Source organism: Labrus mixtus, chromosome 12 (genome assembly GCF_963584025.1).
Source record: "Labrus mixtus chromosome 12, fLabMix1.1, whole genome shotgun sequence".
Classification (NCBI taxonomy): domain Eukaryota; kingdom Metazoa; phylum Chordata; class Actinopteri; order Labriformes; family Labridae; genus Labrus; species Labrus mixtus.
In genome coordinates, this window is record NC_083623.1 from 3364359 (window position 1) to 3435668 (window position 71310).

Consider the following 71310-nt stretch of genomic DNA (forward strand, 5'->3'; position numbering starts at 1 on the left):
CCTTTCATGTAATGGCTTTTACATGTCATTTATATTAGTTCACACAAACACTCCATCGATCTGTTCCTGGCCCGGCCTTTCTGTCAAATTTTAGAAGCCATTGTGGCCCGCGAGTCTGCCCACCCCTGTACTAGATCTCACAGATTGTTCTAGGCTCTCTACGGATCTTGGGCAATCGGGCAAATGCCAGGTTGTTATTACAGAGGAGGAAAACCTCTGTTCAAAAAAAATCCTGCCTTCGTGTGGACTAGTCTCTGCTTCTTCCCTCCTGTGTCAGTTCATTATCAGACTTTCCCTGTTGTTCCTGTATTCCATGGTTGATTTTCCTCATGGCTCCTTGTGTTTTTCACCTGTTTCATGGACTTTCATGTTGGGACAATAGTTGTTTCTTTTGGACTTTGAAAGTAAGTTTTAGTTTCACCTTTAGACCTTTTGTTCAATAAATTTGAAATTTTTGGCTGCACTTGACTACATTTGTTTTTGAATGCCTACACGACTATCACTGTCTCAATTTATGTCATTAAAAAATTTAACTTTCAGCTCAGAAACACACACCTACTCAACCAGACATGCTACAGAAGGAAACTTAATTTTACCTAAAGCAATGTTGGGGTTTTATGTAGTCAATTTGGCTATTAAAGTAATATTACAAATTAATACATTAATTATTGAAACGTGAACACTTTTGGCAGATGTCTTCCGGATCAGAGTTTTTCTCTTGTGGATGCATCAGATGAGATGAGATGAGATTCAACTTTATTGTCATTACACATATACAAGTATAGAGTAACGAAATGAGGTTTGGCATCTCACCAGAAGTGCAAATAAGCAGAAAGTGCAAGAATCTGTGCTATGTACAAGTAATTACAAAATTTACAGATGTAGACTAAAAAAAGTGAATTATTGGGTATACTGTATATGGCTGGATTAATGGGATGCTATAAATATAAATAAATGCTATAAATATAAGTATATTCTTCAGATTATAATTCTACAGATTAAGGTGCAGTGAGCATGCTATACTAGTTTACAGATAATATACAGAATATGGACATATTTTACAGGTCGATAACTTATTGAGGTGATATGAACATACTATAATACAATAATACAGGTGGATGAGAGATGTGTGTGTATGACCAGGAGGAGTGGTGGGGGATGGGTGTGAGGTGATGTGCAGGGGAAGGGGGGTCAGTGGGGGGCGGAGTTCCGGAGGGAGAGAGAGAGAGAGAGAGAGAGAGAGAGAGAGAGAGACAGAGTTCAGAGTTCGGGGGGTAGAGTTCAGTAGAGAGACAGCTCTGGGGAAAAAGCTGTTCCTCAGTCTGCTGGTTCTGGTCCGGAGGCTTCTGAAGCGCCTACCGGAGGGCAGGAGGGTAAACAGTCTGTGGGCAGGGTGGGAGGAGTCTTTAAGGATGCTGTGAGCTCGCCGCAGACAGTGTTTTCTTTGGACATCCTCAATGGCAGGAAGTGGACACCTTGTGATGCACTGGGTGGTTTTTATCACCCGCTGTAGCGCCTTACGGTCTGTGACAGAGCAGTTTCCGTACCAGACTGTGACACTGCTGGTCAGGATGCTCTCGATCACACAGCGGTAGAAGTTCCTCAGTACAGCTGAAGACAGGTGGTGTCTCTTCAGTGTCCTCAGGAAAAAGAGGTGTTGATGAGCCTTCTTAACCAGACTGGAGGTGTTAGTGGCCCAGGAGAGGTCCTCTGCGATGTGGGTCCCCAGGAACTTGAAGCTGGAGACACGTTCAACAGCCATCCCGTTGATGTGAATGGGGTTGTGCGGGCTTCCTCTTTCTCTCCTGAAGTCCACGATGAGCTCCTTCATCTTGTTGGTGTTGAGGAGCAGGTTGTTGTCAGCACACCAGGCGGCCAGATGCTGTACCTCCTCCCTGTAGGCTGTGTCATCGTTGTTGCTGATGAGGCCAATCACCGCTGTATCGTCTGCCAACTTGATGATGGTGTTGGATCCATGTACAGGTCTGCAGTCGTGGGTGAAGAGGGAGTAGAGGAATGGGCTCAGCACACAGCCCTGTGGTACGCCTGTGTTGAGTGTGATGGTGGTGGAGCAGGTGTGTCCTGATCTAACATACTGGGGTCTGTTGGTCAGAAAGTCCATTATCCAGTGACGGAGGGAGGTGTTGAAGCCCAGGTCTCCGAGTTTAGTGTTTAACTTGGAGGGGATGACAGTGTTGAATGCTGAGCTAAAATCAACAAACAGCATTCGTGCGTATGTGTTGTTATTGTCCAGATGTGTGAGCACAGAGTGCAGCGCGGTGGAAACTGCATCCTCTGTACTCCTATTGCTGCGGTAGGCAAACTGGTATGGGTCCAGTGTGGGTGGGAGGCAGTTTTTCAGGTGTGCTAGGACCAGTTGCTCAAAGCACTTCATTATGATGGGTGTGAGTGCTACAGGGCGGTAGTCCTTCAGGCCTGTCGGGCTGGAGTGTTTCGGCACTGGGACAATGGAGGTGGCTTTGAAGCATGCTGGCACAGCTGCTTGGGCGAGGGACAGGTTGAAGATGTCCGTAAAAACCCCAGTGAGCTGCTCCGCACATGCTCTAAGCACGTGCCCGGGGGTGCAGTCTGGACCAGCAGCCTTTAGAGCGTTGATCCGGCTCAGTGCAGCGTGGACGTCTGTGGAGGTGAGTGAGAGGGGCTGGTTGTCTGCAGGAGGTCTGGTCGTGGTCTGCGTCTCCCTGTTGTCTCTATTGAAACGAGCATAAAAGTGATTTAGCTCGTTCAGGAAGGAGACATCTGTGGTTATTGGGGGGGAGTTGCTGGGTTTATAATCACTGATGGCCTGGATGCCCTGCCACATGCGTCTGGGGTCGGAGTTGGAGAAGTGTTCCTCTACCTTCAGCTTGTAGCAGTGCTTGGCCTTGATGATGCCCCTCCTCAGGTTTGCCCTGGATACGCTGTAGGCCATTGCGTCATCTGATCTGAAGGCGGTGTTGCGGGCCTTCAGCAGGAGACATCCATGGCTTCTGATTTGGGTATGTGGTGATCTGCTTCCATGTTGTAACACTGTCGATGGTGGTATTTATATAATCCAGCACAGAAGAAGTGTAGGTGTCAATGTCTGTGTGAGAGCAAACACCGTCTCAGTTTTAAAACCCGTCACTCTATCCTGGAAGCTAGGTGAGGAAATTCACACCAAGTTCATTAAGCAAACTAAAATACAACTTTATGTCTGCTTTATATGAAAGTTTTTTTTAGAAGAATTACTTAAGAATACAAACTCTGGATTACTGTGCATAAACAATGAGATAAAGCTGGTTTATTCAGGGCCTCACACAGGGCACCAATTATGTTGGGGTTTTGAAGAGCTCACACACAGGAAACAATTTTGTAGGGATTTTATGTAGTCGATTTGGCTATTAAATGTACAAAATAATTAATATAAATTAAAGACAAAGTCGCACCACCCTAAAATCAGGGAATAATAACCAAATAACACAAACATCTGTCTTGAATTTGATTAGTTAAATACCAATATTATTAATATTAGATGGTGTGTCTAGTAGACAGAGCTCCCCCAAACTTCAGCAAGGTTCCCCCAAAGTCCCTGGCGCCCAGCCTCCACCGGACTGTGCCGTCCCCTAAACAATCGCCTTCCTCATTCATGCACGGCCTGCTCCAACCCCACCTCAGCGGCAAGGAAGTGTGGACAACAGGAACGTGAGGATTACAAAGGAGAAATCCTTCCTGCATATTATCCCATATGCTCTTTTGTAAAGATTCTTGAGATAACAGTTGTTATGAATTGGCGCTATACAAATAATGATTGATTGATTGATTGATTTAATTTTTAATAAATATCTGTATTTAAATAAATGGAAGGCGTGAATCAGCACACTAGCCCTCGCACCCAGTTGTTATCACAATGCACATACACCAGTAATCACAGTCAACTGCTCTTAATTATAACATAATTTATTAAACAGAGCAACACAATCTGCAATTAAAGAAACTCAATCAAAAAAATACTAATTAGAAACTAAACTACAGCAAAGAAAATATCTACTTAAGAGAGAGAGTAACTATAACTGAAATGCCAGAAAGCCAGTGGCCGGACTTCGATTCATTGACAGATTGTGAAAACAGTTGACTGAAGGTAAGCTAGTACAGAGTGAATAAAACACACCGATATGTGAACACAGCGGTTAAACAACGATTAAACAAATGCAGCAGCTTAAAACAGATGAACAGGATGTAACCGTCCATCAACAATAATGCACAATTATCAGTTGTTATAAAATAAACACTTCCTAAAACTATATCTGCCCAGAAAAAATCATCTTACTTGGGATCAATCTCTTCGTGATCGGGGCAAAGTTAAGTCAGCTGTTCAATCTGTTGAAGGTTGATCAACAGAATTGGGCAGGTTTTCCGTGGCAGATGAAGAGGGGAAAGGCAGCAGGAGTCAAATCTTCGCCAAGAGCGATGCTCTCTTGTCTTTGCCGGTTGCAGGAGGAGTTGGTACACAGTAGAATTTCAGTTACAAGACATTACTGTTATTACTCCTTCTCTTCTGTTGCCCAACAAGATGACATTATAATTCTCCTATGTTGCATACTACTCTGTGGCGGCGATATGTGTTTCCTTCTAGTTTAGCTTCATTTCGCCTCCAGCTTATATCGTGTTATCATTGAGATGTGGACCCTGTGAAGGGTCTATACATGATTAAACTCAGGAGACTTCCTTCATATTTCAGAATGAGTTCTACCTGATTGTTGTTAAATCCTGCAATGGGTAATAAAAACTAAAACGTGATTAAATGTATACTATGTTTACTTTATGACTATATATTTATTTAATTTTAGTTTCATAGGGGAACACAGGGGTCTCCTGGTTAAAATAGAAACACCCTCACTATGATGGTCAAACTGAGCTTGTTAAATTGTGCATTGCTAAATCCTGCAAAAAAATTGCCAAATAACATATAACTGGGATGAGTCTATTGACTAAAACAAGCCGCATTTTCAGGCCCTCTCCCTCTCACATACAGGGCACAGCACACAGTTTATGGGTTGAAGTGCTTTGCATTTCGCATCGTATTTTCTCTTCTTTGTATTTTGTATTTTGTAATTGTATCTTCTCTCAAACTCCATCCTGACATCAACATACAGGGCACAGCACACAGTTTATGGGTTAAAGGGCCGAGCATGAATCCCACACAAGGAGTCAGATCCAGATCATCCTCTGAAACTCCAGGTGGAGGAGTGAAGTGAAAGTTCCGAAGGAGGGTGGTGAAGAAGATGAAGAGCTCCATCCGGGCCAGACTCTCTCCGACGCATATCCTTCGACCTACGGCAGAGAACAAAGACACATTTTTAGGTCAACTGTTAGTAAACAGAACATCGACAAGAAGGGAAAGCTGAGCTAACAAACCAACAGAAAAAGGCATGAAGGCATCTCGCTTGACAAATTTTCCATCATTGTCCAGGAAGTGGGCGGGATTAAAGGTGTGTGGGTGTTGTGCCCTGAAAAAGGGTAAAATTAATAAATGGACTCAAGACATGATGCTTCCTCTGTCAGCGTCATGCAGAATGATTTAATTTATCTTTTTCAAAATGATCCACATAGTCACAATGGTGATTTCTTTTCACAGGCAAATATGAAACATAACAGGTAAGTACAATATAATAAAATAATCAACAGTGTTGAAAATACAAACAAAAATATCCTGTCTATCACTTTACTTCATATTTCTTCTGTGAACAATTTCTTCCTAACAAAAAAATATATGTGCTCACTGACACGATTAAACATGAATATTCTCAACCATGACTATTCTTATAAACACTTTCAGATTCTTAATCTTAATATACACACACGTCCAGACCTACACACGCGCTCATGCCAACACTGACCTCGTGTGGTGACATGTGGACGACATACAACACGGAGCTAACCTAGCTTAGTGTCTTACTGAACTTTCATAAAATGTAAATACAACATTTTAAACATCAACCTTTCTGTAAGTTCCTAACAATAAACACGAAAACATCTCTAGAAACATCCTTTGTAGATAAACACAGATATATATTATCTTTTTACCTGAAAAAGGGTAAAATGAATAAATGGACTCAAGACACGATGCTTCCTCTGTCAGCGTCATGCAGAATGAGGCATCGCGGCTGAGAGCTCCCCCTTCCGGCCTCGGCAATCACATGCATTATCTCTTGATAGACATTACAGGTAGATGACAGATTCATAAATCTTGGCAGACATATCTGTATATTTCAAAGGTTTTTAACAAAAAAATAAGTTTTAAAGTGTTTGAAATCCTTCAGACTGAATCTGTTTTAACACTGATATCTTTTACAAATTATTAAACTTATGAACTTCTACAATTGTTTTATGACATTTTTTACAAGAATTCGCTGTTTTATGTCACTAAAATCATATTTATTTCTCCATGAATTTATTTATAACTGATCAGTTATTTCAAATAAATTACACCTATCACATGGGCTTTCCCACTCGTTCTCATCATACAGGACAGAAGTCAAGAGAGGATACACTGTGGTCCCCTGTGGATGGAAAAACATAATTTCTAAGGCTTTGTTCTAAAATAACCAAAAAGGACCTACAAATGTTGAGGATTTTTTAACCTTACCTCTTGCTATCAGACTAAGTAAAGCAAATGCTTTGAAGTTGGCCTAACCCTAACCCCAAACCCTATCCCCAAACCCTAACCTAGTACCATTGCTGATTTCAGGTTGTAATCACAACATTAAAACTGGGCCCCTCCTCCTTGGCTCATCACCATCAGAAGCTTGCTTGCACCTACACTGCAAGTTACCGCATGTAAGCACAAGTTTACCACAGGTGTTTGACCCCTGCCTGCCGAACTGAGAGCAGACCAACTCTGCATCTGTAGGTGAAACTTAGCCAAAGGTTCACCCTTGTTTTCGAATAAGTTTATCTGCTTTGCATTTCGCATCGTATTTTCTCTTCTTTGTATTTTGTATTTTGTAATTGTATCCTCTCAAACTCCATCCTGACATCAACATACAGGCAGAGGACAGAATCTCTGCAGACACAGCCACCACCACACGTGTATGGAGGCCCATAAGTGATGATTGAGTGGCATTACTTTTGTTTTGGTCTATATTATTATTTTTTGGCTGAAGAAGCTACTATCTTTTAAATTCTTGGTCATTTTCTTTCTATTTCTAGTTTATATAACGTTAACGTTAACTCATTATCATCCTACTTGAAACTTTAAAATGTTTCTTCCATTTCATGATTTTAATTAATTTCTACAGGATCTGATCCATATTGTGTATGTTAGTCTGTCTGACCTTCTTAATGAAGTGACCCTGGAAGGTCACATCTCTGCTGGTTTTGTGGGGAAGCGACAGGGGACTACGTTGCCCACTCTCTGCGTCTCATGGATGACGGCGTCAGTGAACGGAAGGTTCTTTTTGTCCTCGAGTTGCACTGGACGACTCCCCACCACCCTGCTCAGCTCCTCCTGGACCCGGTCTGGAAGAAATATAAATGATAGCAATCAAAATTACTGGAGAAAGTGAATATAATTTATGTCAATATCATCAAAGTTGTCTCACTTTATATTTTTGACATTGCAACATTTATTAGCACTGCTGCCAGCGTAGTGCCAAAACAATAAAGTCTAACAATATGGTAACGATTGGATTATTCATTCCTCATTCTTAGCCCAGGTCAAAATGTGTTCTTATCCAGTAAAATATTTAAACATATAATGATGGTATGGTTTGGTTTATTGACAGTTCAGGAGAAGGAGCGCTTTAATCCGAGCGAGTAGATTTTGTGTGTTGTCAAAAGTTGTGCACTGATATAGTCATCCGACCAAATCTCTATGAGCAACTGCTACCAGTCATCATGCTGATATGGTGGTAGTGAAAGGCTAACAACCCTACCCATAATGCACTGCTCCACTGGCTTCAGTTACTAGTTCAATCCAAAAAAGCGCAATGCTTCCAGCAGATATGGTCGGATGGAGTTTGGTTCATATTGTTACTACGAACCGACCGCAATAGAGTCAGAGAAACAATGGAGGAAGACCCACCTTTTTCAAGGGGTCTCTGTATAGTGGTTTGGTCTGCACTGTGGTTTGATTAACACCTTTCACACCAGCATGAACAAATCACATTGACTTGGCAAAGGGGCTCAAGATGCTTTTCACTTAACCAAACAGGTTTGGTGCTAAAATGCCATGAAAATCACCCTGGAGTGCCATCCTAAGCCAACTTTTGCGCTCCTCACATTAGAGTGTCTAGTTTTAGTCCCGCATGATAACAATGGGCTCCAGGGCACACAAATGTTGATATAGAGGCGTACATACACTGTCTTTTGACATGCATGTTGTGCCAGTGACTGAGTTGCTGTACCATACCTAATTAAAATTAAAATGGACTATGAGTTAAGGTAACTTTATTTGAGTGAGTTGGCATCTTTTTACACACAAACGACAGGACAGACTTCAGGTGAGAAGCCTGTTAGTGAAAACAAGATAAGTAAAAGCAAGATAGAAATAAGAATATTTACCTTCCACCTACCTAGCTACCACCGATCAGTAAAAATTAGATAAAGGAAAGACAAGATGAAAAAAGTGCAGAGATCAATAAATATACTAAAATTATAACTAAAGCATTGCTGCTGTATCATATCCTGTTAATTTCACTGACGGCTGCTGGGAGAAAGCTATTCTGGTATCGCTTTATTTTACAGGATGGTTCTTTAAACGGACATCCTGATGGGAGGAGCTAAAATTCAACATTTAAAGGGCGGCTGAGGCTCAGTTGGTAGAGTCGGTTGTCTCTCAACTGGAAGGTCTGGGATCAATCCCCAGCTCCTGCACTTAAACCCAAGTTGATCCTGTTGCCTCGTCAGTGGCATATAAACGTGTTTGAATGGGATTAGCCATACTCATGGTCACTTTTCATAGCAGCCTCTGTCATCAGTGTGTGAATGTGTAGGTGTGACCTGCGGTGTAAAAGTGCTTTGAGTAGTCAGAAAACTAGAAAAGAACTATACAAGCTCAAGTCTATTGACCATCTTTTAGAACAGCGCTGGATATCCTCTGTAACTGTCTGCTGTACAGGGATCTGGGTTTAGCTGTGACATTTCTCAATTTGATTTACACTAATTATGCATTTGTTTAAGGTCTTTATCTTCACTTCAGAAGTGTAATAACTTTGTGTATGTCTATATTTTCCAAAAGTTTCATCATAATGTAAAATATTAAGTTTGTTCAAAATGTTTGTTTTTGATCCACTGAAAAACCAAAGACAGCCAACCTCAGCTGGCTTTGTACCATAAACAGTATTTAACATTTGCTCTTCTTTTTTCTTTATTTGATGTCATATGAGTTTTAGACCTGAGCATATAGCTTACCTTGTATTTTTGGATACTTGGCCATAAGCAGTAGGCCCCATCTCAGTGTGGTAGCTGTTGTATCAGTGCCGGCAGCAAACAGATTGAGGTTGAAGATTGTCATCGTGGAAGTAACTGTTGGTAATCCCTGAATCCTGCATGTAAACATTAATTATAGCAGTGACTGATTATTACAATACACTAGTGTTGTGACCGATTTCGTGACCACTTTGTGAAGATTTCGGCCTCGTCTCGGAATCAAAAGCATTTTTACTCAGTCTTGTTTTGGCCTCAGGCTAGGCGGACTCCAGATTCTAAATCAAGACCGGTTAAGACCACCACTGATAGGGTATTTATCCACGTCGTTACTGTTAATAAAAGGAAACCACCTCTTTCTAAAAGAACAAATAACTTAACTTAATAACACACAAGATGATGATTTTTCAGTGATATTTATGGTCTCGCTCTCGCTCTAGCTTGGTCTTGGTCTTGTCTCGGTCTCGATCCCTAAATATCTTGGTCTTGTCTCGGTCTCGGGGATGTCCTGCTCTCGGTTAGTGTGGTCTTGACTACAACACTACAATACCCAAAGGTAGATTTATATTCCCTGACAAACACTCAAAAAAAATGTTCTTCTCACATTTTGACCCATGATTTAAATTGAATCTAAAAGACCCAATGTTTTAAATTGTACTAAATTTGAAAGAAATTACAAACTATACGAATAATTTGAGGATTATTCACAATGCTACAAACCTCCAGATTTTGTTTTCTGACCAGAAATGCATCCACAAATCCTCTGCACATGTGTGGATTGAGGGTTTCCTTTAGGTGCCTGAAGTCAAGTTTTGGTTTAAAACCCAGTCAGTGTGTTTCTGGAATTCTTTAAGGTTAACGAACCATTTGCCGATCCACGGGAACAAGTTATACAGCTTTTACTTTGTAATCTGGTGCTTTTGTATCATATCTAGTCTTGCTTCCTGCCATTGTTCTGTTTCCCGCTTTCTGTCCCAACACCTGTGTCTCATCTGCAAATATTCTGACCTGTATATAATCCTGTTTCCACTAGGCCTCTGCCAGATTGTCATTGTCTCCTTAAGCGGGATACTCACTACAGGATAATTGGGCCGATTTTGGGACCGATTCCCCCCTTCCCACCAAACCCAGCAAAGGCCTGATTATCTTGCCAGATACTCCTGTGGTGCAATCAGTTATTGTGTGGAGAGCTGAGTTGGTCATCTCGTTGCTCACCACTCATTATAATTGATTGATATTAATATGATTTTCAAAATCTTTTAGTTTGTGCCAGGGCTTAGTGTGTCTATGCTTTCCAGCTTCGTTTCCTTGTGTTTGCTTGCCCGGTTTTGAACTTTGTTTGGATTTTTTGGATTTTGTGGATTTGCCCTTATTGGATTTTTTAGCCTTCGCTGACTGCCTCTCAAAGTTTGACCTATGGACATTTAAGTAAAAGGGTTCTTCTTACAAACTGTTTTCTTCTGCATTGAAGGGGACCCTCCAAGTTGAATTCTTTTGTTCGATTGATCGACCAATGATGTGAACTCAGGGTCATCGTATTCAAATCTGCTGCCGTAAACAATGGAGCTGATAATATTAGACACTGCGTAGTTTATTGGTTGAGTTGTATCAAAGGCTTCTCCTGCAACAAGATAAAAAAAGAAGATAATTTAAAAAAAATTTAAGCCATGCAGCTTATTGTGCTTAAACAGTGACACTTCCATAAGGTGAAAACATTCGTCAATGACTTTGTCCTCACCGGCCCTTTTGCCAATCCCAGAGTCTCTCAGGTTCGTCAAGGAAAAACGCCTCATCTCTTTCCACGAATCTCCACTGGACAATAAAACCCCTAACAGGAAATAAGCCAGAAGTAAAGACTTTTAACATTTTCTTAAAGATCACATATTATGTAAAATCCTCTTCACCATGTTTTTCTAACACGTGTCCCTAGTCTGTCTACAAACCCCCAAATTATTAGAAAAGTCCATCCTCTCCGTCTTTCCCCTGCTTCACTTTTCAGAAAATGTGTGTTCAAACAGGCCGTTTGTAGATGTTCCCTTCATGACATCACAAAGGGCAGTAGCCCCTCCCCCAGGTGGGTGATACTCCCACAGCTAGGTGTTTGTTCTGCCCTCTGAGTCTGCCTTCTCACCGTAAACAATAGGACATGGAGCGAGAAAGCACCGAGTACACCCGAGCCCTTCCAGAGAGGGGGCGTGGTCAGACACCGCTCATTTACATATTTAAAGGTACAGACACAGAAACAGCCTGTTCTGAGCAGGGCTGAAATAGAGGGGTTTATAGACATGATCAAATACAGGATCAGAGTGGATTTAGAACAAGAAACTTCACACACATGTTTTGGGGAGCTAAAAACTGGATCTGATTTGCTAAATGTTTTTCTTTCCCTACCGTGGCCTTGACTGGTTTCATGTGTTATCCTCAGTGGCTCTCTTTCTCCAAACTCATCCGCATAGTTGACAAGTGCCTCCTTCACCGTCCTGTATCCCGACAGAACCACCACTCTTTTGGATCCAAGACGCACAGTGAACACGGAGCCATATTGTTTTGAAAGCTAGAGGTACATAACAATGAGAAGGAAGGCAGAGGCTTATAAGAATTTTGGTCTGAGTCAACTGAGCATTGCTTACTGAATGGTATCAAAAAATGACTTCACACTGTGTGAAAGACTAACATTACAGCAAAGCTACCATAGCAAAAATACTGTTTGGATATCTCTTTCCAAAAATGTTGTTTCCAAAATCTTTACCTTTGTTTTTTTTTTTAATCCAGCACCCCTAAGGTATGTGCATGTCTTTTTTGATTTTTCATCGAACCTCAAATTCTGAACTTGTGATTGGAACTTGTGATGTGAAATAACAAAACTCGGGACACAAAACAAAAGAAAGGCGGCGCATTTAAATTTCATGCTGGCGCCCACTTGATCAGAAATAAACCAAAAACTGTAGAGATAAAACATCCTGAACAGCAACAAAAATGTATTATAAATGAACACATAACATAACTAAAGCTTACACTCTGAATCTACAGCAGAGTGAATGTCAAAATAGCAACAGACATATCGACTTGAGAAAAGGTCAACTACAACAGGTAATTTAAAGTTGCTCTATTATTATCTCTTATATACTGTAATAAGAAGGAATTATCTCAAATCAAAGCCATGAACGCAGACAGCTCTTCCTCACATTAAGACGCAAAACAAGAGCAAACTGCACGATGCAGGACAACTTTATGGGCATGTTCGAGCTGGCATATCATTAGTGCATGTTTTTTTGTGGATCGGGTGCTTAAAGAGGGCAGATTGCGGGTGCTATTGCTGTGAAATTCATGGTGCTATTTGATGATGCAATCCATTCTTAGTGGATCTGGCCCCACGTGTTTACAGGCACCCAAAATGCCGTTGCCATGTATAGGAGCACCATATAGTATACCACCTTCTGCTGAAATCATTGTCATGTAAACAGGACCTTGATGACTAAGCTTTTCTATACAGAGCTCCATCAGTCACCTTTTAAGGGAAACATCTGGCAGCATGCTGCTGGACCGGACCCTTGTCTCTTGTTTGCATATTATTTATTATTGCCGACAGTTACACAACCGGTTCCAAACAGTCATGTAATCAATGTCCTCAATCGACCTCAGTAGCCACAGACTGACTGGCTCAGAAGTCGTGTGCTTTCATGTTGCTCATTAATACATGCTTTCATACTATTACCAAATATGTGTTTTCTTATTTGAACACTCTCACAGGGAAATTGGAAAATAAAGCACACTTGAATACACCTAATACTCCTGTGAATACACACCATATATGACAAGCAAACTGCAAGGATTCTTATATTTGTCTTTTATTCCTGTATTTGTTTTACCTTACTATGACGTTAATGAAAATTAAAACTCGACTGAACGTGCACTCACCTATTTTTGTAGATAAGAATTTGTAGTTCTCGTAGTTGACAACATAGAAAAGGAGGTAGTTACGAGGGGTGGTAATCACAACAGTCCCCACGATACGATATTATCACGCTACTCGAGACATACGATTCTATTGCGACTTTTCTTTTTTTTTTTAAGATTTATATTTGGGCATTTTCTGCCTTTAACGGAGAGAGAGGACAGTGGGTAAGAGTTGGAAATCATGGAAAGAGAGTAGGGAATGAAAAAGCATGGACAAGTTTTTCCAGGTCCTGCTGGGACATTTGTCCTCTAATTCTTGGTATATTCTTCAGGTGATGGTGTAGGCTGGCTATGTAATTGTCTTAATGTGGCTTTTAAAATGTAGGTCTGAGTCCATCACTACACCCAGATTTCTTTCCTGGTCTGTGGTTTTTAATTTAACTGACTGAAGCTGAGTCTTAATTGCTCCTCCTTTGCTCCTCAAAAGAAACACTGTCAAAGAAACATACTTATTCCAGTCTCTGGCTCACCTTCACTAATGTGTTAGGGTCGTTTTAGATCTAACTGCAGCAGGTTTCCGAGCAGGGGAAGGGGTTTTGGTCCTGGAGGCTCCTTCCTCCCTGCTGGGATGCTGAAGCTGGAGAAGAGGAGGCAGACCAGCAGGACCACCAGAACCCCCGAACAGGGAGACAGAACCGAAGGACTGCAGAAATACATCAAATATTCCCATGATTTTTTTGAAGAAAGTTGTGTTGTAATGTTGCTAAAACAATGACCAAACACTATTCCAGACCGTGAAAGCCTATCAATAGAGGAAGTCAGCTTGAGGGCAGTGACCAATTCAACGGTTACAACAATGGTAAACATTAACTTTTCTAGGTGTGACGGGTTATTTCTTAGGAAGAAGGTAGGCCCGCAAACTTGCTCGAATGTCGCAAAAAAAAAGGTTTTAATGATCACAACGTTTCAACCAGGTGTGGTCACATAGTCAAATATTCAAAAAGTCCCAAGGTGAAACACATCTATTGTGATCACCGGTTATCTATCGATTTCACAGGTTAAAGACTTCAGCCTCGTCCCAATATCCACACTACTATCAAAAGGTCTAAGTGCGCACTTGTTGAAAGTGCATTTGGGGGTTAAGTGAGCAAGGGGTCACCATTCAAAAAATAAAGCAACTGAAAGGGATTTACAGAATTAGAAAACAAAGCATGTATGGCATTAAGAGCATTTAAAGACATGAGTTCATAAACCCTGCGGCTGTGTCAAAAGAGGCAGAAGTTGAAGTTTGCACTTAGTTGGAGAGCAGGGTTGATTATTTAACAATTAAATTACATGACAATAAAATATCTACATTTCTTACGAAACCACAACTTGAGTAGATATACTGAAACCGAAGCACTGTTAGATAGATCCACATGAGATTCCACAAGTGCTCTGTTGGGTTTTTAGAGACACTCTGTTTACATTTCAACCAGCAGAACAACAAAAAAGTGCAATGTGCAGAGTGTGAATGTGTGGTGTGCATCATGTTACAGTCACAGTTTCATGGTGTGTAGATGAGGTTCTCTGTTTTCACCTGAGGAGGGCAGAGTCCTGACAGCGTGAGGGGAGAAGCTCTTCCTGAGTCTCTCTGTGCTTGCCTTGCCTTACTATGGAGCACTATAACAATGTTAGACGCATGTCATAAATGTTCTGTTTTGAACTCTGTAAAGCACTTTGAGTTGCTTTATGAATGAATGGTGCTACATAAACATTGGTTAAAAATTAAAGGATAAAAACGACACGGGACTATTCAATCTTTGAGAAACTTTAATGTTAGCAGTTCAAGTAGATATGCTTTCTGGAGTTAGTGATCTTGCTTTAAAGGTCCAATCTGTCAGATATCTACTGACTGAAATGATAAAGTGACCTTACTCTATGATCAGGCATTAAGGAAACATGCTATGTTGAAGTGCTGGCTTCTCTGACAACAATACAGCAGCCAGTATGTCCTCCTTCTAACTTTAGATTCTGCTCCTGAATGCTCTGAATCTGCGCTTTTAAGGCGTCCCCCCCACACAGCCGTTTTGGACGCCCCTCGGTTTGTCAGATATGAGAGCAGTTATCAGGTCAACAGGTGTTGCAGCGATGGAAGCGGGCAAGAGAAGTGGTTCAGATAGAAGTGATTGTACCCGACCTAAAAAGCCTCTGCATGTTTCTAATAAGCTCCACGAGCAGAAACGTGCTCAAACTAGGATCAATATTGGAGATGCTTTTGAAAAATGGAGAGAGGTTAGAACACAGAAAGGTTTACAGACCCATGCAGAGCTGGATAAACACTGAAGCTTCAGAGTCCACCACATGGTGACCTGTGTGAGCATGGACTCTAGAGAGGAGGGGGGGGGGGGGGGGGGGGGGGACAGCTCTCTACAATGTTTAGAATTTGGACTGCAGTACTCATTTTAAACACTAGGTGTCAGAATTGCATATTGCTCCTTTAAGTTTGGGTGTCTGAAACATTACAATTTGGGTTATTTGAAAGTTTCTGCTGCAAAGGTCACACATAATCATAATAAATCTAAATATTACAAATTAATTTTACACATCTGTTTACAAGAATGTCTTTCTTTGTAATATCTGGGTGATGATTTCAGTATGAATATAATGCAATTTTAAAAAATGTACAAAAGATATATCTTTGAAAAGTACAGAAATGAGGAAGGAGAATGTAAATCTCACAGCTGTTAATGGCGCCTGTTCATTTTGTTCTTTTTTTTGTTTGTTTTTGTTTTGTTCTGTTTTTCTTAATAGCTCGATTGGAGTATTTGTTTTGTATTGTCCGTTTAGTTTATTTTATTGGATTTTGCATTTGTTAATGGTGAAGAATGGGGGTAGGACTTGACAAGCCTCCTTCATATCCCTTTTCGAACGAGTCAAATGTGTATTATATTGAAATTGGCTTTTTATTTTAATTTTTTTTTCTACAGATTTAATTTTTTTTCCATTTGTTTATTAATTTTCATCTGTTTTTTAATTGTTCGAAATAAAGAAGAAAAGAAGAAAAGGACAAGTAGCCATAGAGGAATTCATCAGACGTATAACATTTTCAGCAGCGTTCAATAACGTTTCAGATTTTCCTTCTCTCATTTTCATCACATGCTTTTAAATTCTCGATCCATCATCCTTCTCGAGGCATTCGAGGTGCAGCACATAGTTTATGAGATGGGGGATCCTGGAAGAGGAGCATTTGTGGCGTCAGATCCATTTCTTCCACTGACACTCCAGGAGGAGGAGCGAAACGGAAGTGTTGCAGTAAGGTGGTGAAAAAGATGAAGAGCTCCATCCTGGCAAGACTCTCTCCCAGACAAACCCTGCGACCTGCAAAACAAAGAAGAAAGGCTCCAGGCGGTCTGTCAGTGGACTGAACACGGAAAAGAAGAAGAGATGGTTGAGCTCACAAACCTGCAGAAAAAGGCATGAAGGCGTCTCGCTTGACAAACTTTCCATCTTTGTTGAGGAAGTGGGCGGGATTAAAGGTGTGTGGGCTTTTCCACTCATTCTCATCATACAGGACAGACGTCAAGAGAGGATACACTGTGGTCCCCTGTAGACAACACAGATGAAATAAATATTCCATGTTCATCAAATTGACACAATTTGCACCAAGTTAATAGATATAATCTAATACTGAAATAATGTAATAGAATATTTGGTGTTTTCTCCAGTCAGACCTTCTTAATGAAGTGACCTTGGAAGGTTACATTCTGGCTCGTTCTGTGAGGGAGGGCTATGGGGGCAATGTTCGCCAGTCTCTGTGTCTCATGGATGACAGCGTTGGTGAATGGAAGGTTCCTCTTGTCGTCCAGCTGTACTTGACGACTTCCTATAACTCTACTCAGCTCGTCTTGGACCTGGTCTGGAGGATGAGAAGACATCGTTTTTATAAAGGCAAATTCTTAGACTGTATGTCTAACTAGTGAAGATGTGGATATCCTGAGCCCCTTACCCTGGACTTTTGGATACCTGGCCATAAAGAGAAGTCCCCATCTTAGCGTTGTTGCAGTCGTATCAGTGCCAGCAGAAAACAGATTGGAAACTGTCATCAAAAGGTTGTCTTCATGGAAGTGACCGCTGGTAATCCCAGACTCCTGAAGGGAAATACTCATCAGTGGTGTTCTTTAAACTAAAGCATTTTACCCCCAATAAGTTCAAAAAGAGTTTCACTGCTTAATGTTACTGACACATAATTCAGAGTTAGTTTACGCGCTACTTTTGTTCTGAAGTCACCTAATGAATTTTCCTTTTCAAGATTTAATCCGTAATGACAGCTACGGCAGAGAAGGTTGAAGATTCTCCACCTGAGCACTCGTGGTGATATCTTAAGTCATGTTGGAAATGTGAATGTTTTCTCTCTGTGTGAAGGCCTGACTGATATTTTCCCATCAGCTCATCGGGTAATTTTTTGTTGTTCATGAAATTGCTCCTTTTATTTTGGAACTGCAAATCTGGAAATCTGTAGCATTTGAGTTTACAAAATGTAAATAATGTTTTCTAACTAAACATAACGAAGCAGTATGGACACCCTTGTATTTTTGAATGCACCTGTTTTGAAAATACAACAATATTTTTTTTGGTAGTAGTTTGAATACTTAAGTATTTTTAAAAGCAACTCCAGAACTTTATCTCGTGTCATAATTTGACTAAGCAACGTTCACTTGTAGTGTATATGCTTTAACTCAAGTAGACAAGTTGTGTACTTTGTCAGGTGCAAACTCCATCGATAGATGATTGATTTCCAGATTGACCTGGAGAGGAGTTCAAGTGTGTTTAAGTTATACTGCAGATTATGTTTACAGAGACATCAGACCCGTTTATAGCACAAATGTCAAATGTCCTCTACTACACTCTACCAATCATTACCAAACAGCGAGCCTTCATCCCTCGTTTGCTATCCGTCATTTACTCCCTCAAGTCTTTTCAATAAAATAAACCCAGAAAGTTTAAGTAATTCCAAACTCAATCTTTGGCTCAGCATACTTGCCTACTGGATCGGGATACCTCCTTCCATAACAAACAACTGACTTACCCCCATGACAAACAATCATAAAGCAACGCCCTTGCCGAGGGAGGGGAGGGGAGGAGGGGGAGGTTGCAGATTGTCTCATAATATAAATCGCATGCCATTTTGTCCCTTTCAGCACACTGTAGTTAAGCATAGCGTCTCCTTGTAGTAACAGCGATGGGAAGTAACAACAGGTTCCTCGGGATTGTTTGTGGGGACCCCCCCTCGCCCTCTGTTCGTCCCTATCCATCTCCCCCATCCCATTTTTTCTTTTGTTACATAACAATGAGTAAGGTCTTTTACCTACATTTTGTCAAGTGTTTCGAGATAACATTTTGTTTTGAACTTGCACTTTACAAATAAAGATTGATTGATTGATAAAAAAATTTAAATTCTCTAACCTCCAGATTTTGTTTTCGGACCAGAAAAGCGTCCACAAAACCTCTGCACGTCTCTGGAGTGAGATTCTCTTTCAAATCACTGAACAGCTTTATGTTCTGTTTCCTGGTGGCATCCCCCAACCTGTGGAACTCCTTCCTGTTTGCAATCCATTTGCAAAACCACGGGAACAGGTTGTACACCTGTGACAGATTTATATATATTCTTGGGGAAAAAACTACTATAATGGCGAGGGAAAAATAGAAAAAACATTCATGTTTTAAAGGCATGGATAAAAACCAACACATGATACTGTACCTTCATTGAAGGAGAGCCCAGAAGTGGTCCGAGTCTGTTTATGCGATCTAACAGGGATTTAAAGACTGGACTGTCATACTCAAATCTGCTGCCGTAGACCATGGAGCAGATGATGTTAGAGACCGGATAGTACACTGGCTGGGTCGTATCAAAAGCTTCTCCTACAGCAGGGAGTTAAGAAAACAATGAACACTTTTCTAGTTCTTTTTCCCAGTAAATGAAAGATGGGAATTATATTTACCTTTGAATTTTAAAAACAGCTCAATGAGATGGTCACATTCCTCTATGATTTTGTCCTCACTGGCCCTCTTGCCCATCCCAAAGTCTTTTAGGTTTGTCAGGGCAAAACGCCTCATCTCTTTCCAAGAATCTCCATTCGACCACAGAATACCTTAATAGAAATAGTTTTTGATCTATTAAAAAAAAAAATCAGCTTAAGGTTGGCAGCGTTTACTCAAGTTACTGCCAATTTCCATGTAGTCAGTGCATGCCTTGGTCCATCAGCACTGCGCACTACGGCGGCGTTAGCTGCCACTCTAGTCAACGCTCCTATTTCCAGGAAGCTCAGCGGTCGTTCTTTAGAGGGTGCCAGCAGCGCCACTACATTCTGCTCCGTCTCAAATAAGCTGCGAGTCTATTTTTCACGACCCGTTGGAAAGAATAGATCAACCCGGACAGGAAGTCAAACAATGAAACGCACAGAGCATCTGGTCAATTACAAAAATAAAACCCAATATACAGATCCCTGATTGTACATTTCATCACTTTATCAACAGGGATCTTGTAGTTATCCTGTGATGAGTTTACAGCTGCTCATGGCTGCGCTCACACTCCAGAAACGGACTAAGTGGGGACAGGGGGCTCACGCTGTCCAACGCCGAAAAACCGTGGCACTGACTGACCCCAGCGTGCATGGCCTATGTGGACATTGGCAGTTAAAAAACAGAATTCAGACTAAGACAGTGATCATTTTCTCTCTTTCCTCACCATGTCCCTGGTTCCTTTCATGCATGATAGGTATTGGATCTCTTTCTCCAAATTCATCAGCATGATTTACAAGCGCCTCCTTCACAGTTTTGTATCCTGCCAGGACCACCACTTTCTTAGGCCCCAAATAGACAGTGAATACCGATCCATATTCCTTGGAAAGCTGGAACCAGGGTTATTGTGTCAAAAATAATTCTTTTATTTCACTTAAATGAGGAAGCAGACAAGCAAAAGATCTACATCAAAGGCAGAAACAACAAACTACTGTTAAGCTGGCTCACCTCCACCAATGTATTGTAGGGTATCTTGCGGTCGAGTTGCAGCAGGTTCCCCAGTAGAGGAAGTGGCTTTGGTCCTGGAGGCTCCTTGCTGTCTCCTTTGGAGTGGAAGCTGGAGGATGAGATTAAGTAGAGGAGCAGGAGGCCCAACAGAGCCCCGAGTAGAAAGGCAGAACTGGAGGATTGGAGATAAAGTCCTGGTATCTCCATGGCTTCAGAGGAAAATGTGTCCTTATGGTCACTCACAGAAAAAAAGTTTGCTGCAAACTCTGGCACTGGGTCTGAAGGGTAATGCCATTTGTCCTTTATTGTTATTTAATCATTAACTAGGCTATGTTTGAGAGATCTGGTAATGCGGCTGTGGATGCTTACATTTAGCATGCAGATTAATGCTGAATTATTTTATATTACTTGAAAAATATATAAATAAGGAAAAAGTACCTTGACCTCTCAGAGTTAGGAGGCAGATGGCAGAGGTTACATCCATGAGTGGAAGTGGGAATAGTGAAAGAGAAAAACGCGACAACAGTTGCAGAGAATGTAAACAGTCAGGATAGCTCTTGTTTGTTGAGCATAAAGTCAACAGCCCTAGGGTTGTGATGAGTTGTTGTGTTCATAAACCCTGCAGCTGCGTGTTGAAACAAAGAGGTGAAAAACTTCAGTTTGCACTTGAACTTCTCAGCCGGATTCATTCTTTACAAAACGTAAGAGATGCTGTACCAGTGACTTGGCACATGAGACACATCATCAGTGGCGCTGCTAAGATTACATTTCCTAGCACGAACACAAACCAGCCCAGGGCATGTAGGACACATTCTGTCTTTGTGGAATCAAATGATTCCACTAGCATGGCATTCTTGTGCATCTGTGTAGCAGCATGCTGTGTTTGGACATGCTCACCTTTGTGGCCTATTGAAAACTCCCGACAGCATAAGGTACTGAAGGCTTTCGTTTTTGTTGCAGCGGCCTTAACCCAGTATTTTCTTTTTGCCGGTTTATGCATATTTTTATCCATACTTGTGCGCCACATGCCAACCAATCCATGAGCGAAACTAATTTCAGCAGGATTTGGTGATTTTGATGCTGTAGGTATATCTGATGCATATGAGGGGGTTGTGATTGGATGATACTTGTCACTTGACGGGCATGATCAGTGCATAATGGATTACTGGCTGTGTCTGATGATCTGATCTTGAATCAGTAAAGTGTTGTCTAGTGTTAACAGACAAGTAAAGTAAATATGCAGAACAAGGTGCACAAGGCGGGTCTGACAAGCGATGGTGGTGGCTGGGCATCAGGGACGTCGGGTGGTAGTAGTGCCAGATCAACTTAGGAGAAGGCAGTTCTGTTAAAAGTTGCTTCGTTGAAATCTGACCTGGTGATCCTGAGATGACCGGCATTTAAGACCCTAGAGTGGCCGGCAGGCAGGCAGACACACACACACACACACACACACACACACACACACACACACACACACACACACGTTCTGATTTATCTACAAATTGAAGTAAATGATTAACTTTTCTGGATCAATGTACAACTTTCCTTAAATGTCCAGGAACACATTTGGAATGTTAAGAATTTAGTTAAACCAACTAATCATTCAATCAATTATTATTATTTTTTTATTGCCCCAATTCATAACAAATGTTATCTAAAAAAAAACAATCTTGGCCTTACTATTTATTACATTATCTACAAAGACCCAACATTAATGAACTATGAGCCCAGCTCTGAGCAACTTTTAGCCAAGTGACTTCAGTGTTTTATGCAGTCTGATGTATTTGGTCCTACCTCTAGAGGAATCCTCCAGTAACACGCGTTGTACATAGGCAAGTATGTGAACATTTACGTTTAATACGCAGCCGGTTGCCTTTTGGCCGACCCTACGCGTAAGAAAAGCTCTCTTGTGGTTTTTGTGAGCCACTGGCAGTTCAATCCCCAGCTCCTGCAGCCACATGTCCGGTGTGTCCTTGGGCAAGACACTTAACCCCGAATAGCTCCCGCTGCTTCTTTGGTGTCGTATGAATGTGTGAATGGGACTAGTTAATACTGATGGAGCCTCTACCATCAGGGTGTGAATGTGTACGTGTGACCTGCAGTGTAAAAAGCGCTTTGAGGAGTCAGTAGACTAGAAAATAAATAAACAAACCCAAGTCCATTTACAGAGTCCATTTCTAAGTTTGTAGATATATATGTATCCTCTGCAAAGCGTGACTTGTTTCCCAGTGGCCTTCTTACGCGTATGAGAGAGTAGCATGTAGCAATATAAAAATAAACCAAAAGAAGTGACAGCTGAATAGAAAGGAAGTGTGGTTGATTTGGTAATTGAGAGTCTCAGCTTCAAAGAAAAAACCACATTTCATTGTAAGAGAGATGACTAAATGACTAAACGGTAAAAGCAAAAAGTCCACGGCATTTCCATTGCAAAATAGTATGATGCATGTTCATGACTAAAGCAACTTAAGAGGAGAGAAAGAGAACACAGTCATAATGAGGAAGTAACACACAACTGTCTACAGGAAGGAACTTTTTAAATATATGCACCAGAAAGACAGAAACAAGAGAGGGACAGACACAATGGATGACATCAGATGGAATAAGATGACTTTCTCTCTGATACTGCTGCTTCAGTTAACAGGTAAGAACAACCTACAGAAATATCCTGCCTTCCCACTGTCATGCCTGATTTTAAGCCTGAACAGATTACACACTAACACTTAGAAAAGACAACTCCTCAGTGTGGGCTTTGCTGCGTATCTTCCAGGGCAAACATTAACAATGACAAAAACGACATACTCAACAACAAACATTTAGCACCAGGGGAGAAAACAGCAGATTTAGTTCAAGCATTTCCTCATCCAGCTGATTTGAAATTCATAGAAAAGTTTATATTCCCCATTTTCAGTCATTTTAATTTATTTTAATTGAACGGATTTAAATTATTTAAGATTAAAAGTCTCCCAAATGTTTCTTATGGTCTAGTCTTTAAACAAAGACAGGCAGTAGACATGTTCATCAGGAGGATATCAGAAATTCTTACTCCTAAGACTGAACTTCCTCATTTTTACTTTAAGCAAAAATATGTCACTTTGGCACCTTCACATAGTCGTTTTCAAAGTCATTATATAAGGGGCTTCATTCAAACCTTTGTCTTCAGTCAGCAAGGGCTCTCGGAAGGGCCGTGCATTTTTAGAAACAACAATTATACATAAATATCAACGAATAAAAAAAGGGTTTACTTTCCCTTTTTTTTGGCAAAGCAACAGGGAGCCACGGGAGAGAAGCAAAAGAGCCGCATGTTGTAGTAATTGTATTTCACAGTGGCGATTCCACAGACATTAGATTTCATTTCATTGCCATGTTTGATGATCCGTAAAAGTATGCAACATCTGGTTTGTGATGCTTTGGCGGCAGCCTGATCTAGAATCTTAGATATCCAAGATGTGGGATATTTACGATCCGAGGTCGGTAGCAGTAAAATATTCATATTGACACCACACACTTGACGATTATTGGGAGAAATAATCGGTTGCAACGCGCCTCGAATGGGGCCACGGACACCTGATCATTTGCAGGGGGTGGCGTTAATCATCTAGTGTGCCTAACAATCTGCTTTTAGACCTCATCATTCAACACAATGATTTTAAACACTTTAGTGCATGACAATAAGTCTTGTTTGGAAGTCCTCTATCACCAACTGTTGGTTTGTTAGAAGCCCCGTGTAGTTGGGTACAGCCAATGGTGTGATGAAGCCACTGGGAGTAAATAATTAGCGGTACTCTGAGTGGCTGTATTAAAGTCAGATGTTAGGCAATGGGTTCTGAGATTGCTACGTGTGACAAAACGTGTGAACTTTTGCCAAATCTGCAGTTATTGAACCAAATCATTCTTCTCAAATTTTCTAACTTAAAGGCAGGGTTGGTCATTTCCTCCAGATCCACTTTTTATGTTCTCTGAAAAAGGAACAAAGAAAATCCATCATCTGTATCAGTTTGTAAGTCTGTAAAAACTTCGACCAATGTCTGCCACGAGGTACCAATCTGATGAACCAATCACACGCCTCCCTGCCTCCCTGCTCGCTCTCTACCACATGCATGCACGAGCCCACACTCAAAAGAGCGTCACATATGACCAAGTCTATACTGTTAGTTTGTCGTTGCCGGTTGTGAGTAGTAAAATTGGAGGTGCGATGAGCTGAGGTCCGCCTCTGGAGCAACGGCGCTCCGGCATGTAAGTGAGGGGGCGTGGCTTTTGAGGGAGCTCAGAGGGGAGGGGGGCGGGTGTAGACGGAGCACTGAGGGAATGCTACTTTCAAAATCATGCTAGTTTTCGAAAATTACCAACCCTGCTTTTAAGATGTGTACTAAATGATCGTTGACATGACATCAGTATGAGAGTTCTTGATCACATTTCTCTATGTTGTCTTTTAAACAGCAGTGACTGGACAGTATGAATCCCTCATCGTCAGAGATGGGGGTAACGTCATGTTGCCTTCAGGACATGTGATGGGTGAGGAGAACAAATGTGATGGTATTAGCTGGATCCTTGGAGGAAATACCCCAGTAGATCTGGTCACTGGGGGGAAGATGGTCCCTAACTCTCAAATTGACCCAGAGAGGCTGAATCTAACAGCCAATTGTTCTCTGGTTATACGGAGAGTCACAGCTAAGGATGTTGGTGTGTATCTATGTCAACTGATCGGTTCACTGCAAGACACTCAGGTTCCTCTGTCTGTTATTCAAAGTAAGTGTTTGGATCATGATATCTTCAGATCGAAATGTCTATTTATAGAACGATCATCTGAAATATTTAATTGTACTTTTGTCTTTTTGTTCTTCATCAGTTACTGAACATGAAGAAAATGATCGGGTGACACTGACCTGCTCTGTGTCAGCACATGAATGGTGTCGACACAAAGTGAGGTGGCTGTATGATGGTGGAGATGAAACAGCACCGATTGAACCATGTGAGGATACCGTGACGATTCCTTCTCAATCCAAGCACAATTCAAAGTGCGAAGTGATGGATGGTTACATGAATAAAAAACTTCTGTTTGGATTCAGGCCTCGTTCCTCAGATGGAAAACCAGGTGAGCTCATGATGTACTGATTAGATTATTGCCTTCAATTATTTTGTATACATACAGAGTATATTTGTGTTTTAGATGTAAAGAATTATAATAACGCAGATTATTTCCAGAAGGTGAAGGTTGGAGTATGAGGGCTACGTAAAAGGAAACAACAAGATTTTCAGATTAAAGTTGGAAATAATTGAGATTAATGTCGTAAAACTACAACTTTAATGTAGTAATATGATGACCTAAACCTCAAGATCTTCTATTTTGTTTTCTATTATGTGGCCCTAATATTCCAATGTCGAAGGTCATTTTGCACTAATATTTCCATTTGATTTTTGCAGATGAGGATACAAAAAGAGCATCAACAACAACAACAACAACAACAACAACAACAGAGAAAACCAAAATAGAAAGCACAAAGTGGCCTCCTATGAATGGTACCTTTAACACCCTAAAGCAGAAAACAGAGACTTCTCGTTTGGTCTTTTTCTCAGCTTCTAGAGCCAAAACTTTACTTTGAAATCTGCTGCCAACATGTTTTTAACGGTTTCCTCTTGTTTCCAGGTTGGTGGGTTTACATCATCGCTGCTATAGGTTCAGTGGCACTTGTGATAATAATCGTCATGTTCATCCTGTGTAGGAGGAGTAAAGGTGAGAACATTAAACCTGACTGGAAAAGTCATCGACAGAAGTTTTGAAAATCTGGATTCCAGCTGCTGAAGCTGAATTTGACTTTGTCCTTTCAGGAAAGAAAACAAAGATGGGCGACTACGCTGTGAGTAATATAGAAATGATTTATGTTTCTGTCGTTCTAATTGAATAATAAATTCCGATAAGATCTAGTAAAGGTTTATTCTAGTATGTGGAATTGCTTCTCACTCATTGTAGACAGACTCAGAGACACATTTACAGAGGATATGTAAATCACATTTTCTTTAACCACAAACTGTGTTTTCTGTTCTGTGGCTTCTGTGTTTGTTCAGGGGCTGAGCTTAAACCCTGCAGTGACCCCTCAGTCTGCTCCTGAAATCGGTCATGACGAGGTGAGATCACTCAGTACAAACGTATCTATATTTGTGGGTGTTCTTCGTCTAAAAAGAAGGAAGCGAGTTCAGATGGGTTACATCAGAACAGAAAACTGTGGCAGGAAGTAAAGGCATGTGAGTTCCATTAAAAACCCCACTTTGTTGTCTTCACTGTGTAGGAGGATCCTGAAGATGGTGTTTCATACGCTTCTGTGAGCTACACCAAGAGGGCAAGCAGTAAAGCTCAGGTAAGATATCTGGCTGGTTACAACCAGTAAGTAGTGGGTCAATGAGCTAGTTAACGCTTGCTATTCCCTCAGAGTAATGGTCTAGTCCAGTGGTTCCCAAAGCGGGGGTTGTGACCCCCTGGGGATCAAGAGACAGTGAGATGGGGTCGCTCGATTCCTTCCAAAAAACATACACAAATGGAAAATGATTTAAAATTGGATATTTTTCCCATTATTGTAAAATATATACAAAAAAGTAGTTCAATAGATACATATACGTACAATAAATTACAAAAACAATATTACAGTGTTTGAGCTGTTGTTTTCTTTTGCCAGTGTTTGGAAAGGCCTAGTGCGGGGCTGTGTGCAACGTGACATGTTTTAACCACCTCCAGGGACGGGAGAGGTCCCCAGGGGTCTATAGTTAGAAACCTATAGTTTTTTGTACAAGGCAGTACACATGTTAATTTATGCTGTAAAAATGGCTTTAACGTCTGTTTGTGTGAAATCCGGTGTTCCTGGAGCCAACCTCAAACTGACACTCGACGAACTGCAGGATTTTGCACGTCTTGCATTGGCTTCATTTTTCAAGACTGGAGGTTGCCACTTGGTTCCCCCAGATGTTTTCTTAAATCATCAGACAAACACAAGACAGTTCATGAGCTAACCAGCGGAGAAAGGCTGCAGCAAAACAATTATTTCAACTGATAATCTGCACAAAAAAAGACATCCACAACTCCTTTTGGATTAAATTTTATCCCATTGAAGTTTATTGATGTGGTGAAGCTGTGTAAGTGAATATGAATATTCTGTGTAAGCGTTGCCGCCTCCCTCTTTTGTTTCAGGTGCAGGTTAAAAATGATGAAGAAGAAGGTGATGCAGTGACGTACAGCACTGTGAAAGCTTCCTCTTCTTCTGCAGGAGACTCCGCTGATCAAGCCTCCATCTATGCCACTGTCTACAAACGAAACAAATAAAAAATAGATTTTACCTTCGCTGGATAGATGCTGCCATGTTTGAGTGAATACTGGAAGACCGACTATAGACCTACCCAACAATGACCAGTCGATGGCAGTAGAAACCATGAACTGTAAAATTAAATGTAAAAAATAAATGTTTTTGATCTTTTACAGGCTGTTTCTGTGTCTGTAGCTTTAAATATGTAAATGAGCTGTGTCTGACCACGCCCCTTCTCTGGAAGGGCTCGGGTGGTCTCTGTGCTTTCTCGCTCCATGTTCTATTGTTTACGGTGAGAAGGCAGACTCAGAGGGCAGAACAAACACCTAGCTGTGGGAGTGTCACCCACCTGGGGGAGGGGCTACTGCCCTTTGTGATGTCATGAAGGGAAAATCTCCAAACGGCCTGTTTGAGCACACATTTTCTGAAAAGTGGAGCAGGCAAAAGGACTTTTCTCATCATTGGGGGGTTTGTAGACGGACTAGAGACACATGTTAGAGTTAGAGAAACATGGGGAAGTGTATTTTGTATAATATGTGACTTTTAACTTACATTTTAAATAACTGATTTCACATTAAAGGCAGCACAGCTTTATGTATATTACGAGCCTGCTGTGAGACTTCATTAAAAGTCAGTGATCATCATATCTATGTTTCCTTTATGTTTTTATGAAAACATTACGGGTACAATCTTTAGACCTCTGCTGATGCTGTATCGATGTTCACACTTAAACACTTCCCCTTCAGTTCTCAGGAATAAATAATGAACCAGAATGAGGAACAAGCATTTCTTCAAACCAGTCTCCTGAACTGTCAAAGGAATCACATTCTGAAGAGTTTATTTATTTTATTTAGTGTTTTAAAGTCATTAAGTAAAGATTTGTTTTTGAGATCTTTACTTAAAGAGTGTGGGTAGAAAACTTCTCAGGGTCATAAAAAAGGAAGTCTCCGCTACCACAGGAAGTTGATTCTCTAAGCCTCTTGAAGAAATGCTTATTAAGGAAGTTATACATTGAAAAGCACGACAACAAGAGGACGAGATAAAGGCGCAAGATGCATCAACTCAGAAGGACTAAACTGTCTTTAATTGTGATACTCATGCTGCTGGTTACAGATAGGAATTTGCTGTTTGCTCTGAATTTCATTACGTTTTATTACATTTTCAAACATTACAGTTTATAATACATAAAAACATTGATTGTTTAGTATTGATCACATATCTTCATTTCTGTTGTTTGTTGCACTTTTATTCTCTTACAAAACTTTAAACAAATAAAAAAGTACAAATTCATGTTCTTATTTTTTATATATTTCTCTTTGATCTTCTTCAGCTGTAACTGGAGATGATACCGCCTCCCTCACAGTCAGACATGGACATGATGTCACTTTGCCATGTGGAAATGTGATTAAAGATCAGCAGAAATGTGACAGTACTTCTTGGCTTTTCAGTCGTGATAGTGGGAGCACAGCAGTAGAGCTGGTTACACTCGGGAATATAAATAAAAATGAGAAAGCTAAAGCTGAGAGGCTAAATGTTACAGAGGATTGTTCTCTGGTTATTAAAAGTGTCACACGTGAAGATGTTGGTCGTTACACCTGCAGACAGTTCAGATCAGGAGAACAAGTTTCAGAAGCTCGTGTGTTGCTGAATGTTATTGACAGTAAGTGTTGCCTCATAATCATTACAATTTAAACAGAATAATATCCTGAAACATTTTAATATTTATGAACAAGGTGTGGAAGTTAAACTTACTCTTGTGTTCTCTCTCTCACAGTATATTCAACAGTTGAATTGGACGATGCCTTCATGTTTTACTGCTCTGTGTTCAGATATGGAGACTGTGCCCACACAGTGCAGTGGTATTATAAGGGTGATGAGACAGATATATCACAACACCAACAGTTAACCTGTACAGCCGTTGTGATATTTACAACTCCTCATGTTGTTCAGAAGTCAAAAGTTCATGAGTTGCTGTATTGTAACGTGACAGACAATAAGAGTGGACAAACACAGCTGTGTAATGTCGACCCCGGGTCATCATGTGAGAAAACAGGTACAGTTTTCAAGTAAACACACTTCTTCTGTTCTCAGTGTGACTCCAGTTGGTTAAAGGGATGTATGTCATCTTTAGTTTTTGTTTCTTGATATCATCTTCAACAAATGAGAAGGAAGCACATCAGCAGGAGGAAACGAGATAACGGACGAAGCTCTGAAGAAACCAGGTAGAGTACAGACCACATTCACACAGCGGCCATTTTCCTGTGATGTCACACTCAGGCTGGTGTAAATTATATCACGTCGTACTGCTTTGTTCAGTGAAGCTCTCAATTCAACTCAATTCAGTCAGCTTTATTGGCATGAATGTGAGAATATCTCCAAGGCTTATAAGAAGAAATACTACAAAAATAATAACTACTACAAGAGTAATCATCATATATATGAATAAACAACTCAAATATAACATTTAAATATCTCAATTACAATGGGGAAGCAGAGAGAAGTCTCATGGTTCTCTGCCAGCCTCAACTTCATCTTTTGTCATTGTTTTGATTGAGAGCCCCCTGGTGGCGGAATTTACGTACTGTGCCTTTAAAAGATACACCATGACAACCAGAGGACTTTAAACCTACGAGGAGCTTGGTGTAAGGTTTAAGTTGTGATGTCTGCCCACGTTGGAACTATCTTCAGCTCGTGTAAAAACATTAAAAGTGTTGATCCTGACTTTGAATTGAACAATCACTGCAGTTTAAATGATTTTAATGTTTTATTCTCATTTTCAGGTTGGATCAGGTTCATCATTGTGTCTGTGGGACTGGCAGTACTCATAATCATTTTTGTGACGATCAGCATATGGGTGAGAACTAAAGGTGAGAAACCTTTTAAAATGTTATTAGTTTGACTTGGTTTACAATGTGAAAACTAAATTTTACTCTTTTGTCTTTACAGAGAACAAAACGCAGATGGATCACAATGCTGTGAGTTAAAAAACTAAATAATCAGAAGCTTGTTTTTCTGATATTTCAGAGATAACTGTTCTTTATATAGAGTAAAACTACAGTGTTTAAATCTAAGAGGCTGAAGGATAGAGGGATGTTTAATCGTGTCTTTATCTGAGTAGATCAAGTTTGTAGCCTTTTCTTTTCACAGGTTGAAAATGATGAAGGTGAAGCTTCAGTAATCTATGAAAACTCTGGAGGTCATGATGCTTCTGTCAGATTCCAGTGAACAACAACGTCAGGATCAATATCACCTGAAAAGAGAAGAAAACATGAAGATGAAGGAAAGACGGGCATCATTTTCAGTGTTTTTTAGCTCCTTTAGTTCCTTCTAGTTTAACAACTTCAGATTTAATTTTTTTAATGGGGGGCGAGCTTTTTATGACTTGATTTGTGAGTCAGGACAGTGGATAGAGTCAGAAATCAGGCAGAGAGATAGAGTGGGGAATGACATGCGGGAAAGCCGCCACAGGTCCCCGGGCCGCCCGCTTTGAGGACTGTGGCCTCATTAGGGCGAGCGCAGTAACCACGAGGCTAAGATTTCAAACCTCTTGTTAAAGCTTTGCCATAGATTGTAAGGTGCAACAGTAGCTCAGTCTGTAGGGACATGAGGCGTGCACTCTAACCACGAGGCTATTGGCGCCCCAACAACTCCAGATTTGTATCAAAGATTTGAAACATGTTTCTGTGGGGCGTCAGTAGATCAGGCTGTATGAACTTGGGTTGGAAACCGGAGGGTTGTCTGCTCTAGTCCAGATGCGGATCAAAATATGGAAGTTGGTCTGGTTGCTGGAGAGGTGTCAGGTCACTTCCTGAGTACTGCAGAGGTGAGCAAATCACTGAACCCCCAAAAGCTCTGGTGCACTCCCTGTGTAGCAGCCTCACTCTGATATCTCTCTATTAATGCATGTCCACAGGCCTACAGAAGCATGTCTCTCAATAACAAAGTGCAAACCAGAACTTCCCCTGGGGGATTAATAAAGTATGTAAAAGTAAAAATATTAAAAGTCAAATGAACTCTTTGTGTTTACAAGACGGTTAATAATTGTCATTTATTGTAAGGATGTCATGATGCATAAGCGTGTCTTCTGTGTGTTTTTTTGTAAATCTTTGCAGTGCTAATCCTTCAACTTATCTTTTAATTACAACAGATTTACATGATTTACTCCCACAGCCACTGTTGCTGGGTGGCCCAGATCCCTGCTTCTTGGAGTAAACAGCACATTTGGGTTGAGTATGCTTTCAACTCTCCTTGTCTCATCCTCTGGTCTGTCTGCATTCCAGTGTACTTATAGATACCAGCCTCCTCTGATCCTAGCTTTGGAGACTGGGTCTAGTGTACGTGGCTGCCACAAGATCCTGAATGTGGGTCAGACAGATGCTCCTTTGCTCCTCTGCCCGCTACATAAGAACAGCTGACCGAAGAAGAGCCACTGGGTCCAGGTACTCACACTGTCAGTGTGTGTGGTTGTCAACATGTGAGCTATCTCTCAGAGTGGAATCAAAGAAACAGGCTCCTCGATCCGTTGGCCCCTTCCCAGTCTCCAAGGTAATCAACACAGTGGCTGGTCACCTCCAGCTCCCTCGTGCCATGAGGATCCACCCCAAATCCAAAAAGTGCAATTTTTGCTACTTTGACATAAGTCATTTACAGCAATCTTTTTTTACTGGCCCATTCTGCCAGTAGAGGAGGTGGCAGGCTACAGGTTTGAAAGATTTTTGTTTATTAGTTTAGTTGATTCTACGTTGATGTTTGAATTGATAATGTAGATTAATAATATGTATATTTATAAAAAGATTATCGTTGAATCAAAAAGGTGTTCCTCTGTTACTTGGAGTTGAGAAACTTCACAAGCTTGACTAGTTACACTTCCTGCCCTGCAGTGACTCTGACCACAGGAGCCAGATCATTTAGAGCTGCCACTGATGTGAGATAGATAAACACTCTGCTCGAACATGCTTAATTCATACATACATAATAAACTAATCTGTATATCATGTATGCATGAGTATGTATCTGTATGCATGTATTTATGTATATACATGAGATTATGTTTGCATGTGAAGGTGTTTAGTGTGAATTTATATGTGCAGGCAAAGTATTCATCTTTAGTGTTTCATACCGTCTATGTCTGTTTCCTGTGTTTTTTCTTGTGATATTTACCTGTTTTGTGGGTGTCGGATTGACCTTGTTTTCTTTGGAAATTTGCTTTTTTTGACTTTTTAAACTGGACCTATGGTGTTGGATTCTTGGTTCTGAACGCTGAACAATACAATTATTTAATATATGATTTAAAGATGTAACATTTGATTTTAGAATAGCGTCTCTAGCTTGATTTTAAGATCTTTATGGTGCTGATCAGGTATCTGTGAAAGAGATCAAACCTGCACAGCTCTGTTGATGTACCCACGTTCACACGCAGACACTTCCCCCTCAGTTCTCAGAGGAGAATAACCCACAGCAATGAAGAACAACCAATTCTCAGGCTTCTTAAAATATCACCACCTAACCCAAGTGTCACCATCCTGTACTCTGTGGCCGAAGCGCCACAGTCTAGTGGGTGAGGAGTTTGACATGCAACCCATTTTTGAAGTTCACAGTTTGACTTGAGGTTTCTCTGACTGCAGCTCATGTCATTTTTTCCACATCGGATCTCATCTGGCTTTTTAGCTGTTTAGTTATCTACCAAAACATTGTCAAGTAAGAAGTAAGAATAGGGGGAAAAATACTCAAGTCACTACAGATCTAAGAGGAAGTAAAAGCTGCAACTCTTCAGAGTCTTTGAAGGTTTGAGAACAAGACGACACGAAGCAAGACCAGTCGAATCAGAGGAATTAAAATGTCTCTATTTGGGATTCTGATGCTTCTTCTCACAGGTGAGAATAATATACAAAACAATACACCGATATAAGGCTCTAAATGATCCGGGCCTGCCAGTTTACTTTTAACTAAAAGTCTTCAGGCTGTGTGCACCTCAGTGACAGTAACCAACTAAAACTAAATACCTGAAGTGCAGATAGGACAGGGGATTTTGTTTGCACATTGCACAAAACTATTTTTTTTATGTATCTCTCTTCTTTATCAGCAGTTACTGGAGAAGACGTCCCCTCCTTCACAGTCGGAGCTGGAGATGACGTGACTTTGCCTTGTGGTAGTGTGACAGAAGATCAGCCAAACTGTGAACAGATTTCTTGGCTTTTCAGTCGTTATATTGAGAAAACAGCAGTAGAGCTGGTTACAAACGGGCATTTAAGTAAAAATGAGAAAGCTAAAGCGAAGAGACTGAATGTTACAGAGGACTGTTCTCTGGTTATTAAAAATGTCACACGTGAGGATGTTGGTCGTTACACCTGCAGACAGTTCAGATCAGGAAGAGAACATGGTCCAGAAGCTAAAGTTTCTCTGTCTGTTATTGACGGTAAGTACTGACAAACAAATGTTTTCTGCTCAAACTGGTGAAAACAATATACATAAAGTCTTCAAAGAATATTTGTGATTACAGAAAAAATGTAAATTAACTCCAGTTTTCTTTCTCTCTCATTTTCACCAGTTGAGTCTCATGGTCCCGCCTTCTTTATCTGCTCTGTGGTTACATATTCTGAGTGTTGGCACTCAGTAGAGTGGCTGTATGAAGGTCATATGAAAGACGCAGAGACAGCACAGGGCTTCTGTTCAGCCGACGTGTCATTACCATCTCCTCTTCATGATCAGAAGTCAAACCTTGACGAGTCACTGTATTGTAATGTGACAGATGTTAGGAGTGGACAAACACTGAGACTTAATGTCAGTCATCAGTCCTCACATGAGGAAACAGGTAATGGTCTTATTGGATTAATCTTCTGTTCAAAGATTACATCATACTTTCCAATTTACTGATTTACTCTATTTCTACATGTTTAACAGTATTTATCCTCATTTCTTCTGTTTTGTTTATTTACATGATATTCAACAAAAGGAAAAGGAGGCACATCATCAGAGGGAAAGGAAAAAACAAACGAGGAAACGCTGACAAAACCAGGTGAAAATGTAACTTCCTAAATCTCTTCTTCTTCATGATTTTAAAACACAATATAAAGCTGTGGTTGAAGACATTCTTTAATTCAAGAGCTGAGCACAATCATAAGTTAATCATAAGTCCAACCGTCATGATGATTATTTATCGTACTTGTCACATTATGAGACACAGTTACATTTTTTAGCAGTGTCTAACTTCCCCAACAGAGAAAAGAAAAGTGGAATAACACAACAAAGCTAAAATTCTCCCTTCTTTCTGATTCATCATTCATCATGTGTGTTGTGTTCACTGCGTAGGAGGATCCTGAAGAAGGTGTGGCTTACGCCTCCGTCAGCTACACCAAGAAATGTAACAGCAAAGCCAAGGTAAGCGCTCTGATTGGACACACAACTGTTCATTTATATCGAGCTAAATGCTTCATGTAGCATGCTAACCAAAATAACAAAGCTAACATGCTGAGGCCAAGCAGGAGCGCTAGCTGAAGGCTCCTTTCAGATATGAACTCCTGACATTTTAAGCTTGGGGGTGAAAGGTCACAGAGGAGGGATAATAACTTGTTCCCAAAATATATTCATCCTGTTCCCACAACATAATGATATTGTGCACACAAGGTATTCCATTTTCACAAGATTAATAACTAGTTCCCAAAGTATGAATATCTTGTCAGACAAAAAAACAACTTATGGGGAGATGGTGGCCTAGCGGTTAGGTCGTGCCCCATGTACGGAGGCTTTAGTCCAGGTTCAAGTGTGACCTGCGGCTCCTTTCCTGCATGTCTTCTCCACTCTCTCTCCACAAGTTCCTACTCTATCCACTGTCCTATCAAATGAAGGCTAAAAGCTCAAAAAATGAATCTTAATAAAAAAGAAACCTGTGACTGAAAGATGAATATCATGTGTGCCAAAGATAAAACCTTGTATCTACAAAATGATTGATTTATGCCCACAAGATAGTTGTTCCCAAAAGACTAGTATCTTAACTTGTTCCCTCAGGATGTGTTAATGTGTAAGATAAATAACTGTTGGGTCATTTGGATCCATTATTGATCATTTATAAAGAAACTCTATATTTAGGGTGTATGCATGTTTTAAACCACGTTATGAGTTTGTTATTGTAAAGTGATTTTTGTGTTCAACAAACCAAACAATGGAGAGACAAACGGATAGTTATCATGTCATTAATCTGATATCATATGTATATCTTAAGAGAAGAGTTTCATACTCTCACTTGGTACTTATTGCTTATTCTATTATTTCCATGTTATTTTATATTTGATGAATATATTTGTTAGAATGTATTTTCATGTTTTCATTCACCTTGGAGACTTTTGTGGATATGTTAGCAGTGTTGTAGTGATCGAAATCGGTCTTGGTTTTAAGACCCGTCTCGTATCAGACCACTTTTTGAAGGTCTCGCTATCGTCTCTGAATCTAAAGCATTTTTACCCGGTCTTGTATCGGCCTCAGACCGGGTGGACTCCAGATTTTAAATCAAGACTACCAATGATCGGCAAGAGAAACTGTAACAAGATAATCTCCTCCTGGGATTAATAAAGTACTTCTGATTCTGTGCTTCTGATATGTTTGAATTATTTTGCCAAACAAAATACCTGTACCTGCTGGAGAGGTGCTATAGTGGTGGGTACACCTTAACACTTTCACGATTGTAATCAAAATACTTCAGGCATAAAGTAATTTATGATTCATCCTAATTTGCTTATTTACTTATGTTTTAATTGTTTAGATCTTAATTGTTCTTCTGTGTATTACTTTTATACAGACACAATCAATCTTTATGTTTAAGGTCTTGTTAGATTTTTTTCTTTAGTTTATTAAAAGGTTTCTGTTTTCATTTCTATTCATCAACTACAATCTCCTCACAGGAGCTTTAACCAGCTCAAAGCATCAATGCATGATGAAGGAGGGGAGTGGTCAGGTTTAAGACTCAAGACTCTCTGCTACCACCTGCTGGATGGAGACCTGAAATGCCGTTATGAGCACATTTTTCCTGCAGCCCAAGAAGCTCTGATCTCCTGTGTTGAAGAGAAGTCAAAGGTGCAGTACAAATTGTAACAACAGTCAGAGATAATAATAATAATGCTGATAATACTACATTATATTTATGTAGCGCTTTTCAAAACACTCAAAGACACTTTACAGATTTACATTCAGACAAAAACAAGCTGAGGAAACACAAAAATTTAAACAATGGAGAGCCAGTGGAGGTTGTGGTGGCCAGGGGTAATGTGGTCACAGGAGCCGACCTCCACCTCAGCGGAGAGGAGGTGAGAACAACAGGAACGTGAGGAACACAAAGAAATCATTCCTGCATCTCATCCCCTCTCCCCCTATCCCATTTTTCTTAACTATGAAGAATATTTTACCTGCTTCTTGTAAAGCGCCTCAAGATAAAACTTGATATGATTTGGAACTATACAAATAATGATTGATAGATTTGAAGGAGCCTTCCAAATGGAACAGCCCTCGACGCCCCCGCTGTGATGTCATCAGTCAGCGTCTTCGGAAGGATGCAACCCTTTAAACGGGGCATAGCTCGTGTACCAACACTGAAACCTTTTCTCATGAGTTCTCACAAAGAAAAAAACGAGTCACAATGAGGAACAAACGTTTCTCAAACCGCTAAAGATATCGCCCCTCCCATTGGTCAGCATACAGCGCCATGAGCCGGAGGCGCAACATCCGTGTTGGGCAATAATTTTTATGAAAAAAAAAAGACTGAAGTTGCTCAGAGGAAGTAAAAAAAGAGAAGTTGAAGCTGTAACTCTCTATTTAGAGTGTTTGAGAGTAAAGGATGTGAGAACGAGAGAGAGCACGAAGCGAGATCCGTCACTTCAGAAGGATTAAAATGTCTTTATCTGTGATACTGATGCTTCTGTTTACAGGTAAGAATTTACTAAAAAAACACATCCACCAATAAGATACACTGCAGATGTTTTTAACCTATTTTAATGGATGACATTGATTTCAGTCAGATACTTAAGTTTGCTCTCTCTTTTTGCTTCTTCTTACAAAACTATTAACAATTAACAAAGAAATGACTATTTATTGATTTTTAAAAAATATTTCTCTTTGATCTTCTTCAGCTGTAACTGGAGATGATACCGCCTCCCTCACAGTCAGACTTGGACATGATGTCACTTTGCCATGTGGAAATGTGATTAAAGATCAGCAGAAATGTGACAGTACTTCTTGGCTTTTCAGTCGTGATAGTGGGAGCACAGCAGTAGAGCTGGTTACACTCGGGAATATAAATAAAAATGAGAAAGCTAAAGCTGAGAGGCTAAATGTTGCAGAGGATTGTTCTCTGGTTATTAAAAGTGTCACACGTGAAGATGTTGGTCGTTACACCTGCAGACAGTACAGATCAGGAGAACAAGTTCCAGAAGCTCGAGTGTTGCTGAATGTTATTGACAGTAAGTGTTGATATGAATATTTTCATCTCAGATTCTCTTGTTGAAACATTATCCTGAAACATTTTAATATGTATGAACAAGGTGTGGAAGTTAAACTTACTCTTGTGTTCTCTCTCTCACAATATCTTCAACAGTTGAATTGGATGAAGCCTTCAGGTTTTACTGCTCTGTGTTCAGATATGGAGACTGTGCCCACACAGTGCAGTGGTATTATAAGGGTGATGAGACAGATATATCAGAACACCAACAGTTAACCTGTACAGCCGTTGTGATATTTACAACTCCTCATGTTGTTCAGAAGTCAAACATTGAGGAGTTGCTGTATTGTAACGTGACAGACAATAAGAGTGGACACACACAGCTGTGTAATTCCATCTCTGAGTCCCCATGTGAGAAAACAGGTACAGGTACGTCTGGTTTTATTTGATTAATTATGTAGTTAAAGTGCTGAACTCTGTTTTATCATCATGTCTTCTGTTTTGTTTATCAATAATACATTCAACAAAAGAAAAAGAAAAGTCTTCAACAAAAAAAGATGAACAGAAAGACGATGACCCTGACACAAAACCAGGTAAAAAAAAAAAAGTTCCCTCTGAATCTCTTTCTCATTGTGAAGTCTAACATGAACATCTGGATAATACACATGGCAGTGGTTGGAGGTGGTCTTATCTTATGACTGAGACACACATCTTGTAGTAGCACCAGTATTATGGTTTAAAAAATATTGATTAAAGATGCTCTCAAAAAGGTTGCATGAGGTTAACATGTTTAATTAATGACTAAAGATGTTACGATTCTTCTCTCGGTACTGGATTCACGATGCATCTTTATCACGATTTTTGCGATCCTCTTATTTTTAAAAATAAGTGAGCGGTAGTTTAAAGTCAGTTTATGAAAATAAATTGTTTTGTTTTTTTTAAGCTTTTAGTTCAACAGCAAGTATATTTGAGCCTATAGACACCAAGCTACCTACGGAAGTGCAAAATCCTGCAGTTCCTCGAGTGTCCACTAGAGGCTGGCTGCAGGAACACAGGAAGTCACATACACACCACATTAAAAAAAGCCATTTTTACAGCATAAATTAACATGTTTACAGCCTGGTACAACAAATTAAATAGGTCTGATTAGTTATTGTCCTCACTGGCACACACTGTACGGGGGGGGGGTGAATTTTTTTTAAGACAGCTCTGTTTTGATTTTGAGAGCGATACATCCTAACCATACTTAGGCATGTAGCTGACATGATTGACAGGTGGGTGCAATGTAACGGTTTAAACCCCGCCTCAGCTCCAGCTCTCAGCCTGTCGTTAGGTTGACTGAAAGTTAGGTTGAGACAGGATTTCCAACATGGAGGCTGCTGCCGATGAGCCTCTAGAGCCCCCTGCAGGAACAGATGGCTGACGTCACTCAGGCTTCAAACATTAATATTTACTTTTATTTATGATAGAAACCAGCAAGGCTTTCTCAACCACTGCTTGTTACAGAGACTTCTATAAAAATTTAACTTTTCACTTGCAAGCTACACTTTAAAAATACTTCAATGTTTTTATCCTTTCAGATTGGTTGTCATATGTGATTGTGGCCGCTGGTTTAGCAGCCTTCTTAATCATCTTAATAGTTGTCGTGGCATTCATCGGACGGAAGAGAACTAAAGGTGAGAGCGTTTACAGATACCACTGTTATGCATGCAGTCACTTTCATAAACCTGCAATTCACTGTCTTCTCTCTTTTGACTTTTCAGGGAACAAAACACAGAGGGACAAAAACATTGTGAGTTATAACCTTAATGATCAAATGTTTAACAGTTCAAATTCAGCTTTAAAGCAACGATATGTAGGAGTTTTGGTTTAGTGCATCTTTGGCGCCCATGGAAGGTCTTTTACTGCAACAGCACGGTCATAAGACAAACAGTGCTGTTACGCCTCCCCCTCTTGGACAACATGCATTTTTTTTAGAAGCAGCTGGTTTGTAGCTAGCATAAATGTTGCAAGAAGCCAAACAACCATGTTGACTGAAAAGGTTCTGTAATATTACCAGATTCTTTCGCAAATATGACCCTGCTAACATCTACAGCTTGTTGTATTTTAAAAGCCAGTCTGTTCTGAATAATATCTGCAGAGAAGTACACTCTGTTTCTCTTCTTATTTTCATCCATCACCGTCCTCTTCCTCTTAGCCAGGGGCGTGTCCAGACCTTTTATGACTTTGGTGGCTAAACAGGAGCACTGACTTGTGCAGGGGTGCCCTTAAGTGTGATGTGTGCACAAACACACACAAATAAATACCAATAATTTACACTTTCAAACATCAACAATCAAAATTAATAATTCATTCATTTTTTAAAGACACAAACAGAAAATGTATGTGTATAATTTAAAGTACGCATGAAAAACTCCTGCACAAGGAAAGGCAATGTTTTGGCCCCTGGCACCTAATATTTGTTTTTAACATAAGTCCCGCCTCCGACAGGGCAAATAGCCAATCACAGATTAGGATTTTTGGGGTGACATGCGGGTCGGCCAATCAGATTTTTATGGGGGTCCATGCCACCCCTGGCCACCCCTTAGGACATGCCCCTGCTCTTAGCCTCAGCCATCGTATCAATCAGTACAGAAACAAGCTAACTGGCTTCTTTATATCTGAAGGTTTGTGTGTGAACTAGTGTCGTAAAGCTGTACACACTTCTCGCGAGATGACCTCATCTGCTGAAGTTACATAGTGCAGTAAACAGGCATGGGGCCTCATAGTGGAGATAGGCGAGCCAGGTAGCTCCCTGTTCAAAGTTATTGTAATAGATCGACTGTGAAATGACTATTTAAAAGTGAAAAAGTTACATGTTGTTGCTTTAAGGAGACATTTTAAGGAAAGCGTAATGAGGTCTCAATTAACTGAAGCTCTACACTTTTATTTTCAGGGACAGAGTTTGAACCCTGCAGTGACTCAGCAGGGTCCAGAGACCAGTCAAGAAGAGGTGAGATGACACCCTCCCCCTCAGTTTAAAGTTACACCACAATGTGTTGTTATTTTTCTCAAGAAGAGTCTAACTTCCCCCACACCAGAGAAAAGCAGAAGTCAGATTACACCACCTAGCTAAAAATGTTCCCTTTGCTTCTGATTAATCATTACTGTGTGTTGTCTTCGCTGTGTAGGCGGAGCATGAAGATGTTGTTGCCTACGCCTCCATCAGCTACACCAAGAAGGGCAACAGTAGAGCTCAGGTAAGCTCAGTGATTGGTTACACCATAACTAGACTTTACACAACATCCTGTAGCATGCTATTAAAGCACACTCAAAATAAAAATGTTGACATACTGATAAGTGCGTCATAAGTGTTATTCAAATTTAGCATCGGCAGCATGCTCACATACAGTCAGGGCTGTGTCCAGAGGGGTGGTCAGGGGTTGATTAAACTTTGATTGGCTCTGTCCTAAGTCACATATAGTAAGCTAATTAGCTCTGAACACAAAGTGCAGCTGAGACTGCTGGGAAAGTTTGATGCCAGATGTTATCTTGTGTTCATTTGCAACACGAGATAACAGGATGCAAGATAACTAGTTTCCACAGAAATAATTCTCCTGTCAGACAAGATGATCAACAAGATAAAAAATGATCCCTTTGGTGGACTTTCTGTGTTTTGAAGGCTGATGGAGATGCTGAAGGTGAAGGTGTGACGTACAGCACTGTGAGAGTCCCCTCCTCTGACACTGAAGCCTCTGTTGACCCCAGCAGCCTGTACGCCACCGTCAACAAACCAAACAAGAGAGAGACAACAGGATAGTTACAGCTCATGTCACTAATCTTGATAGACCAATGAATGTGACTCCTCCCCCTGCAGCTCTTACATGTATCTTTAATTTAATCATCATTACTCTCTCGTTGTGTTTTGTGCATTTTGTGTATACTTTCTCAGAGTTATTGCAGAGTTTCTACACACATATGAACATCAAATAGATGTGTGAATAGTTAAAATGTTGATAAGATGTATTCTTTATTGGTGTAAATTATCATTGTATTACCTGTATTTGTTTCATATGCAATAATTTGAGCATGTAGTTAACTTGGAAATAAAAAAGGTGGCTGGAGAGGATGAGAGGAAGTGGTTTGTGACATCCGTTATCAACACTGAAGCTAAAAAAAGAGTCAAACTAAACTGAAAACTGAGAAAACCACAATGATCCAACACTGGACTCATTTCAAGCAAGGTGTAACATTAAAACACCCTCTTTAAGTGCCAACTGACTTCTTCATACAGCTACAACAGAAAGAAATGATGACCTGCTTTACGAACACATTTACCCCAATGGGTGATCAATAATATCTTATCTTTAGGTTCGATACACACTAGACAATTATAGGACCGATTTTGCACCCACAGACCCACGCACAACAGAAAATGTGTGCTCAAACAGCCCATTTGGAGATTTTCCCTTCATGACATCACAAAGGGCAGTAGCCCCTCCCCCAGGTGGGTGACACTCCCACAGCTAGGTGTTTGTTCTGCCCTCTGAGTCTGCCTTCTCACCGTAAACAATAGGACATGGAGCGAGAAAGCCAGAGACACCTGAGCCCTTCCAGAGAGGGGGCGTGGTCAGACAGAGCTCATTTACATATTTAAAGGTACAGACACAGAAACAGCCTGTTCTGAGCAGGGCTGAAATAGAGGGATTTATAGTAGGGCTGGGCACGTTAACGCATTATTTTCGCGTTAACTCATTAATGAATTATCGCCGACAATTATTTTATCTCGCATTAACGCAGTTTTTATTATTTATTTCTTATTGTAAAAGTCTGTTGCTCACTGGCTTTTATTTTATAAAATTCCATCGTGAGCGAGCCTCGTATGTTGCTTACTGCTGCGGCGCTCACAGGAAAGAGGAAACAGTGTTGCCAACTTGACGACTTTCTCGCTAAATCTGGCGACTTTCCAAACCCCCTTGGCGACTTTTTTTGTCAACAGCTACTAGCGACAAATCTAGCTACTTTTTCTGGTGTTATTGGAGACTTTTTTGGTGTAAGAAACTGACATGAAAGCACGTATTGCTCTGCAGTTACTGTCCTCAACCAGCAGCGGGTGCTGCCGTGAGCCCCTCCCCCTTCCAAAAGCTCTCACAGGCTGTCAGTCAGAGAGGAGACCCACACCACTCTGCGTCCAGACTGCAACCAATGCAATAAGCTTTAGTTTTGTATTTATTTGCTTTGATTACATTGTTTAAGTTGAGAAGTACATTTACAATAAAGTGCGCTATACACTACTTTTAAATTCATTATTGGATTTTGCGTAGAACAATGCGATTAATCGCGATTAATCACAGGAACTCATGCGATTAACGCGATTAAAACTTTTAATCGTTGCCCAGCCCTAGTTTATAGACATGATCAAATACAGGATCAGAGTGGATTTAAAACAAGAAACTTCACACACATGTTTTGAGGAGCTCAGAGACTTATTTAAACTGAAGAAGAGGAGGAGGATATGTCACCTTTAAGGCACAAAAAATAATGATCTTGAAGTGTTTCTCGTATTTTTTGGTGATTCTTTTTGACGCCTGTTAAAACATCATTTTGATGTTTTGTAGATTTAAAGGTTTTAATTAAAAGGAAGAGAAAACCACTGGCCTGTCAGGGCTTGCATAGAAATCTATTCCCAGCTCATGTCACAGCGTTGACTTGTTGGTGACTCCTCTGACATGTGGTTTTAAGTCAGAGATGATGCACTCTGCCTTCATTTAAAAAAAATAGAAAACACCCAAAGTCACCATGAGGAAGTGAAACTTTCAGGAGGCACGTACATGCAGTGTTACATTATCAATGAGTGCGGCTAGAGAGAGGAGTGTGAAACCTAGAGAGACACGGGAAAACAAAGATTAAACAGAATGATGGTTGAATCGAGAGGGTTTCAGATGTTTTTATTAGTTTTTCTGGTGCTTCAGGTTACAGGTAAGGACACATATCCCTTTACAAGATGTATTAGTTTGAATATTAAGCTGTTTTATGAGCATTGCTGCTTTGAAAAAAAAGTTCTAGGGATCTAATTGGTGTTGTGTAAAATACTCCCTACTCATGTTTCTTTTACAGCAAAAACAACACATTTCCTCACCATCTTAGTCCGAGATGGAGATGAAGTCACTCTGCCTTGTGAAAATGTCCTCAGCGATCATGATAACTGTGACAGTACGACGTGGAGCTTCAGTCAGTTGGCTACGACGGCCGCAGTAGACTTAGTTAAAGGTGGGCGGATTATTAAACGTACAGACAGACTAAGAATCACAGCAAACTGTTCTCTGGTGATGACGAACGCCACAAAGGAGGATTTTGGTCGATACTTCTGTATTCAGGAAAAACTGGGACAACGACAAGACGGAGAAGCTGTGGTTGAGGTGACTGTTGTTACCAGTAAGTACATCATGTTTGTTACAATGACTGTTTAGAAGAGTTTTACACAAGTTGTCTTCTACCGTTGAGGGCCTCTAAAGATGGACAAGGTGTCTCCGCCTCCTTATTTTAAACAAAATTGAAGCCAAAAATTCCCCCTAGGACAGGCGCCGACGTGTTGCAGATTTGGAGCTATATAGTACGTGCAGCAGGGATCAGCTGGTAAAGCGGTTGTATTGACGTCCCGTCACTTCCTCTGACCAAAACAACATGCCAATTTTCCACATACTCCGCGTGCGACTCCAGTCAATGCTCCTGTTTCCACAGCGAGCGCTGCCTGAGATCCGTCTCCAGAGCGGCGCGCTACTCTCTGCAAGTCTTATTGTCAATGGAGCACGCTGCAAGCACACGTCAAGCTGGACAGAATAGATCGAGCAGGACGGGAAGTCAGATAAGGAAATGCACAGAGTGTCTGGTCATTTTTTAAAGTAATACACAATATACGGACTCACGATCGTGTTTTTCATCACTTTAATCAACGCAGGCACCAAACGACAGATCAACCTCAGAAAGACAAAGCAATATGTTGTTTGAGCTCCGAATGTTTTGGCTTCACTTTTGGGTAGCTGTCACGTTGTCCATCTTTTTATACATCCTGTGTTTTTCTCTAACAATGTCTCCATCGTCACCAGTGACTGAAGAAAAGGACAGCAGTACGGTGATTTTAAAATGCAGACTGTTGACACGAGGAACATGTGAACACACAGTGGAGTGGCTGTTTCAGGGTCAACATGTGGATCAAGATCACAAAGACTTAATCACACATAAACTACGCTGTTTGGCCACCGTGACCTTCAAGACCACTCATTTCGTTTACACATCACAGAAGTATGAGTTATTAAAATGCAACGTAAAGGAGAAAAACAGTGAAAGAAGTCTGCAGTTCACCTTCAACCCTTCGTCCTCAGGTGAGCAAACTGAGCGAAACAAGATGAGCTTTTGGAAATATTAATCTCCATCCTGATGTGAAACTTACACCCTGTATCCCTCACCTATAGGGAGAAACATATTCGGAAATATTCAAACAACAACAAATCCAAAAGGTAACATTTGTTGTCAGTCTTTGTGAACGTCTGTTTTTCTCTTTCTCTGTAAATCAAAGGATTGATCACGACGGAAGACTACAAGGGCCAAGTGAAAAGAATTAGGGGAGGATTTTTTTTCTCCCCGTTTGACATTTCAAGAAAAAAATTAAATGGTCACAAGTTCAACCAGTGTTTGGAATAATGTGTTACTATTAGAAGTAACTTTCCAGATTCATTAATGCGTCACAAAGCACTCGTTACTCGTTCATTTACGTGAAACAGACACACACAAACACACACGCACTCTGTCCTGAAACTTTTTTTTTCTTTTTACAGAGTTGTGGTGGCTGTTCATCATCGTGCCTGTGGGTCTGACTGCTCTTCTTATAACTGCTGTGGTCATCATTAGACGGAAGAAAAGTAAAGGTGGGAATGATCGCATATGAAACAGGAAATGGAAACACCTGGATTTTCAATGTGAAGGCTCAATTTACCTGTCTCTGTCTCTCTCTTTTGTCAGGTAAAATAACCCGAATGGATGAAAACATGGTGAGTGTCTGAAGTGAACATAATAATAATACTGATGGAATAAACCATCCTGACATTTCTTCCAGGCTTTAGAGACAACCGTGGCCAGCTTAGAAAAAATGAAATGAAACAGCTGATCCATCCTGTCATCATCAGTGCTCCAAAACATATACATATATATTTATGAAAACGTAAAAATAACGTGTTTGTGCAGCAGATAAATAATAAATCCGCTTCAGAAATCCATCAGAACAAAGTGAGATCACAGCCAAAAGTTACAATCTTGTATGTTTTTATGCAAGATACAAAACTTTATGACGCACACTGAGCTTATTTCCACGGTCAATGCAGAAGTGATGAAGACAATTTGAATGCAGCTGCCTTGCAACAAAACAGGAAACGCAGTCGGTTAGAATTATTAATATGTAGGCTCAGTCAGCTTCAGCTTTGAATACTTCCTTTAAAAATCTGAACTTTTTACGACATCCTCCGATAAACGAATAGAGACATTATATAACCATGCAGACAGATGAATAGAAGATACATCGGAAAAGAGAAGCGGAAGAACATAATGTTAAAAAGTGAGTTTCTATAAATCCAAACCGGATGTTGTGTTCTCTTTGCAGCCTGATCCTGAAGACGTTTCCTACGTCTCCATCAGCCACACCAAGAGGAAGAGGAAAGCTCAGGTTAGACATCAGTGTGATTGTCCCGCATACAGACTGAGTTGTCTTGAAAGAAAAAAACCTGTAATCCACAATAATGTCATGATTAAAGATCAGTATGTCGGCCACTCTGTGTCGAATTAAAAGTGTGGTTTGATTTGTTCTGTTGCATATGAGGATGTCTGTGTTGCTGTAATTTGCATTATTTGTTATTTTATGTATCATTTTGAAACAATTCATGTGTTTGACTTTGTCCCTTTTCGTCCTTTAGGTCAAACACGATGACACATATACAGCGGTGATATACAGCACAGTGAAAACCTCCTCTGCAGATGATCACAGCGCCCTCTATGCTTCAGTCAAATAACCAATAACTCACAGTATAGATACACTTCTTTTAACTCCTTACTTATGAACTACTGGTGTGAAAAAGGCACATATTTATTTTCAGTTTTTTAAAGGAGGAATGTGTGACTTTTTGATCCAGTAGGTGTCGCCCTTGAGCACCAGCATAAAACCAAAACAGACTGCTGTTTGGCCACACCTCCTCCATACCGCAGCCTCCGTTCTCCTCCAGAGACACACTTCCAACCCCTCTCCACTCGCATTCACATGAAGGAGTTATGAATAAAAACGCACCATAAGCGGTTGTCCTTTGCTTGAGCTGCAATCACCTGTGTCTGGCATTGTTGTTATGTTAGCGCTCTTTAGTTAGCTTGTAGCTTCACATTGCATATAAACTGACACAGAATGACTGTAATCTAAAGACACTGATGTGACATCCAAATAATCAGTGAGTATGTTCTTCTTCTCTCTAGTTCTTGACTAAAACAGCTTTTATACACAAGGGGAGGAGCCGGCCGTCCCGTCCATGTAAACACGGCTCTGACAACAACACAGCCAGCGGGACTCGAGCTTCTCCCTCATTGTAGACAGTCAGAGACACATTTACACAGGACAGACGTTATGATTTATTTATGTGTAAAATGTTTCACATTCTTCCTTTAAGAATAAAATATTGTCATTGCACATAAAAAATATGTTGTGCTTCTCTAAAACAAAGAGTATCATTCATCACATTCTTCCACACACACATCAATTACATTTTTAAAAAGTATTCAACAGGTAGATAAAAGCAAGTTTTAAGAACATCGAGTGCATTCAGTGCAGTCTACACTGTAGACTTTTTGTTGTTGTTATAACTTTAAAACGTTAGTGTCCGGGCTGCCTTGAAATTTTAAGTTAACTGAACTTAAAAAGATATGTTGAGATAAATGTGATTTTTCCAAAGAAAAAACAATGTTCTAGTAAAATAAATTTGACATCAAGTCAGTTGTACTTAAATCTTTAAGTTAACAAAATTTTAAATCACAATTCAGTTCCTAGTTCGAGTTATGGTAAAATGGTCTTTCCATTTCTTTGGACATGAAATCAAAAAATTAAAAATAAATAAAGTTGTATCCACCTAAAATATTGAGTTAAATGAATTCATCAATTTAAATTTAATATTTCTATTTTAGTCAACTTAAATCAGTTTAGTTTATACATTTTTAGTGATTCTCTTTACTTTCGTGGAAACAGCTAATCGTGTTAGTCTCGTAACACTCGGCTGAATTTGATGCATTATGAGCCCTAAGGTAACACTGAGGGGCGTTTACAGTCAGCTGAATCACCACATAGAAAAGTTCACTTTGTGACCAAGTGTGTGAGAAGCTCTTCTCTTATTCATCACTTCACACTTAAATCTTCATTTTATATTAAATCACATTATTAATTACAGTTGTGTATTTGCTTGTGTAACATTGCAGCAACTTACTATCTCAGGTTTGTTTGTGTTAGCAATAAGTTACAGTTCACATTAAAGTATAAATTAACTTAAAGCAAACACACAGTCTTGACTTAGTTCAGTCATTTTTATTTAGTTCCTGGAACTGCAAAATATCATTGATTGTCTTATCCATACTTACCTCTGTTTGTTCAGTTCACCATGAGGTCCATGCAGCTAAAAGGAGTTAGCCCAGCACTTCCTGGGTATTTATCAGATTGATGATGTCATCGCTGACATCACTGGGGCAGACCATTTTGAAGGGGTTTTATTTCTGAGAAATGTTTTCTTTCTAATCATTTCTTTCATGTTTGAGTGACTGGTAGAATGTAATTTAATAATTAAATAATTTAAAGTTCATTTAGTTGAGTTAATGATCTGAGGTTAATTTAAGGGTTTATTTAGATTTCTTTGCTGTAAGAGAAAAGTATAAACCCACTATTTGAGTTGGCAGCGGCCATTTTGTTAATGGGGCCGTCTATAAAGCCAGGAGATAGTGATGGCGAAATGAGGCTTTGTGAAGCAATGAGGCTTTCCAGCCAATTGTATCGCAAATAGATTCATTACTCGAGGCCTCATTTAACACAGTGTACACTAGTGACACCTACTGGTGAAAACAATTTAGAGCAGCCAAATGATTATTGATCACATCACATGCCATTGCATTACTGACATGTTATAGCAAATTGTTCTACTGCGGCAACCAATAAGGATTCACGTGATATTACTTTATAACATACCTTAGTTAATATAATCATATTATCATTCGGTGATCTTATTTTTTTATGATTTCCTATCAAGATATAGCCTATGAAACAATAATATATATAAATCTATTGTTCAACAAGTTTGAGGATCTATGTTAACTACAAGTCCAGGAAAAAAGGAAGATTGAAAGAAAGAGGGACAACATTATGGGGTTTGATTGGGCAGTAAAAGTGCTTCTGTAGGCTTACTGGGAACAGAGTGCTTGTGTAACTGGGCAGTGAAATTGAATGTGCTTCAGTGAGAGCAGTGAAATTGAAGGTGCTTTTGCAACTGGGAAGAAAAGGAAAGATTTTTTATTGATTTTTATTTAAAAATAAAAGTTGTTTCACAGTTTTTGGGCTCAGTCGATTCCGTTTTTTGGAAACAATTTCCCCAGCCTTGGAGAACACCCTTTCACATGGTACAGAGGACGCTGGTGTGCACAAGAATTGTAGTGCCAGCTGGTGGAGGTGGGGGTAGACAGACTTTTGTCTTTTCCAATAAAGCAGTACGTCATCTGATCTTGGCAGGTTTGTTTCATTGAGGTAGCGCTGGACCTCAATTGTAGCATCAGCGGTGGCATTGCAGCTTGTTCTGCTCTGGTCCACACTGTTGTCCAGCAGGCACCACAGGTTTCCACCTAATAAATGTAGAAAAATACATTATTGCCAGTAATTATACTTCACATGATACGAATATACCAGGACTTATATGTCAACAACAATTCACAAACTGAGCAGTAAACATAATAAAATTACCAGAGTTTGTTGCAGACCCAGCAGCCTGGGTTGAGGTTGACAGTTGTGCTGGTGTGTCTGATGGCAATAGAGGAACATCTGGGGTTTTAATAATGCTGGCACACTCCGCTTTCAGTCGCCTAACTGCCTCACTGGCCTTTGACTGGCTGAGGAACCCAAGACTTTTGAACCTTGGGTCCAGCATGGTTGCCATTGTCATTATGCTCATGGACTCCCTAACACATCTGACCAGGTTTTCAGCCAGTCGGACAGCCATGTCATTTTTCATGTTCAGTGCTTCACAGTTTACAGCATGTTGCAGCATTTTCAGAATTGGTATAACCTTAGAGGCAGACACTCTTTTCTCCTCAGAGAGTTCCCCTGTGGCCTGTTGAAATGGGGACAGCACAAGCAGGCACTCTCTAATGGCCTCATATTCCTGTGCATGAGGCGGGGTGAGGTCTGTATTTAGAGAGGCCAGAGCTGCCCCCACTGGCTCTCTCTGACCATACAGACGCTCAAACATGCTGAAGGTGCTGTTCCAGCGAGTGTCCACCTCCTGTATCATTTTAAGTAATGGTCTTCCCATCTGCTCCTGCACCTGGGTCAGCCTCTCTTTTGCAGTGGTGCTTGTCCTGAAGTATGTCACCATCTTCCTGGATTTGGTGCGCAATTCATTAAGGCCAGGGGTCTGATCAAAAGCCTTTCTTACAATCAAGTTTAGGGAGTGCGCAATACATATAGCATGCCTCACTTGTAGGATTTTGCCTGTAGCAATCATGTTTGCTGCAGCATCAGTTACAAGGCATCTGACTTTATGCTTAATGCCCCACTCCTCCATGAGGTTGGTTTTCACCTGAGCTATGTTCTCTGCAGTGTGGCTATTGGGAAATTTCTCCACTCCCAACAGCACAGTGGCAAGCTTGTCATTCTCATCGATGAAATGACACGTCACGGCAAGGTAGGCGTCCATATTGATGGAAGTCCACATGTCAGACGTGAGACTGACAGCCACCACCTTCTGCACCTGGGCCTTGGCCTTCTCCTTGGTCTCCTCCTACTTAGCAGCCACCATGGCCTTTAAAGCCTGAGGAAGAGAAGAAGTGTATAATTGTCCAATTTAAATAGTTATGTTGTCATCTGCCCCCCCCCCCCCCCCCCCCCACACACACACACACATATATATATATATACACACCTGCCTTGTAGGGAGAATGTAGGTAGGGTCGAGCTTTTGGACCAGCTCCCTAAACCCCTCATCCTCCACCACCGTGAAAGGCTGAGTGTCCTTAATGACCATGTTGACCAAAGCATCATCCAACACCTGCTTTCTGGAACCTAGGACAAAACGAAAATGTTAATGTATTTTAGTCAACATGATAATCGGTATGATTGTGATGAAGCAAAGCAAAGCAAATTACAGGGGAAAAAATACAAACCTTGCCTGGTTCCTGGCCTATTATCAGCATCAGCATTGATGAGGTGTTGTTGCTATAGGCAAGCTCCTTAAAGCACACCGAGCACTTCACCTTCAAATCAAAATAATAAGCCATTGATAATAAATACAGAAAATGATGACAGTGACAGAAATAATAACAACTAATTCAAGCGATTCAGCACAGTAATACATGAAAGCTTTGTAGCACAATGGTTATGGCGGCGCCTCCTCGACATAGAGGCCTGAGTTTGGTTCCTGGTACCGCTGAAGAAATGTTTTGTTTTTTAACGTTTACCTTATTGGGAGATGACAACTCAAAATGCTCCCAAACAGGAGACGTTTTCCTTTTTCTCACAGGCTCCATTTCTCCAAAAAACAGAACCAAAACTCCAACTCTCAACCACAAATTCTCACGAAACAACCAACCAACTAACGCAAATTCACAAGGAAACATGACAAGTGGGTTTCGCTTCCTTTTATCCGAAACACAAACAAATCAATGACGTAGTTCTACTCGAAGTGAGGCCTCGTTTGTCATCGATGACGCGCTTCTCTGAAAATGACACGAGCCTCGGCTAGAAAAGCCCCTCCTACTCGACACGCGCTTCAAAGCCTCGGTGTCAAACGTAACATCACTACTATTCAACACAAAGAATTGATGAACTGCTTGAAAGCCTTCAGGACACCATGGGGCCCTTTCCAGTTCACAGGAATATCTGGATGGCATTATCATTTACAGTAACACGTGGCAGGAACACCTTGAACACCTGCAAGCTGTCTTGGAGCGCCTTCATTCTGCCGGGCTGACTGTCAACCCGTCGAAGTGCGTCTTTGTTGCTGCAGAGACAGAGTACCTGGGTCACGTCATCGGCAATGCCCTCAGGTCAACAAAACCCAAGTTTTGGTAAAGGAAGACTGTGCAACATTTTACACATAAATAAAGCAGAAATCAAGTATATCCTCTGTAAATGTGTCTCTGAGTCATGACTGTCTACAATGAGTGAGAAGCTCGAGTCCAGCTGTGTTGTTGTCTGAGTCGTGTTTACATGGACGGGACGGCCTCGCGTATGAAGTTGTTTTAGTCAAGAACTAGAGAAAAGAATAATAATAATATACTCACTGCTTATTTGGATGTCATGTAACTGTGAACTTTAGATCACGGTCATTCTGTGTCAATTTATTTCATTTATTAATTTATGTTCAATGTGAAGCTATGAGTTAACCGAGTGTGCTAACATTAGCATGCTAACAACAATGCAGGCCACAGGTGACTGCAGCACAGAACATTTTTGTCCTCCACTTGCTCTTAATGGTGCTTAATTATGTTGCGTTCCTTATTGATTACTCCTTTGTGTGAACACGAGTGGAGAGGGGTTGGAGGTGTGCTGCTGGAGGAGAGCGGACGGGTCAGAATAGTGGAGGTGCCCCCAAACAGCAGTTTGTTTTGGTTTAATGTTGGTGCTCAAGGGGGGCGGCATCTACTGGATCAAAAAGTCACACATTCTTCCTTAAATAATGATGAATGAATTTAAATGTACACTTTCAAGTAAAATCTTTCCTGGAAATGTTCGGCGAGATTGAAAACCATCCCGTGTGTCTTTGTGTAGATTTTTATAACTCTAATCTCTTCACAGGGTGATAAAGAAAATGTTCTGACTCTCTGGATGATGGACCCTCATCAGGCCAACATCTGCTCGCTCACTGTCAGCGATGGCTTAATTCCAGGTACGCTCTTGTGTACAAGTACAGTATATACATAGCTAAACACTTTAAATACCATTTCAACTCCTGAACATTTATTATCATCTTATTAACATTTAGTGAAAAGTGTGAAAGCCTTACTGTATGTCTTGTTTATTGCTACATTGCTGTTTTTCTTTTGGGGTTTTATTGAGACTTTATTTTTGTGTATTGTTGGGATAAGAATAACGAATAGAAACACGTGAAACAGCTGCATAAAGGCCTGTTGGAAAAGATTGTGTGATGATTGTTGTTGTCTTTTCTTCTGCGTGAGGATACCCTGAGTCTTTGGGACCTTCACTTCCTGGTCATGATTCACTGTTGGCCCGTTCTGGTCGTTCATGACTTTGAACTCACCAGAGTGTTGCTCTGCCTCCATGGTGGCGTATGTATTAGTGTTTTAAAACCTACTACAGCTGTGATTTATACAGAGAAATGGGACTCAAATAATGATGAAATATCTGTTTCACAGCCAAAAGCTGCATGAAGATGATTACACTGACCGAACAAGACGACTGTCAGGTATTTGTACAAACGCTTTTAAAGAACTGTGATATGTGATTTTCACGAGGCTGTCCTGAACTCAACATAAAGCTTCATGATTTTTCAGATCAACTCACTGCAAATATGATTTCTGCCTCGATGACTGTTTGTTACTCTGTGGATGTGTCTTCAGTCTCCTGTCTCGTCCAGACAGAAATAAACATGGTAAACATCAACATTTATTACAGTGGTAAGTGAATCTTGCATGCATTAAATGTAAAGATTTCTTCACATTAAGTAACATATTTTACTCCTTCAGATTCGCACACCAAGACGCCATCGTGCCAACATGCTCATCCTCAGTTGACTCGAAACGTCACTTAAAAAATCCTTCAAACGGGAGCTTCTTGTTGTGCAGATCTTGTTTTTACTTTCCATGCCTGCTCAATACTCAAGAATGTGATAGAACTTTTAACATACTGAGCCGTATTTTTTTTGTTTCTCAACGACAGTCGAAGAGAGCCCATTTCTTCTGTCGTCGTCGGATGCTTCTCAGAGGGTTTGCCCGAGAACTCTATTTGGATGCATTTCCATGTTTCTTCTATTTTCTAAAATATTTGTATTGTTATTTTGACTTAGGTGACTTCTCTTTGATTCCCAGACTCAGCAGGCTTCTTCACAAACACATGTTTGATGAGGCTGAGAAGTTTGCCATCACATTTGAGCTGGATTTAGAGGTAGGTGTCTGACTCAGTCTCCGTCTGTCTATCTCGGCTTTATTGTAAACTGCCATGAAAAATGTATTGATGTGTTACTCTGGGAAGAAGGATATTTTCTGATTCACATTTATTTCAACTTTATTTCATATCGCACTCTATTAAAAATGGTTTTACAATCATCATTAATGAGACAGCTTCCAGAGTGATCTTTTTCCTTTTTTGTAGGATTATATTAAATTCAGCAATGCTTTTGGATTCAAAAAGAACGCAAAATGGGATGACCACGTATGTAAATACAGGTGTCTATAACTTAACAGTTACGTGTGCAGCCCTATAGCCTACCCTGACCTATGTTTTAATTTTGATCTTTTTAAGGAGGATAATTATGATTCCAACGGGGTGGAGAATCTGAAGTCCCTGGTTTCCCACCTCCGTCAGCTCCTGGACCTGCACAAGAAACAGGACTGCAGACTTTCAGGTTCAGTCTTTGAGAAGGTGTGTCTTCTATGAAAAACCCATTTTATGATATACAAGTGTATAAGAGATGTTACAGGTGAACTCATGATAAGATATGAGATATTCATATCTATTTCTAACAGTAAAGTACTCATGGTGTAATGTTTAACCTTATAAAGCAAATGGACTGTTAAAAACAAACAAAAATAAACTGTAAAAAGTTAAAGTCTTTATATGTGATTTTTCACACTTGAATATAATATAAATCAAGTATCTCCTCTGAAAATAACTCTGTGAGTCATGACTGTCTACAATGGGTGTAACACCCGAGTCCCACTGTCTGTGATGTTTTCAGAGTTTTCAGAGTCCTATCTTCACTTTGTTTACATCGCCAGCACGGCCGGCTGACTCCTCCCCTCACGTATAAAAGTTGTTTAATTGAGGGACTAGAGAAAAGAAGAATAACATACTGTACTCACTGCTTAACTGTGTTTCTAGATCACGCTCATTTCAGGTAAATTTACATGCAGTGTGAAGATACGAGCAGAATAAAGATCGCTAGGTGTGAGTTACATCCTTCACAATGCAGCTGGCTCTGAGGAGACTGAAGTTGACCTCCAGTGAGGCCAGTGGGAGTCCAATAACTTTCTGTGCCTTGTTGATGATTCTCTGGAGGGCTTTCCTGACCGCTGCTGAGCAGGTGGCATACCAAGCTGTATTACAGTAGTGAGAATGCTTTCTAATTAGTTTCCATATTGTTTTTGTGGAGTGAATTTTCAGATCTCAAAACTGACCTACTAAACATAAACTTACTCAACATATACATCTGCACAACTGTATCCAGAATCATTGGAGTGATTCTCTCTGCTTCTCCAACGCCACCTGGAAGGAAAATTAACTCAGAGTACTGTAGTCATGACGACCGGGCGAAACCGACCTGAGGAAGAGAATGTGTTTACTGACGAGCTGATGTGTCCGAGTATCATTTACATGACGTTTTTATCACAGCAACAGTACGCCAGCTTTCAGTAGCAGTTCAAGGTCCCTTAGCAGTCCTTGAGGAAACATCCAGTGTTTCCATGGCAACAATAAACATGTCATGTCTGTCTCAGTAGTGGCGGCCATCAAGACAGGACACGTCCCGTTACAGCGAATATTAAAAGAAGGATTTCTCTGGGTTTGATAACTGTTGGAAGTCTTTGAGATAATGCAAGTACTCAACAACAAATATAGAAACAATACTGGTTTAATAATTCATTAATTAATATTTTAGTGTAAATATTCTACATATGGCATCTTTAATTCTGCAGTGTTGTTTTAAGCACAACCCAGCCTTCACTTTTGTTCCTGTAACAAGCCTTTTGTCCACAAGAGGGAGCTGTGAATTAAGTTACCACTGCAATATAGAAGCAGAAGACCAATATTTATAAGGTGATCTGACACAAAATATATCGATCGATAGATATATAGATTTATAGATAGATTTTGTTTAATAAATGTTCATTAATGTACAATTGTTCATATGGTTTTTATAATACTTAAGCATGAGCATGATTATCAAAGGTTGAGTAATGTGTTGAGATGAAAATACCTTCCTGTAATATCATGCATCAATTTTTGCAACCTTGTTTTGCAAGAACAAATGTTCTGTGTGTGTGTGTGTGTGTGTGTGTGTGTGTGTGTGTGTGTGTGCGTGTGTGTGTGTGTGTGTGTGTGTTGATCGAATATGTTATATATATATATATATATATATATATATACATACATTTATATTTATTGTTTTAAATTAAATTAATATTAACATTTTGTGAAACAACCCTTCAAACACGTAGAAATGCACAAAATGTGCACAATTCAACAGATGCAACAAGGGGCAGAAATCCCATTTGTTGCAGATTTATCACTTGTTGACGCCTTCGTCGATCAAAATCCACCAATCACATAGCGGTGTCATTACCACATAAGGTGCATCGTACCCTTCGGCCCGCCCCTCTTTGTTGGCTCGACCAATGAGAGCCCATCGTCCGCTGCCAAGTGCCGGGGAACCGAGCAGTAGAGAGGTACAGGGGAGCTGTTACTAGCATGTTGGACCGCGTTATCTACAATGATTTCATCACGTAAGGATTGGAAAATGGATCCTCTTTCAACATGAAGCTGGATTGATATTAAGGATGGGGTGCCGTGCAGGCTGCTGACGAGAAGGGATGCAACGGAGGAGGTCATTTTCCCGGACAGGGATGGAGGGAGGCAACGGCCCCCGCAGTGTAGTGAGAGGAGCAGAGTGAGCTAGCTAGCAATATAGAAGGACTTCCGGAGTAGATTTTCAGATTAAAACGACGTGACGAAAACAGGGTTTGATTTGATTAAAATTTCGATGTAATACTTGAACCCACGCTCTTAATATCGTAACACACGTAAAAGTTAATTGCTGACAAAAAAGTCTTCATGAATTCTCCTCGAATTAACACAAGTGTAAAAACATCCAGCTTTTACTTTGACAGTGTTCCAAAGCCAGTGCTTGTCAGCGGGCGGTAGCTTGACTCGCACAAGACGAGGTGAAGTTACAAAGCCTCGGACCAAAACAAGACTTTACAGCCTGTAGCGGACAACGACGCCTTGTTATGAATGGGACCTACCTCGTCTCCCTGCGTGTTCTTCGACTCAAATGCCTTTAAACCCGCAGGATTCGTATTTTATCTCATATCGGAGCACCCCATGGAAAAATACGGTACGGCTGGATTCATAACGGTTGGGATATTTTTCACCGGAAACGAAAATTCCTTTATTAATGTTAACTTTTGCAGTTTATTTTGAATTTATACTAGCATATCGTTTATACTTATAAAAGGTGTTTTTAAGTGTGGTATCATCACCATTAGAACTAAACCCGCACATAATCAATTAATTGTTGATTGTTTTAATAACCCTTAATTACCATTGAACAACTTTGGTTTCCATGGCTACGCGTGATATTCTATAGCTTGATTTTCTCATGTATATATTTTTTTAATTTTATACATAATGTGCTCCCAAAGAGTGTTTTGTAATCGTTTTTGGACTTAAAATATCTTGTTTTTTATGTGATAATTGTACTTTCTGAATATATAGGGAATTGCTATTAAAGAACTCAATGTAGTTTGGTTTCTTTACAGCAGCATAGTTTTATAGTAGGGTATTTGTTGTCCTGTTGTCAAGGCTTTATACTTTGCTGTTGCACCATCATACCTCTTCCAAAATAGGACATGCAGAAATCCTCTCAGGGTGCATACCTCTCAGTGGGAAGCTCCTTGGTAAAACACTTCTGTACCTTTTATGGAAACAGATTTTAAAATGACCATCGCTCTGCAGGTGCAGGTACACCGTACTGTTTCTTGGGAAGCAAATTATGTTCTAGTAATGTTGACGTTTTTATTTCCCTCTCAGGTTTGCCCTTTAGAATCAGCATGGACCGTCCAACACTGACAAACAAAAAGAAGCTCTTGTAGCCGGAGGAGGATTGCCTTCTCCTACTTTTTGTTTGGCTCAATGACGGGACCCAACTCCCCAAGCCGGGCTGGGACCTCCCCGGCCAAGCTGAGCAGGCACGGCCGCTCCAAGAGCACCAGCGCACACTGCCTCCTCCGCTGCAGTACCCAGGAGGATTCGTCCACGTCTCCCCCTAACACCGGTTCACGGTCCCCTGGGGAGGAAGAGGAGAAGGATGGAGGGATTCTTTTCTATGTGAACAGGACTGGTTTTCCCATCGAGAGCGTGACCTGGGATAGGATGTGGTCCCATGTGGGTGCTGTGCATCCCGAGGGACAGGAGATGGTGGATAGGATACGTAATGCTGCATACCTTCCCAAGGTAAGTTCACCCTTCAGTGTTTGAATGTGTAGACATGTAATAACATGTAATCACAAAAATATTCCAACTAAGGTGAAATATGAATCCGGTGGGACTCTCTCAGAGGCTCATGGGAGTTCATTCAGTATTAATAGGCTCTTTATGAAAGGCTTTCCCTTATGGAATCCTCTGGGGGTTCCCTGTGGCTGCTGCACTGTGAAGGAATCCAAAAGGTCTCTGCACTTTCAAGCATTGGATGCAGCTCCTGTTGTGCTATAATGTGACAAGACAGGAGAGAAGAGGAGGGGTGGGCGAGGTGCTCAGGTTTCTGCTGGAGGAGTGGGCTAGGTGCAGGCTGTATGATGAGACACACACAACAGATCTAGTGTTTTGAGACCGATAAGGATACAGATTTTTAGGCTGCAAATATGTACTGGTCATCAATACTGCAGCCGATTAATGCATTTTTGCATGCATGTTCTTCTGGCTGCTTTCTTGAACTAATAACTTGTATATTCAACATTAGTATTAACCAATTCTAATATGGATGACCGTCTGCTCCTCTGCTGTATGCTCTGCTACATGTGCTGCAGGCAGCGCAGTCAGTATTGTTAAACGATAGAGTCAGCAGATGTTCGGCTGCACAAACCTCACAAAGACACCATTTCTAAATCATTTATTACATTTTTAATATTTAGTACAAAAAGTGATTCATATTAGAGAACTACACTGACGCTGGTATGTCTCTGATAGACTCACATTAGCATGATAATGAGCACTGTGACTCATGTTTTCTTCAGGCACTCGTATGCACTGTAACCCCTGAAAGATCTGGGTGTTAGTTCTGATCTCATATAACATATTTGATTTCATCAGAACGTCTGTGGATTATTTTTTTTAATCTTTAAAAGTGGCAGATTAAAGGTGAAGTTGCTGGGGCGCCGGCGGGCTGGTGGCTAGTTTGCGCGTCCCATGTACAGAGGCTGTAGTCCTTGAAGCGGGCAACCTCGGGTTCATATCCGACCTGTGGCCCCTTCCCTGCATTTCATTCCCCTCTCTCTCTCTCTCTCTCTCTCTCTCTCTCTCTCTGATTTCTGACTCTGTCCACTTAACACTCACTTTGATAAAGGCATTAAAGTCCAACAACAAATCTTTTTCCTGTCAACATTTCTGATCACCAATGGAAAAAAAAAATCAAAGATATTCAGGTGATCGAGATATATCGAGTTAAAAAAAAAAGATGCAAAGCAGGATTTAACATATGAGGAAGCTACAGGCGAAACGCGTTGTTCACACACAATATAAAAAAATATATAGCAAATTTTATTATTTTCAGTGTGCCACGGACTTTTGATTTATTTTTCAGGATTGAACAAGTTAGCCATTTTCTGATTTGATTGGTTAAGGGTTTATTGATTCATTGACCAATAACTGTAGGTCTAACTGATTTGTGCAGTAATTATTTCAACACTAGAAAAATATTAAATAGAATTAACATGTATCTGCAAACAATCAGCTTCTTGTAATATTGTTTTCTTTGAGATGTAAGTTCTCTCCTGCTGTGCTGCTGACATCTCATAACATGTCTCCCTGTTTACTGTAATCAATGATGGCCGCCTGTGCAGAGAGGTGTGTTCACAGTTGGCCGGTTTAGGTGCTGATGTCAACCTTTTTTTTTCACACTCAGGTGTCCCCTCATACTCACAAACACACACAGAATGCATCGCGTTACCATGACAACAATTGTGCTAAATTGAGGTGCCAAACCTGCCAAGTGATGTTAAGCCTGTCTTTTTGGATTTGTCAGTGTGTGTGTGTGTGTGTGTGTGTGTGTGTGTGTGTGTGTGTGTGTGTGTGTAACTCACTGTGACCCCTAACTCCTGACTCACACATGTCATACACTATATTTATAGTAAAGTAACACTGCTGTATGATTACTGTTGTCTGCTTCCTAAAGAATGTGTCATGTTTTATGTGAACAGTGGTTGAAAGACGAGCTACCCTGTGTGTGTTGTTGTTGTTGTGCAGCTAATCGTCATCAATGATTGCTTATGTGTCAACAAAGACTGTTCTGTGTTTCATTTATAGTAACCTTAGATTCATGTAACACAAATTAAAAATAACAACTTAGGCTCCGTGTCCACCTAACGGTTTTTCTGAGAGTCTTTTTTTTGACTTTCTGAGCGCTCCGCCTTTCTTGTGCGGCCGCTCTGAGCGCTCAAGTTGAAAATCTTTCAACTTTTCAGAAAGGCACTGTTGACGTCACCGGAGCTCTTTTCTGATCGGGAAATGCAGTATAAAGCAACGGAGCAGTGTCGGTCAGACAGCAGCCGTTGTCAACAGACTGTTGTCATGGAGACAGGACGGACGTTCAGCGTTTTAAAAAAATAAAGCTAAAACCACCAGAACACTTTGGATTTCCCCCTTCATTAACGTGAAGATTAGTTGTTATTATGACTCATTTGTGGACGTGAATGGAACCTCTTGTTCGAGTTTGAGGACTTTTGAAACACCACATTAGCTTCATATCGTTAAAAGTTTGTGTTTGCTATCAACTTTCTTTTCTTGTCAGACTAAACTATTCAAATGTAAGATCCTCTCATATGCGTCTGTATGACGTTTTTTAAAGTTTTGTTGTTTTTAAAACTGTCCATCATTAAAACAACAAAGATTATATCATTTTAAAACACATGGTATCGAAAAAATCCTTACATCCACAGCTTTAGCTTTAGCTTACAAGCTAGTCTTTTAAAATGTTAGCAGCACATCGTGACTGATAGCCATAATGATGCCAAGAGAAAAGCCAGTGAAGGACAAAAAGTATTTTCAGGAGGGGAAAGAAAATGACATCCTGCGCGCATGATACACATCCTTCTGTGTTGCTGCTGAGGCCCCCTCAGCCCAGATTTTTGTCATTCTTTTCCCATCAGTGATTGTGATGAATACTTGTTATGTTTTGAGTCTGGTTGTTGTTTAGCTTTGCTAATTGGCCCATGTGGTCATTAGTGACCCGGTTGGCTGGCAGTGCGAAGCTCCAGGACTTTTATAGAACACACAAGGCAAGATGAGGACATGACGTGTACAAACAAACAGACTACAACAAAACATGTACAAACAAACTTTCACAGAAGTAAACAGCCACTTTTCCAGTGAAAACAACTCCTATATCCTTTCTTAGTTTTTAAAAGAAGACTTGAGCTGTTTTCACACATGCACTCCTGAAAATTTCTAGAGGAATGCTTCTGAAATCCTCCTGATCTGGTTGTTCACACATGCACCTCTCCATATAAGACCAGGGGTCTCCTGAGGCAAGACATGATGTCAACAGAACAACCCAGAAATGGCTGACTGATACAACAATGTATTGAGAATGTTTGACTTTATAGCAATGCTATGTGTAGTTCCACAGAATCATAATGCAGCAGTTTCATTACATGCACACTCTGCACAGAGATCACATCATGTGCAGACAGTCTATGGTAGCGCACAGATCACAGGGAATAAACGTGACCACCCCCTCCCACTTCCTCGAGGTGAATTCTCCTGATTACATCCTGCTGGATTCTCCCATCAGCTCACTCTGACTTCATGTGGGAAATAATCACAGGAGAAACTCCTTTTTGCGTTCACACAGGGCAGCTCGCCCAGGAAAACTTCAGGTGCTTTTCTGGAGTTTTTGTGCAAGTGTGAAGAAGGCTTTACTGACTGATATGTCCGACTAAAACGTAAAAAAAAACCTTTTAAAGATTTTTTTAAAAGGCCTTATTGTTATTATTATCATCTCTTCTGAGGGCTGTTTGGATGCTTTGTCAGGACATGCCTTGGTACAGTACCAGTACCTTATATGAATGCACATGAGTTGTCGGTTGGTTTCCGTTGCATTATTGTTGTATTGTAAAAAATGCAACCTGAGCCGTGTGTGTGTGTGTGTGTGTGTGTGTGTGTGTGTGTGTGTGTGTGTGTGTGTGTGTGTGTGTGTGTGTGTGTGTGTGTGTGTGTGTGTGTGTGTGTGTGTGTGTGTGTGTGTGTGTGTGTGTGTGTGTGTGTGTGTGTGTTTGTGTAAGGTGTGGCGACAGGTGGTTACCACTGATGCAGACGCTAACACACTGACCCAGCAGAGCCTTTAGAGAGTGTGGAAGTTAGAGCAAGAGGAATCTCTTTGCTTCTCGTACAGGCCCACTCATAGAAGTGAAATAGATTTATTGTTGAATGGCCGGCTGTTGCAGGTCTCTCCTGACTGCTAATTGTCGCAGCAAAGTGTTAAAATTGAGTAATGATGACACACCAAACAAACTAAATGGACGGTGAGAAATTCTTTGTCTTTAATGTCATTCAGCAGGAGAATCCAGAGAGACATTTGATTGATTTCTGGGGGAAAAAGATGCCAGAAAGTATGTAGAAATGTAGTCGGCCCCTCAAATTGGCTGTCGAAGTTCCACCTGTTGTACCTTCAGGTAGACTTAACGCAGCGTACATCTGTGTTTACTGCCCGAGCAGAGTTGGTGCTTCTGCCGCCCTTCCATGCCCCTTTTTTTGGCACAGGGGCCGGTAATCCCTCTAATACTATCTGGGTCCTGTATAATCTCTGGATACCAACTGGACTCTAAACTCGTCTTGAGTAAAGATCTCTGTCTCAGCTCTGTTAGCATTATAGCGTATATCCTCAGTATCTCTGAAATGCGTGCTATTTAAATAGGATGAGGGTTACAAAACAGGACTGGAGTTATTTTTAACATCTCTGTATTTAGATTGCTTCACTTTTCTAATCCTTTTTTCTGAGAGACAAACCTAGTGGTATTATCCGCAAACCAACACAAATTGCGTCGCCACTCTGTGCTTCATGCTAACTGTCTGCATTGTTCGAGTACAGGAGCAGAACCAAGTACACCAAACACTCGATTTTGTCTCTGGAAAAGGAGATTAAAATATCCTTTCTCTTACATAATCCAATCCACTGATGCTCCGTTGTTATAAAGCAAAATGATTTGTTTATGCTGGATAAATAGGTTTCAGGAAAACAATATCCCATACAAGGAAAATAAGTGTGCACAACCCTTTTTTTGAATTCCCTAAGGATGTTTTCTGCACCTGTTGACAAGAAACCGATGTTACGCACGGACTTTAAAATTCAAGATTTCAGCATTTGCGACATTACATTTATCTCAATGACATACAGCAGCTTGTATGACAATTGTGACAAAATGATACCATGTTGATGGGATATCTTATTGAATAGGACTGACTGTACACATTTCATGGTGCAAATGAAGTTGGTTGTTTTTAAAGGAACATTTTGTAAATGCCAGTGTGCAGAAACGTGGGTCTTAATTCAGGCTACAAATAGTTTGTTGTGGATTGGAGGTTGTTATTTATGACTCCCTGCCAGCATGGATTAGTGTCAGATGTGACATGAGCAGAAACAAGGTGATCTTTGGTTTTATTACTGCAGTTCTGCTCTTTTTATATAACCGGCAGCAGGAGGAAGTAAGAGATGGTGAGTGTCAGGTGGAGAGATTTTTGCTTAATCATGTTTCTCAGCTGTCTCTCTTGGCACTGACACACACACACACACACACACACACACACACAGAGGGAGAGAGAGGCTTTCCTTGGGATGTCCCGCTCTAACGATAAATCTGCAGCAACAGCTCAAATATGATCTGTGTCCCTCCCTCCCCCCTCTACATCCATCTCAGTTGTTTCTAAAAGAGGGCACCTCATCTGAGGCGTGTGTTCATCTATTTCCCATCAATCCTTATTATTTGGTATCTTCATGAAACAGGAAGAAAAGTAACTGCTGACTATGTGTCGTATACTGTGCAGGTTCAATACTTCTCTTTATGACTTCCTGCAGACATTTCAAGGTTGACTAAAATCAAACAGCACAAGTAAATTTCTTCTTGTGTGTATTTTAGTCATTCCTGCTGTACAAAGAGGTCGACATGAAATTGAAAAGACATCTAAAGACATTCCAGTCACAGACGACATGTTTCTGTAGAAGCTGCTGTGTTTGCTTTCGGGGAGCCTTATTACCTAGAATAAAATCAGATGCATGTGGAGACGGTCTCCCATCATGCTCCTGGGGGAAATATACAAGAAACAGAAGCAGTTTTTTTGCTATCCGAAGTGGTTCAGAAAGATTGGTTTGCATTACTGGCAGGCTGCACTAATTAAGAGTCCTGACAATTAATTACCGTCCAACACGGAGCAATGATTAGTTCATACTCAGTGATGGCAGCCCTCCTAGGTGAGCTTGTTCCTCTTTGTTGATTAAGGGAGCACACTTCAATGTACTTCTCAATGCACAGAGTTTTATTCACAAGTTGTTAATAAATCGCTCTAATAATGTGAGAGATTACACATCATCATTAACTCGTGTTCTCCTTCAGCAGTGCATGGATTGTTTTAAACAAACCAGCTCTGCCTGACACTTAGATTTTCTTTCACCAACCACCCTCTCTACTCCCCATCCCCCATTTCCTTCCAACAATTCAAAGTTTGAAAACCAGTAAGGTCACAACCTTATCCGCTCTCTCTCACTCTCTCTGCTCAGTCTGTATATCTCTCTGTCTCTAGTTTCAGTCCCTCTGGTTTTTGGTTCTCTGATGCAGGGTGTGTTGCGTTGCCAGCTTTCCTCCAGATTGTGAAGCCCAGGGAGATGGCGGTAGAAAATATAGAACTGGGGGAAAGGCATGGAGAGGGAGGAGTGAAAAGACGAGAGGACTTAAGAGAAGACAAAGAAGGAAAGAGTGTAATTAAAGAGATAAACATGTGAAGGGACAGGGAAGGAAAAACATTTAAAAAAAGAGTATTTGAGATTGTAGAAAGGGGAAGGAGAACAAGTAGAGGAGGCAGAGATGATAACAGAAAATGGGGGGAAGGGAGAAAACAAGGGAGCAGATTAAATACCAGAACTATGAAGTGACGCTCTCCCAGCTGGATGCTCGAGGACGAGGAGGAATGGCCTCTTTCATGTGTTATTGACATGTTTATGTTTTAGCCGTTTAGCTGTCTCAGGGTCGTGTAGGCTACACTAACTCTTCACCTCAACATACTGTATGTGTGACGCGTCTTAAAAATGCCAACTCCTCCTCCGTAGGTTCACTCAGAGGTTGAGTGTGAAAATCTACGACAGCTGTAACCGACGTCAAATCACATTTTCTTCAGGCGTAGATTTGCTACCGGCAGCAGCTTACATGGAGTGTTTCATAAAGTATCATACATTAGTCCTGCTCTGTATTTATTATTCTAAAAAAGTGCTTTGGTTGTGTTATCTGCTGTAACAGATGGCCACTGGCGGTGTTTAAAACTTCATCCTAATGCATTTAAAAATGAGTCTTTTTGAACGGAAGTTTTTGCACTGAATCGGACGACAGCTGCAGAAAGATGGCAGCTCTGACCGTCATCCCTCTTTAGCCGAGAGAGAGAGAGAGAGAGAGAGAGAGAGAGAGAGAGAGAGAGAGAGAGAGAGAGAGAGAGAGAGAGAGAGGATGAGAAAAGTGAGGGATCACCAGTCATCTCACTCCCTTACCCTGCAGAAAGCAGCTTAGCAGTGTGTGTGTGTGTGTGTGTGTGTGTGTGTGTGTGTGTGTGTGTGTGTGTGTGTGTGTGTGTGTGTGTGTGTGTGCCAGGCTGCCAGCTGATGCAGCCAGTGTATTCCGCCTTAGTGAGGATTTCACTACATGGGAGATTAAGTGGCAGTAAAACCATCTATTTACTGGTTTTAGCAGGCTGCCAGACTGGTTTGCGGACTCATTAACTGTCGACTGGCCTGACGACTATAAGAGTGACCAGTTGGTTGACTGTTTAACCAGCTCACTCACTCTGTGTTTGTTTGAGTGACTGAACTGCTGCTTTTATTGGCTGAGATGCACTAACTGTTAACAACCTTTAAATCTCATATACTGTTATTTTTGGAAGTCAAAGGTTATATCAATGTGTGTGTTTTCTATTAATGGATGTTGGAAGTTACAACGACTTTAATTTTAAAACTTGTTATCCTTCTTTTATGATTGCTAAAAAAAAAGCTTTTCCACAAAATGGTAGTGTTTAAATTCTTGCATAAAGTTGATCTTGTTAAAGGTTCTACCTCATTTTAAGTTTAATGTAAGAACACCTTGATAACTAACACACGACCCAGTTTCAGGACTCTTCCTGCATCAGGACTTGCCCTTCATGTTTCCTGTTGTCGTCCTTGCCTGCTCTCTTTTTACACTGAAAATAAACATTGAAGGGAAAGAAAAAACCCCACAGGAAATGATAGGGCTGCTGCTGATGGTTCACCCTTCCTGCACACACACACACACACACACGGACTCCCACACAGGCTGTCTGCGTGTCAGAGGAAGTGTCGGTTGGTGTTTAAGTCTGACTCACTCTCTGCTGATGTGGTCATGTCCTTTAATGAAACCACATCTGTGACCTTCAGCTTCCTCCCTGAAGTGTTGAGGTGCAGTCTCAGTGTGTATGTGTGGTTTCTCTGCCCACCGTGTAGGTATGTGTTATAAATTGTTGCACAAAACATAACCTCAACATTCTGGGTTAGAGACCAACCCTTGTTATGTGTCGATCATCTCTGTCTGTTATAATTCATCTTCTGCGGCTGGCCGCTGTCGGCTCTCTGCTACACACGAGGTTTGTTCCTCTCTTTGGCACAGAGCGCTCTAACAACTACATCCACCACGAGCGGTTGCAGCCATGATCGAATCAGCAGATTGTCTTTACTCAGAATATTGTTCACGGGCTTTTACTTCTCAAAAACAAAAACATTTGGATAGAGAAACAGTATGTCCTCCATTATTGCAAAAACAAAAGACATATTGATTATTGCATCAGAACATGTACTCAGTTCTTGTACACCTGAGCACATCTGTAACAGCTGTATATAAAAAAACACAACTTAAACTTTAATCAAGTGCTTAGTTTATGAGAACTGACCTTGAAACCAAGCGGCAACATCTGGTGTTGAAAAATGAAGCCAAAGAGGAAGTGAAAAAAACTGCAGTTCCTCAAGTGTCCACATCCTGGAACATAAATGGTTCTGGTCTCATTAGCTCATTTCTCTATTTGTTAGAACTGTATGGGGGCTGAATGTTTTTATAACTCATCCGTTTATATTTTAGTCGGATGAAGAGTTATGCATAAGTTTTAAAATGATGGTTGGGACTGAGTCGACTGATGACTGGTGGGTGTGTTGTATCTGTTTACCTGTTTGTCAAGAGGTTATTGCCCCGTTCTAGCTCCTCCTCTTTGCCTGTTTCTGGATTGATCAAAAACGAGTCAGCCTCATCATTTCCAATATGGCGACTTCAACAACCAAATGGCTGATGTCACTGAGATGACGTCCATATTCATACAGTCTATGCTTCAAACAAGTTTTCTGTACTTTTCAGTCAGCTTGTTTTAGCGCTGTTGATAATCCAATGCATTAACGAGTTAATTGAAAAGTCTGAACTGGAGACTTGATTTAGCATTTGAGCTTTCAATGAATATTGTTTGATGTGAGAGTGGAGTAAACAGTTTGTGTTAATGTGTTCCAGCAGTGAGTATGAGCTGTAATGAGTCCCAGGGCAGTGGGAGGGCAGAACTTTAAACTTGCTGATAAGTGTTCTTGTGGCTGTAAACATTACCACATGTTGATTTGCTGTGTAATTGATGCCTTCATCTCTCTTCTCCCTCTCTGTCCTCAGCACTCTATTCCTTCAGTCCCGACCTTCAAGCCGTCCATGTCCGTCCCTGATTGGCTCGTGGCCGTCCAGAACTTCATGAAGACTCTGCAGTATCCTTCTGAACAGCAGATGATATCATGATCAGATGTCATGATCAGGGCTGCACCTCACAGATGAAACTAGTCTGATTCATGTCTAGTCACATCTGAAGTTGAAACCAACCTTATCATCAGACAGTGGAGGGAAAGATTTATAGAATAATGTCAACCACCTTTACACTTTTGTTGTCCCTGACTCTGCTGTCAAGATACAATCACACAGGAACCCAGTTCTTTGAAATCAAGAAGAGCCGTCCTCTCTGTGGGTACGTTGACCGTAACTTCTTTCTTTCTGTACACTTGAACAAAAGCCAAATAATCCTTTATTCACTGGACGCCGGTTTGACCTACATTTTTTGTGCATGACATCCTGACCTACTGTCTCCTCAGCTGTCCTATCAATCAACCTCACTAGTGCTCTAAACTGTCTCTGCTTCACTGGAGCTAACTGCCACAGGGCAGCGTGTCCTTCCAAGAAGCCGACTTCTAGTCTGACTGTTTCATCTCATTTAGTTTGGTGAGGTTGGACAGATGAAAGCTGTTGTTATTTATTACATATTTTAACTGAACTATTTTCTTGAGACTCAAAACTGGATATGATAATAAAGATGTTTGGCATTAAAGGAATGTCAAAAGGAGTAAATACTAAGACTACGTTTTATGGCTAACTTTTGTCAAACACAACTCAACCACAACTTGATCACCAAAAAATGATCTACTATAGTTTGAAATAGCCTCATCACGCATTACAGTTGATCAGATCTCTTTCTTCAGTTTTACAGGATTTGTAGAAAAATATGCACGTTTACTACCATAAAAAAGTCTGTGTTTGATTTGTACTACTTACAACATCTTGATTGTAGTAGAATTAAAGTGGAAGTACCCGATTCAACCAACTTATCTTTTTACTTTAATAAGGGGAACCATGTTGTTACATCTCAACCTGTGTTGCTGTGTCCACATCGACCTTTTTAATATACAGACCGGTGTGTGTAACACTTGAGGAAGTCTGGCTGAGATGTGGAAGAAAAATCAATTTAGTGTTGGGCGTCAATGTGACCTTGTAAAACACCCCCAACTTCTGTGAATTCTTCATGTGTAAAGGAGTGCTTCAGAAATAATAATTCTACCTTCATGCCTCTTTATCCCTTCCCCCTCTTTGTCTCTGTCTCTTTCCTCCTTGCTTCCCCTCTCACTCTGATTTCCTCTGATCCTGACTCGCCTCTTGTTCTTCTCTGCGTCTTCCTCCTCTCATGGCTCTTCTTCCTCTCCTCCCCCCCTGCTGTTACCCTTTACTTCGCCTGTTCTCTGCTCCTCCTTCTGCACATCTTCCTTTTCCTTACTACTCTCACACACATCCTCTGGACTCCCCCTCCTCTTCCTCTTCCTTCATCTCCTCCTCATCTTCGTTCTCCACCTCCAGGTTAATGGAGACGGCAAGAGAGATGATCAGGGAGTCTTTGCCAATCAAATGTCTCGAGGCCGTCATCCTGGGAATGTATCCTTTGCTACACACTCACACACACATACACACACTCACACAACAGGCTCTGAATCACACAGGTACCAGCTCGGGGCCAGAAGGTTATTTTCTGTTATCTCTCTGTGAAATCAATGAGACATGTTGCTCTAATGTCCTAATGCGCCCCCCTTCACCACAACCAGTCTTTCCAGCTCTTACCAAATCGTGTTGCTTGGCAACAAGCCCTCTTCAAAGTTTAACCCCCCCACCATACATATATAGTATGCACACAAAACACACAAATACACTAACACACACTCTCACAGTCTTAGAACGATGGAGTGGAGCTTAAATTTGAAAGCAGCAGCTTGTATTTTTTGCAACATTAATTTAAAGTTAATCTGCCGTGTTGTTCTGTCTCAAGAGATTGGTCCGCTACAACCAAAGCTCTTATTTTGACCACAAAGACCTGTTGAACAGATTTAGTGCTTGCTCAGCGGTATTATGTGGAGCCCGTGTGGACAAACATCTGTCAGTAGGCTCTTGATCTTTGGTTCTTGATGTTTTGTAAAGCTCGAACACCCGCCTGTGTCTGTTAAATCCGACAGCTTTGGACTAATGTAGCTTAATAAAACATGATAACACACAAAAGTGTTTATTGAGGCCAAAATCAAACACATTTCGATTCAGCTTAAAAGATTTGAATATAAATGTGATTGTGAGGCTCATTCCTAAATCAGTTAGCAAATCAGAAAAAATATGAAGAGATTCTATAATAACGGATATCCTTTATTTACCATGTGAAATATCCTTAACAATCTCTGGTTCACTCTGAAGTTATAAAACCATATCAGAGCTGTCTGAAGTCTTCATATCACATTCAAATCAAATGGGTTCACATTGCCATGGGTTTGCTCAGCTGCCCCCTGACAGTGCCAAGGATGTGAACTGACACCACTTTAGCTACCAGACAACATTCACAATTAACTGCTCCTTGCTGGATTTGAACCAGCAACCTTCTGATCCTTAAACCAAGTCCCTGCTGTAGAGCTACTGCAGCCCTCTGATGTTCTTGTTTGACAGAAACATCTATTTGAACCTCTTGTTCGGCATTCATGCGTCTACATTGAACCCAAAATCATTTAATTAAAGGAACAACAAAAATCAGAAGTATATCAACATTGCCCAAGAACAGAGCTTGTACTTCTTAACAAACATGTAGTTTGTGATGAATGAGTGTTTTCTCCTTCAATTTGTTTGCTTTTTCAAGTTTATAGCAGTCTGATAACCTTTCACACATGCAAGAACTCTTCCCAAAATCTTGGGGTGGGGGGTACCAGAAGTGTAAAATGCAAGCGGCCTGTCCACATTTTCCCATGTGACTTTACTTGGATTTTTTCCTGACAACCCCTTGTA

At 40.7% G+C, this 71310-nt stretch overlaps 4 protein-coding genes, 1 long non-coding RNA gene and 1 pseudogene across 8 annotated transcripts in view; 4 read left to right on the forward strand and 2 right to left on the reverse strand.

The window, feature by feature from the left end:
* Positions 1-2936: 2936 nt before the first annotated feature.
* LOC132985381 (cytochrome P450 2K4-like) lies at positions 2937-14253 on the reverse strand (annotated as a pseudogene).
* Positions 14254-16359: 2106 nt separating this feature from the next.
* Positions 16360-20684, reverse strand: LOC132984666 (cytochrome P450 2K1-like). The gene is made up of 9 exons (XM_061051539.1): positions 20314-20684; positions 20033-20195; positions 19287-19436; positions 19046-19206; positions 18751-18930; positions 17294-17435; positions 17019-17203; positions 16750-16891; positions 16360-16665 (listed from the first exon to the last, which is right to left on the reverse strand). Exons 1-9 carry the CDS (start codon positions 20518-20520, stop codon positions 16466-16468), a joined length of 1530 nt encoding a protein of 509 aa, XP_060907522.1. The 5' UTR covers positions 20521-20684; the 3' UTR covers positions 16360-16465.
* A 12434-nt stretch (positions 20685-33118) lies between these two features.
* On the forward strand, positions 33119-34674 carry LOC132984638 (uncharacterized). 2 transcript variants are annotated; one of them, XM_061051502.1, is made up of 4 exons: positions 33119-33475; positions 33688-34017; positions 34150-34413; positions 34555-34674. In XM_061051502.1, exons 1-4 carry the CDS (start codon positions 33439-33441, stop codon positions 34635-34637), a joined length of 714 nt encoding a protein of 237 aa, XP_060907485.1. In that variant the 5' UTR covers positions 33119-33438; the 3' UTR covers positions 34638-34674. The 2 variants fall into 2 exon arrangements, with proteins under 2 accessions (XP_060907485.1, XP_060907484.1); XM_061051501.1 differs by having other exon boundaries at positions 33120-33475; positions 33685-34017.
* Positions 34675-37330: 2656 nt separating this feature from the next.
* LOC132984668 (uncharacterized) lies at positions 37331-42006 on the forward strand. Its single transcript, XM_061051542.1, has 9 exons — positions 37331-37516; positions 37718-38047; positions 38182-38454; positions 38556-38618; positions 39606-39701; positions 39789-39817; positions 40961-41017; positions 41196-41264; positions 41687-42006. Exons 1-9 carry the CDS (start codon positions 37480-37482, stop codon positions 41822-41824), a joined length of 1092 nt encoding a protein of 363 aa, XP_060907525.1. The 5' UTR covers positions 37331-37479; the 3' UTR covers positions 41825-42006.
* Positions 42007-45474: 3468 nt separating this feature from the next.
* LOC132984639 (uncharacterized) lies at positions 45475-47877 on the forward strand. Its single transcript, XR_009674987.1, has 5 exons — positions 45475-45521; positions 45840-45929; positions 46024-46052; positions 46658-46720; positions 46968-47877. It is a non-coding gene; the product is annotated as an uncharacterized LOC132984639 (long non-coding RNA).
* Positions 47878-56876: 8999 nt separating this feature from the next.
* The window catches only part of vash2 (vasohibin 2), a 40372-nt gene continuing 25938 nt past the window's right edge, over positions 56877-71310 (forward strand). For 2 of the 3 annotated variants that reach the window (XR_009674994.1, XM_061051540.1), the window contains exons 1-5: positions 56881-57569; positions 58265-58687; positions 68356-68444; positions 68642-68698; positions 69856-69930. Coding sequence is in view for 2 of the 3 variants with exons in the window: in XM_061051540.1 (XP_060907523.1) it covers positions 58367-58687; positions 68356-68444; positions 68642-68698; positions 69856-69930 (542 nt within the window). In the remaining variant the exon portion in view is untranslated. Of the gene's footprint in view, positions 57570-58264; positions 58688-68355; positions 68445-68641; positions 68699-69855; positions 69931-71310 lie in introns of all 3 variants that reach the window. The other variant, XM_061051541.1, reaches the window with a different exon arrangement.

Bases quoted from the DNA above. Each gene is read 5' to 3' on its own strand.
- LOC132984668 (XM_061051542.1), top strand. From the start codon at position 37,480: ATGTCTTTATCTGTGATACTGATGCTTCTGTTTACAG. The intron at 38,455-38,555 runs GTACGTCTGGTT...ATTCAACAAAAG, and splicing joins ATGTGAGAAAACAGGTACAG to AAAAAGAAAAGTCTTCAACA. The intron at 39,702-39,788 runs GTGAGAGCGTTT...TTGACTTTTCAG, and splicing joins CGGACGGAAGAGAACTAAAG to GGAACAAAACACAGAGGGAC.
- LOC132984638 (XM_061051501.1), top strand. From the start codon at position 33,439: ATGTCTCTATTTGGGATTCTGATGCTTCTTCTCACAG. The intron at 33,476-33,684 runs GTGAGAATAATA...CTTCTTTATCAG, and splicing joins TCTGATGCTTCTTCTCACAG to CAGTTACTGGAGAAGACGTC. The intron at 34,414-34,554 runs GTAATGGTCTTA...ATTCAACAAAAG, and splicing joins GTCCTCACATGAGGAAACAG to GAAAAGGAGGCACATCATCA.
- LOC132984666 (XM_061051539.1), bottom strand. From the start codon at position 20,520: ATGGAGATACCAGGACTTTATCTCCAATCCTCCAGTTCTGCCTTTCTA. The intron at 20,196-20,313 runs GTGAGCCAGCTT...CCCTGGTTCCAG, and splicing joins CCTACAATACATTGGTGGAG to CTTTCCAAGGAATATGGATC. The intron at 19,207-19,286 runs GTAAATATAATT...TCCCTGCTGTAG, and splicing joins GCTGTTTTTAAAATTCAAAG to GAGAAGCTTTTGATACGACC.